At 39.0% G+C, this 60948-nt stretch overlaps 3 protein-coding genes across 3 annotated transcripts; 2 read left to right on the forward strand and 1 right to left on the reverse strand.

Annotated features, from left to right (window-relative positions):
• Nucleotides 1-795: 795 nt before the first annotated feature.
• LOC125240287 lies at nucleotides 796-37377 on the reverse strand. Its single transcript, XM_048148155.1, has 6 exons — nucleotides 36204-37377; nucleotides 32164-32269; nucleotides 25334-25512; nucleotides 19862-19974; nucleotides 18687-18842; nucleotides 796-2027 (listed from the first exon to the last, which is right to left on the reverse strand). Exons 1-6 carry the CDS (start codon nucleotides 37190-37192, stop codon nucleotides 964-966), a joined length of 2607 nt encoding a protein of 868 aa, XP_048004112.1. The 5' UTR covers nucleotides 37193-37377; the 3' UTR covers nucleotides 796-963.
• Nucleotides 37378-43837: 6460 nt separating this feature from the next.
• On the forward strand, nucleotides 43838-49144 carry LOC125240186 (HORMA domain-containing protein 2-like). The gene is made up of 6 exons (XM_048148009.1): nucleotides 43838-44006; nucleotides 44232-44498; nucleotides 44938-45069; nucleotides 48184-48325; nucleotides 48935-49098; nucleotides 49139-49144. Exons 1-6 carry the CDS (start codon nucleotides 43971-43973, stop codon nucleotides 49142-49144), a joined length of 747 nt encoding a protein of 248 aa, XP_048003966.1. The 5' UTR covers nucleotides 43838-43970.
• Nucleotides 49145-53256: 4112 nt separating this feature from the next.
• LOC125240187 lies at nucleotides 53257-60106 on the forward strand. The gene is made up of 5 exons (XM_048148010.1): nucleotides 53257-53273; nucleotides 53840-53984; nucleotides 55633-55796; nucleotides 56363-56538; nucleotides 59215-60106. The coding sequence occupies exons 1-5, from the start codon at nucleotides 53257-53259 to the stop codon at nucleotides 59433-59435; spliced, it is 723 nt and encodes a 240-aa protein (XP_048003967.1). The 3' UTR covers nucleotides 59436-60106.
• Nucleotides 60107-60948: the final 842 nt, after the last annotated feature.

Consider the following 60948-nt stretch of genomic DNA (forward strand, 5'->3'; position numbering starts at 1 on the left):
ACACTCCCGACTAACTCAGCTTTCAAACAAAAAAACTAAATCTAAATCGGTTCATCCGTTCGGGATCTACGATGCCACAGACAAACAGACAGACACGTCAAACTTATAACACCCCGTCGTTTTTGCGTCGGGGGTTAAAAAGGTTCCTTCGTATTTTTAACCTCCGACGCAAAAACGACGGGGTGTTATAAGTTTGACGTGTCTGTCTGTGTGGCATCATAAATTAAATATAACAAGATCATACCATCCCATACATTAAAATGCGACCGCCTAAGACCGCGCTTACACTCCACCACACATAGATGGCGCCACAAAAAAAATGTCTTGTAGCTTTCGATTATACTTGTAGATGGCGTTAAGTGTCACTTTTGACATAGATTTACGGCTCGGAATTGACACTTAATGCCAATCTACAAATAATCGGTGGCAACAAGGCATTTTTTGTGGCGCCATCTATGTGTGGTGGAGTGTAAGCGCGTTCGTAGGCGGTCGCATTTTAATGTATGGGATGGTATGATCTTGTTATATTTAATTTATGGTGGCATCGTAGCTCCCGAACGGATAAACCGATTTAAGATTTTTTTTTTGTTTCAAAGCTGAAGTAGTCGGGACTGTTCTTAGCCATGTTTCATGAAAATCGGTCTACTAGGTCGGGGATGTTGTCAACATTTTAATTTCGTGTGGTGACGGGTTAATAATTTCACCACCCCCTTTCTTCCCGTGGGTGTCGTAGAAGTCGACTGTGGGATACGGGTTAAATTGTGGCGTAGGCGAGAGGCTGGCAACCTGTCACTGCAATGTCACAATTTGGATTTCTTTCAACCCCTTTTTGCCAAGAGTGGCACTGAAACTTAATAGTTCATGTGTTCTGCCTACCCCTATATGGGATACAGGCGTGATTATATGTATGTATGTATATGTTTTAATTTCGTGTTCAGCTTAATGCACTACATCTGTGCATTATCATTCCAAAACCAACTTCCTTTTCTTATAAACTCTTAAATTTTCCAGATCCATTTTACTTATACTCATTTCTGGAGAAACATCATCCATACTTAGTTCCTTGTTTTCAAAATCTTTGCTCAAATCTTGAGTTATTTTAGGTGATATAACAATGTCCTTAGCTTTAGCTATTTTACTACATCCAGCTATATTGGATATATGAAAATCTGTTTTCACTGGTACATTCTCAACTATAACTACATTTTCCATTTTCCTTTCTTTCGCAGATCCTTCACCGTTATCTAAACTTATACTTTTCTGTCCATCATTTGATTTTGCAGAATTTATTTTGATGAAATTAAATTTCCGATCAGAATTCGGTGCCAAAATGCCCTCTGGTGGTTTCGTTTTAGTTATAGCAATCATGTGTCCTGAACTTAATCTTTTGAAAGTAATATTACCTAAACGTGCATCGTTTTTTAAATTTACTTTATTGATCTCCATCGCTTTTGTAGCATCAAATTTGCTTGGGTCATTATCATTTATACTATCCTTTTTTAGTTTTATAACAATATTACCTAGTTTATTATTTTGCATTGCTATATCTGATGCCTCTGGTTTGATTTTATTCAATTCTGTATTCATTTGTTTATCTGTAACATCAGTTTTAGGTTTCTCTATTTCGATTTCCTTATCTTTATCCGTTACATCATCAATTGTAGGTTTATCTGTATTACTTACATTACCTTTTCTTTTTTTCTCAGGAACATCAACAGTGATTACAGCATGTAGTCCCGTTTCGACAGTCCTAGCTACATTATCAGTGACATTATTTATATTTTCTAGGTAACCATCTTCATTTTTAACAAGTATCATATCTAGTTTATCCCGGCCGAAACGCCCGTGTCTTAAAGCAGTCATTTTGTTAGCTATGGTCATAGATAGAGCGCATATGTTGAATTCAGTTAGTAAGGAGTTGACGCACGAGCCACATTGGTTCTCTATGCTTGGGTCTGCGCCGTGCTCTACTAGAATCTCTATGGTTTTGAGGTATTTCTCTGGTGTTGTAGTCATATTTCCGGTTTCTGAAAAAAAAAAAGAGTTAATTAAGAGAGATTTACACACCTAAGTTTAGAAACGTTCATGTTGTTTTTAACCCCCGACGCAAAAACGACGGGGTGTTATAAGTTTGACGTGTCTGTCTGTCTGTCTGTCTGTTTTTCTGTCTGTGTGTGTGTCTGTCTGTGGCATCGTAGCTCCCGAACGGATGAACCGATTTATATTTAGTTTTTTTTTTGTCTAAAAGCTGACTAAGTCGGGAGTGTTCTTAACCATGTTTCATGAAAAGCGGTCTACTGTGTGGCAGTCGGGATTTTTTTCAAAATTTTAATACTTTGGATATTTTCAAAGTTTAATGAGATATGGCATACTGTTATGGGTCCAAACCAAATTTTGCTGTCACGAAATCGAAGGCTGTATGTAATTAACACGCTTTTATTAGGTCGTCGTGTATGTAACTAACTATGTAATGGAATCTGCGGAGGCTAATTTAACCATCTTCCAAGGATCGTAGCGTAATGAAAATTGGCAGCTGTATGTAGTTCTGATGACAATACAATAATATGGTACTGTTGAGCTGATCTGATGATGGAGTCGGAAGATATGAACTGGAACTACATGATGGAACATCGTATCATAGCTGTTTTTGGGTTTCTTAGAAAAGTCTTGTAATGAACTTTGACTACGATTAGGTTTCAAGGTCTGATGATGGAGCCGGAAGATATGAACTGGAACTACATGATGGAACATCGTATCATAGTTGTTTTTGGGTTTCTTGGAAAAGTCTTGCAATGAACTTTGACTACGATTAGGTTTCAAGGTCTGATGATGGAGCCGGAAGATATCAACTGGAACTACATGAAGGATCATCGTATCATAGCTGTTTTTGGGTTTCTTGGAAAAGTCTTGTAATGAACTTTGACTACGATTAGGTTTCAAGGTCTGATGATGGAGCCGGAAGATATGAACTGGAACTACATGAAGGATCATCGTATCATAGTTGTTTTTGGGTTTCTTGGAAAAGTCTTGCAATGAACTTTGACTACGATTAGGTTTCAAGGTCTGATGATGGAGCCGGAAGATATCAACTGGAACTACATGAAGGATCATCGTATCATAGCTGTTTTTGGGTTTCTTGGAAAAGTCTTGTAATGAACTTTGACTACGATTAGGTTTCAAGGTCTGATGATGGAGCCGGAAGATATCAACTGGAGCTACATGAAGGATCATCGTATCATAGCTGTTTTTGGGTTTCTTGGAAAAGTCTTGCAATGAACTTTGACTACGATTAGGTTTCAAGGTCTGATGATGGAGCCGGAAGATATCAACTGGAACTAAATGAAGGATCATCGTATCAACGTAGTTAGGTAAGGGCCTTTTTTGTGACCCTTAAATAGGCAGCCCACGTCACGGGCTAGCGTCCACACGCTTACAAAACAAAAGTTGATAACAGTAGCAAAAAAGAAAGATCAACGTAGTATTTAAAATACGTTGGGTTAGGGTTTTCTTGTGACCATTAAGAGCAAGAAAAAGGGGGGCTCGGGGGGCGAAGCCCCCCGCATTAAAAAGGATCAACGTAGTATTTAAAATAAGTTGGGTTAGGGTTTTCTTGTGACTCTTAAGAGCAAAGAAAAGGGGGCTCGGGGGCGAAGCCCCCGCATTAAAAAAGGATCAACGTAGTATTTAAAATAAGTTGGGTTAGGGTTTTCTTGTGACTCTTAAGAGCAAAGAAAAGGGGGGCTCGGGGGGCGAAGCCCCCCGCATTAAAAAAGGATCAACGTAGTATTTAAAATAAGTTGGGTTAGGGTTTTCTTGTGACTCTTAAGAGCAAAGAAAAGGGGAGCTCGGGGGGCGAAGCCCCCCGCATTAAAAAAGGATCAACGTAGTATTTAAAATAAGTTGGGTTAGGGTTTTCTTGTGACTCTTAAGAGCAAAGAAAAGGGGGGCTCGGGGGCGAAGCCCCCGCATTAAAAAGGATCAACGTAGTATTTAAAATAAGTTGGGTCAGGGTTTTCTTGCGACCCTTAAGAGCAAAGAAAAGGGGGCTCGGGGGCGAAGCCCCCGCATTAAAAAGGATCAACGTAGTATTTAAAATAAGTTGGGTTAGGGTTTTCTTGTGACTCTTAAGAGCAAAGAAAAGGGGGCTCGGGGGCGAAGCCCCCGCATTAAAAAAGGATCAACGTAGTATTTAAAATAAGTTGGGTTAGGGTTTTCTTGTGACTCTTAAGAGCAAAGAAAAGGGGGCTCGGGGGCGAAGCCCCCGCATTAAAAAGGATCAACGTAGTATTTAAAATAAGTTGGGTTAGGGTTTTCTTGTGACTCTTAAGAGCAAAGAAAAGGGGGGCTCGGGGGGCGAAGCCCCCCGCATTAAAAAAGGATCAACGTAGTATTTAAAATAAGTTGGGTTAGGGTTTTCTTGTGACTCTTAAGAGCAAAGAAAAGGGGAGCTCGGGGGGCGAAGCCCCCCGCATTAAAAAAGGATCAACGTAGTATTTAAAATAAGTTGGGTTAGGGTTTTCTTGTGACTCTTAAGAGCAAAGAAAAGGGGGGCTCGGGTGGCGAAGCCCCCCGCATTAAAAAAGGATCAACGTAGTATTTAAAATAAGTTGGGTCAGGGTTTTCTTGCGACCCTTAAGAGCAAAGAAAAGGGGGGCGAAGCCCCCCGCATTAAAAAAGGATCAACGTAGTATTTAAAATAAGTTGGGTTAGGGTTTTCTTGTGACTCTTTAGAGCAAAGAAAAGGGGGGCTCGGGGGGCGAAGCCCCCCGCATAAAAAAAATCAACGGAGTATTTAAAATAAGTCGAGTCAGGGTTTTCTTCTGACCCTTAAGAGCAAATAAAAGGGGGGGCTCGGGGGGCGAAGCCCACCGCATTAAAAAAGATCAACGTAGTATTTAAAATAAGTTGGGTAATGGTTTTCCTGTGACCTTTACGAGCAAATAAAGGGGGGTTCGGCAAACAAGAAATACTTAATTAAGTATCTACAATAAGTTCTGCTAGGGTTTTCTTGTGTCCCTTAAGAGCGAAAGTAGGCAGCCCACTTCGCGGGCTAGCGTGGATACGCTTACAAAACAAAAATTTATAACAAAACTAAAATGAGGGACGGGGGGGTAAGCACCTACAAAGAAAGACCAACGCAGTACCTATGTCAAATAAGTTAGGTTAGGGATTTTTCAGTTTTGCATTTCTTTAAGCATGTCGCGAAAGGCAGTTATATTGACTTGTAAATAGTGTCAGTAAGTATTTTACGATATCAATTTATCATGAAGCATTTATTTATTATGTTATTTATAATTAAAAACTAGTGCTGTGGCAGAGTCATATCATTTCGATTCAAATGACAGTTCCGTTAGTTGATAGAAATCGAATAGTTTATAATATACAATACTTTTAAACCAAGTAAAAATTACAATAGAATCAAATAAGATGATAAACAGGTTTATAAATAATACTAACGAACAAACCATGAAGGTATATTTACCGTTTTACACAGCATTTAGCTCCTTGTTCATAGGGCCTAATCTATTCATCCAATTCGTAAATAATCGCTAAATTTGGCAACCGATACGTTTTAACCACATCGCTACTTACTTCAATAAAAATGTGTCACTACCAAATAATAAATATAAAATTGTTCACTAAACTAATATGGCTAAAAATACAAAAACGGAGACAGCAACACAAAAAAAACGGAGATTACATAAAAAAAAAGAAAAGCACACACAAAAGAACCTAAAACTCAGTAAAAACGAAAAATCTCTACAAAAGCACCAGTCAAAAACATATATGTTACAATATAGAGCCAGAGAGACACCAGAACAACGAATAAAACGTTTAGAAAATTTAAGGCAATACGAATTCCAAGTTCGGTCATCTCAATCGCAAGAAGAGCGAGAGGCCCGTCTTCAGCACTTGCGTGACTATGACACTCAAAAACGAGCTTCACAGTCAGAAGAAGAACGGGCCGAGAGACTTCAATACATGCAAGATCACATCTCTCAATCAAGAGCCTTAGAAACCGACGAAGAGCGTAGTATACGGTTGCAGCACCTACGTGAACATAATGCTGCTACCAGAGCTGCACAAAACGCTAGAGCGAGTACTTTTGAGAAAGACATTTATGTGTTTAGTGACGTAGTATGTGAAATTTGTACAAAGCGATGCTATCAGCATCAAGTCTCCCGATGGATAATTTTGATAGAAAATGCACCATATTTACCTGACGAACTGAAGCAGAAATCAACGTTACTTTTGTGTCATCGTTGCAAAAAATATGTGGGTACAAAGAAAAACTTACCACCATCAACAGCGTTCTGGAACAATCTCGACCCAGGCCCGATTCCAGACGTAATCGCAGATTTATCGCAAGTTGAGCAAAGATTACTATCAAGAATAATTCCTTTCGTCAAAGTCATTAAATTACGCGGTGCGTTTGGGCAATATTCATTTCGTGGCCAAGCTGTTCTGTTTGCTCAGGACATATTTGAGATAACTGAAAAACTTCCAAATATGCTACCTGATCAACTGGCGATGCTGGAATTATTGTTGTTACGGAGCATCTCGATAATTTGAACGTCACCCGAGAATTCACAATATCTCGAGAAAAAGTCAACAACGCATTACTATGGTTGATTGCCAATAATCCACTATATAAAGATGTTACTATTGACAACAATGCCCAGATAAACGATGAAGATATCATTAGATTGAGCGAAGCTCCTCCGCCAAATGACGAAGTACAACAAACAAATAACGAGCCGCAGTCAAACGGACTTGAAACTGAAGAGCCGCGACAGGAGATTTCTGCATACACGACGATAAATGTGTCATCACGAATTTTACGCGCTTCGTGGAATCAAGCTAACCCTGCGATATTTACGTCTGGCTTTGCAGGTGTGCAATGTTGTGCAATGGTGCTAGCAAATATCATACGCGCAAATATGCTTTCTCCGACAAGTTGGACAACTAATATTTTGAATACGAATATGATAGAGGGCGATAAAGTGTACAGTATGATTAGGTCACTGTCTGCATCAAATTCTGCCGCTTATCCGATTCAAACTAATGGTTACTTGTTGGTTCGTAACTTTGATATAATCAAAAACAAATGTGATATGTTCGGTAAATCGTTTTTCCTGAACTATGATCTGGAATCTGCACTGTTCGGAAGCTTAAACGATAGAGACAACCAATCTAACATTGGACTGACACTTAAGCAAGCTCTTGAGGAGTTGTTTGACAATCATAAGACAGGTGTGTTAATAGCAGAAGGAAAATCGCTAGGAGTCATGCTGTACGACGGAAAATACTATTTTACGGACTCTCATTCATGTGGACCGAAAGGCGCACAAGCAAAGACTGCAGGCAAAGCTTGTGTCATTCAATGTGACAATATAGATGAGTTTGTAAGAATAATTAAGCGAGCGACAGGGTCAAGAAGCACCCAGTTTACAGTGGACTACATCGATGTCTACCCGTCTACTTTGCCTGTTCAAGTTAATACGGCGCAGATAGAGCCCTTTTCTACTCAGATCATGGAAACAGAAGAAACAGAAACCCGACTATTTCCTGAAAACCACACACTTACAGACCTGCCGTTAATAACATCACAAAATATTCCCTTACAGACGTCTGTAATGGCACCGATTGACGTCGTGCAGCCCAATGTTGAGGAGTTTGAGGTATCGAGTAATCTCAACAGCATAGTGCGAAAAACGTCAAATAACATTGTTAATGTTGCACATGAACTCAAAGCCGAAGAATTGGCTTGGTTCTATCTGTTTCCGTATGAAATTAATGGTCTTCAGCAACCGCGACCAGTGTCGATTACACCGCTAGACTATTTCCAAGTAAGAATATTAGGCGATGATAGACGATTTCAGCGTAATGATTATTTATTCTATGCACTGTCGCTGTTCGAGTACTATCGAGTCAAAAGTACTATCTCGGCATGTGGTAAAAAAATACGGAATCAAGAAGGACAGATTGAGGACGTTCATCTGTATATCAAAAACCTCAGGGGATCCGCTGCCTACTGGAGAGCCGCTTTGAATGACCTCTTGGCTCAAATCAGAACGTTGGGTCCACCAACATACTTTTTAACATTTAGTTCGAATGATCTAAATTGGTTAGATCAACGCAAGGCACTGCTGATTGCTGATAATCGGCCTGATGAGGACCCCAGTTCATTGAGTATACATGAAACTCAGTGCTTGATTGAAAAGTACCCAGTGATATTAAGCCGGCATTTCATGGTCAGAGTTAGAGCGTTGTTAAAATATATGAAAAATAACGATGACATTCTGGGTGGCAAATTGAAGGATTACTGGTGGCGTATTGAGTACCAGAATCGAGGCAGTCCTCACCTGCACATGGTTGTGTGGATTGAAAATCATCCAACATTTGATACTGCCGAAGGTATCCAACAGATTGACCGCGTCGCTTCCTGCAAGTTGCCATCCCAAGACGAAGACCCAGAACTTCATGATTTGGTAAAAAAATGCCAGATTCATAAACATACCTCCACATGTACCAAAAACAACACAACAGGAAGGTGCCGATTTAATCTTCCACGTCAGGAATGCAGTGAGACCCGGATAGTTGCTCTTTCCTCGGACGATTTTATTCGAAATGGAGGAAGAATATGTCTGCTCAAACGTCGGACAGAAGATGCGTGGGTCAACAACTACAATCCCGGTTTGTTAAAAGTCTGGACGGGAAATATGGACATCCAACCTTGTGGGTCGAATGAAGCGATAGCTTTCTATATCGCTAAATATTTGTCGAAAGGAGAGCCAACTAATTTAGACTCGGGAATAGCTCAAGCCATTCAACAGATACAACGAGAGGAGCTAGACATTTCTCGGCGGCTTTTCCGAATTTGTATGAAAATTCTCCAAGAAAGGCAAGTGTCAGCCCCAGAATGCGCTTTTCGCCTGTGTCACCTACCGCTTCGTGACAGCTCTCGAAGTTGTGTTTTTTTGAATACACGGAAACCGGAGCAGCGATATCGGGTGTTGCGTTTTGACGATCATGGGCACGCCACAGGATACTGCAACAATCTCTTCGATCGGTACGAAAAGCGACCCGCGGACCACCCGACATATGACTTCTCTAACATGAGCCTGACTGAGTTTGCAATGCTCTTTGACACTTACTACATGAAGAACCAGAGCGAAGAAAACATTGATCAAGACAATGAGGACACATCAATTCGAACACGTCGACAATTGATTACATTAACAGACAACAGCAAAATGATCGTAAGAACTGTGCCTGCTGCTGTTCGAGTGCCATACTTCATAGCATCCACTGACCCAGAGAACTTTTATTACAGTTTGCTGGTTCAATATATGCCTTATCGCTCAGAAGCAGAACTGTTACAAGGGTTTTATAGTGCAAGAGAGGCTTTCTTAGCTCGGGAAGAGCAGTTGAAGGCAATTAGCGATCACATGGAGCAGCACAGAGAGCGCGACCGGCAGTTGGAAGTTGCATTCAATCAGGTGCACGCTTTTCAGATCCTTGAAGAGCCTCCAATATTGGACAATATAGAACACGATGAAGACTATCCCGAACAGGCTATGACCAATGATCAATACGATTCAGCACGACAGGCTATGAATATGGACCAAAGACAACTGTTCAATACTATCACGTTAAACATTCAGTCGCAACAACAGGGCGATCAACAAAGGTTGAAACTTTTCGTAACAGGTGGCGCTGGAACAGGAAAGACGTTCTTGTTTAACTTGTTAAAAAATCAAGTGAACAGATGTTACGGTAAGAAGGTTACAAAGATTGGCGCTCTGACTGGGGTTGCAGCACGACTAGTAGGTGGCTCTACACTGCATAGTATGCTCAAATTACCAATTCAAAGAGATGGCGTCTTAGTGAACATGCCTCAACTCTCCGGCAACTACTTGAGAATTATGCGTCAACAATGGAAAAATGTAGAGTTCTTGTTTGTGGACGAGATATCTATGGTTCCCTATGAGATGTTGTGCATGATAGACGCTCGTTTACGCCAGCTAAAGAATTCCGATGAGCCCTTTGGCGGAATAAACATTATGCTCTTTGGCGACCTTATGCAGCTTCCGCCAGTGCGTGGGAAACAGGTGTTTCAACAGCCGGACCACATGAGACCAGCAACTCATTTATGGCGGCTTTTCACATTAGTCGAACTCAAACAAAACATGCGCCAGCGAGGAGATACGACTTTCACCGAAATCTTGAACGCCTTGAGGGTCGGAGAGCTAAACAGCGAGCATCTCGCAGTATTGCTGACTAAGGTCTCATCAAATGCTACCTGCGAATTTGCGCTTGAAAAAGCACTGCGTATTTATCCAACAAACGACCAAGTAGAGAAGCACAATAATGAAGTTCTTAAATTTTACGAACAAAAAGGTACTCCAATGTACGACATTAAGGCTCAAGACCAACTAATTGACGCGACCCGAAACCTTGGAAATACTTCATTGGAGTCCATTATTCCCAGCGATATAAATAAAACGGGTGGACTACCGAGTAAATTAAAAATTTTCAAAGGGGCTAAAATCATGTTGCGATCCAACATAAACGTGGAGAAGGGGCTAGTAAATGGAAGTATCGGATACATCTCGAACATCGTCTGGCCGCACTTTAGACGCGACCAGATGTATGAAACCGACATACCGTCCATCAAAGTCAATTTCGGACACGATGGTGAGCACTTAATTCAGCCTATAGGCATCCAGTTCCCGGCCAAGTATAGCTACGGTACGGTGGAAAGGCGCATGCTACCAGTGATTTTAAGTTGGGCATCTACCGTGCACAAAATGCAAGGCTGTACGGTAGACCACGCAGTGGTGTACTTAGGGTCACGTACTTTCGCGGCTGGACAGGCGTATGTGGCCCTAAGTAGGGTCAAATCACTAAGTGGTCTCCAGATTGAAGAGCTAGATTGTTTAAAGCTTACAGGTAAAACGCCGTGCAATACAGACGCACTGGCGGAGATGGAGAGAATGCGAGCTCAATAAATGAATGAATGACTTTATTGCTTTAAACTTGGTTGGTGGTGCATTACCTCTTCTCTTCTCTACACCTTATAAGACAAAGTGTGATCTTGATAAACTCAAAAACTATTGAACGGATTTTCATGCGGTTTTCACTTACGAATAGAATTATTTTTGAGGAAGGTTTAGGTATATAATTTGTTCACATTTTGTTTGAATTACTTGAAATATGACGATATTTTCTAATCGTGTCAAACACGATACCGCTAGCTGAGAGCTTCAAAACAATGTATGGCGAAAGTATGTCTCTCTAATAAGTCTTCAAAAAGTCCGCGATGGCACATCTCTATCTTTTACGGATAACTTACTATAAACATTTTTTTATAATAATCCCGTAGCCGGACCCGAGTGCGTAGCCGGGGCGGGCCGCTAGTTATTATTAAGTAGCAATTAACAATAAGTACATGTTTAGCCACAAATGGCATGTAAAATACGCCTACTTTAAATAAATTTATGTATAAATGTTAAAAGTATTTCATTATTAATGACTAAAAAGTATGAAATAAATTAATAGTTTAAAAAACACTATAAAACACGCTTTTATAAATGCACGTAAAAGCCAAAAATAAATTATGGATCGATCAAGTTGTCTCTATTTCTGGGCTGAAGTGTAAAAACTATGTGCTTTTAATTATAATATTTGATTGTAAAAGCGTGGGGCGCTGGAACAGGAAAGACTTTCTTGTACACAAATAGGAACTAATCCGAACTTCCTGGCGGCTGAACTTGCATAAGAACATAACGTTTACATATGCCGCCTAAGGGTTACCAAAGAGAACCAAAGATATCTCGTCCACGAACAAAAACTCTGCATACAATATATTGATTTAAACTAACACGATCTTCACTCATATTATTAAATTAAAACGGGACTCTGCATACATTCCCCTTTTGTACTTTAAGACGGTCCCCCGTTTGAATGCCCTTGCTCGATCGCGCTACTTCCCCTCCCCGCACCCCTGTTATACGATACGTCGATCGAGATTCAAGACCACCATACATAACAAGTCGCCATCTAGGAGGAGTTGCTTGTACTAGATCGCAATACTATAAGCTACTAGCGCCAGGAGTTGCCTGTACGAATGTATGGGTACTAATACACTTTAATGCTATAAATATGCAAAATTTTTTTAACGAGAAAAACTACTAAACATATTATAAACGGAAATAAATGCAGTAAACTAAAGAAAAGTGACCAAGGCCTTCAGTTACCCGCGGCTGGAATGCTGTCGTATTATGGAAGATTTTTTTTGTCAATAATCAATATGAATGTTGTTGTATTGACGTATCATAAAATTTTAAACTCGAACCAGAGGGCCCTGTGGCATCATCAATGGCCGTATCGATAACCGGAACAAAATGTATCTAAATTATCATTAGATAATTCCTGTTTTAGTACTAAAACAAATTGTTTATTTCACAATGTACAATGTGAAAAGTACTAGCGCATTTTGGCCAGTAGTCATAAGCAGAGTTTGGCACTGTGGTTTGTAACGCCGCTTACTGACTGAGTGTAGTACTAGTATGGTCTGGGTTCGATTCTGGCCTGAGGAATATTTTTTTGGTTTTTTTTTTTTCAAAACCGATAAGTTTCTACATTATAAAGGTTTATATCTCCCGTTTACAATATTTATGGCAAGATTCATTGTTTTGTATGTTTTTCCTGATGTAAATTAATTGTAGGTTCACATAAAAAGTATCTTTTTTTTGCAATAAAACAGAACGCGTAGCAATAAATATAGGTACCTATTATAAATATTCACTTAAGCTAATGCATGTGCCTTGTGTTTGGGGTTGCGTTGCGACTTGCGAGTTGCGAGGTAGGTAGTCCGCAGCGCCGAGCCGGCGAAAGACTGCATACAGGCAGACTGCATATTTAGCACGCACAGTACAACTCAAGTACCTATAAGTTACATTTTGAATAACGAGACATTTTAAAATTATATGATAATTATTACGATCAAAGATTCGACCTACCATAGAAACGTTGAATTTTGTTACAAATATCATACAGGGAACCAAACTATACAGGCAGTAATTTTTATAACAAGCAATATTTTCTGCACATGGGCTGCCGGCTGGCTGTGTGAAAAAAGAATAGAACATCAAAATTCATCATCAATTTTGTTTATTACTTATGTACATTTTAAATCTTCGATTCTGTCTTCAAAACACTCTTCTCTCTCTAACGCTCCTCTATCACGAGGCTATTCAAATGAAGCGCCACTGACGGGTCTCTATTGGTTCCCATAATTTTTTAAGTCCGATTTTTACTATCCATAACGTTTTCCGTCATAATTTTTCTTAGTCATATTATCACTAGTCATAAAATTAAACGTCAGAAATTGTAGTTCTGATTTTTGAAAGTCATAAGTATTGTTAGTCATAAAATTTATTAGCCCTAATAATCAAAGTCCATAGATGTACAAATCCATAATGTTGAAGGAAATAAACTTATTCGGAATAATTGATCTAAGGATTTATCACAAGTCATAACGATTAATAACCGGGTTACCCTCATCTGGTAGAATAATTTTAGTCCGAAACACACTTCGCATAACATGTTTCGCAGAAACACTTTCAGTCGAATGGTAATTTTGCAGAAAATTAGTTGGCATTATTACTACCATGCATAAGACACATTTGGCAGAATATTGTTTTACAGAACATTACTTTGGTCGACTTTGATTTAGCATAATTGTATGTACCATAATAATCTTATAGCATAATATTACATTAGCAGAATTATTACACGCTATCATAAGAGAAAAACTGCCCCAGAGTCACCGTTAGGTACGACGACGAGCGAAGCGAGGAGGAGTGTTAGGTATCTTGCATCCCCAACACATCCAACTCGCTATCAAACAGCAAATTGCAACTTTGTGCCACCTAAATATTATGCACAAATATTATCTGCAAAAGCAAATGTTCGACTAGAAGACTATTATGGTCATCAACATTATGACAACAGATGATTCGGTATTACAAAAATCTGCGAAATGATTTATGCCAAAGCATATTCTGCGTAAGGTGTTTCTGCCAAACATGACTTCTGCCAAGAACTATTATACGAATCAAATATATGCGTAAAAAGTTTCTGCCAGATAATAGTGAACCTTAATAACCATGTGTTTCTTCACTAATAGCATTAAATGGTTCTCTATTGTTTCCCATAAAAAATGTTGCAATGTTTTTTTCGTCTGCATTTTCGAAACTTGTAATTTGGCTTACTAACTTCCTCAGTGTTTATTAAATTTTCATGGCACTTATTAAACCATTTGGTCTCGCCAAGGAGCCGACGTTGACAATTTCTATATCCGCTTTTAAGGACAAAATATAACTAGCAAAAGGAAACTAACTACACGAGGTAAAGGGTTACTTTTTGAAACAATTTTGTTCCGCCAATAAACCGACGGAGCCCCGCTACGCGGGCCTCCTATTTCCGCTCTAAGGTAACTAACGAACCTACACGAGGAAAAGGGTTATTTTTAAAACAATTTAGTTCCACCAATGAGTAGACGGAGCCCCGCTACTCGGGGCTCCTATTTCCGCTCTAAGGAATCAAAGGAAACTAACAACCTACCCGAGGAATAGGGTTACTATATTTTTTTCTGTGTAATTATATGTATGTCTGAAATATAATATACTTTAGGAATTTTAGACATTAAATCTATATGCAGAAAAATCAGTAGGGCTTCAAAATATATGCCTAATAATATTTCTGAATAATTATTGTTATACTTTTCAATTTTATACTCATCAACTTTATGACTTTTGAGATTATGATATCCAATATTATGGTTTGTTATTGTTAGAACCATGAAACGTTATTCGTAACAAAAATTATGACTAGTGATGTTTATGACCACAAAATATGTGAATAACAACTTCTGACTAACGAAATTATGAACAATAAGTTTATGGGAAAGAAAGGGATCCCGCCACTGACATGTGTGCTTAGTCCGCCTGCGCGCGCTATGTATCTGCCCATTCCATGAATTTCACATTTTATCTTATTTATATTTTAGCTTTTAGAAGACAAACAAGCGGTGTACACCATTTGAGCGACGACTAACACCAGTACTGGATATTTCACAGAATGACTGATAGGATGCTTGCGAGTATCCATGATAACGCTCGCGCACAAAACATAGAAGGTTTTGAAAGAGATTTCTCAAGGAATTGTATCTAGCATAATGACGAATACATGTATACAGGGTTACGGTGATCGCTTTCCATCAGGCGGACCGTATACCTGTTTGCATATCTTTACGTTTGCTTTTATAAAAAATGATTATACTATTCTACATACGTTTTTTGCGTTGTACTTTCCTCGCTATAAATAGTGGAGGGGAAAAGTTTCGTGTTACAAACGGGTGCAAATGTATTTTACTTTTCGTGTGTTGAAAAACTCGCCAAGTTCAACTTTGCACCCTTGTATAACAAATAACTATTACTTATTAGCTTTTATCTACGCCTTACTTTTATTTGATTCTATTGATGATTTATATTGCTTAAAATTATCAAAATGGGTAATTATTCGCAGTATCCAATGCCTGGAAAAGGGGTGACACCACCTCCGAACCGAATCAATGTACAATATATTTAATCATGGGATAACGGTAAGCAAAAAAATAACATAGTGCAATACATATTAGGTTTCTTTGAGTTTGAAAGTATTATTTTTTTTTAAATCAATAATACATACTAAAACTATATTACATTTACTGTAATTTTGTTCTTTATACTCACTCCCTCGGCAATAGTTCCGGAGATATGACCTTTGAAAAAAAAAACGAACCACTGTCGACCACTTCACCCTACACACACAGCGCGCACAGGCGAGGCGGACGAAGCACAAAGTTCAGTCGCGTACCATCTGAATAGTCTCGTGAGAGAAGAGTGTTTTGGATACAGAATGGAAGGATTAAAGTGTATAAACAAACACGATGTAAAAATTGTTCTTGAATAAATAAACTGAAACTGAAACTATATAAAATTTAACGAAATATAATATTACATTTTCAGGTTCCATTATTTTTTAACATATTACTTGTTATAAAAATTACAGCCTGTACAATTTGGCACAATATTTTTAACTAAAAATGAATAATATTTGTGATAAAATTCTATGCTAGGTACCGTATCTTTGATCGTAATAATTATATAATTTTAAAATATTTCGTTATTCTAACGGAAACTACGAACACCTATCTACAAATTTAGATTTTTGTTAGTTGCGGCATACGGTACGTATTATGGTCACGTTATAATATAAAGAATAGTTCAAATTTATTTATATATCACCTTTCCTTGTTACCTATATCATTTCGTGCTATGTGCGCTAAGCCGCGAACTAAAACCTACCTGCAGGGGTTGCAAGGTCAACGACCCCACCCGAGCGCGCGCGCCGGCTCGCAGTAGGTACTGTGGGTACCTAACCAAATCTAACCATGCCTGCGCGCTCGTTTACAAGGCACATGCATTTTAGCTTGTGTGTATGTTATGTATATAAAATAATTATGTATTCATTTTCATATTTATTTATTGCTTTTTTTTACACAGCCAGCACATGTAAACTATACAGGCTTCCTGTATAATATTTGTGATAAAATTCAACGTTTGTATAAACTTTTACATATATATGAAGCTGCAAATAATTTTCATCAGCGAGAAAATACGAAACAATGAATTTTGCCATAAATATTGTAACCGGGAGATATTAAAACCTTTATAATGTAGAAACTAATCGTTTTTGAAAAAAAAAACACAAAAAGATATCCCACTGCCCGGGCTCGAAACCAGGACCGCATTGATCAGTGAGAGCCGTAAGCGGTGATGAAACCCACACGGCCAAATTCTACTTGCGACTGACGGGCAAAATTCGCCAATACATGTCACATAGTACATTGTGAAATAATTTGTTTTTGTCCTAAAACAGGAATTATGTAATGTACACTCGTAATAATGAAATGATAATTTAATTTCATTTTGTTTCGCTTCTCTATTCTAAGAAAAAAAATGGCTCGGCGCAGCGAGCGGCACAGCCCCTCCGTCCGAGAGCCGTCAGGCAACTGGCGCACGGTGCGTGGCGCGTTCAAAGGTAGCCCCTTAATTACCGGAAAAAGAGGCGTTCTAAGTGTCGGTGACTGTCGACTTATTAGTCATACTGCAACTCCATTTAGCGCATCAATCTGTGTAACCTCCTTCCCGTAACATAGCCTAACTTGATTTATCAGCAAGTTATACAAAAAGTCTTTCCTGTTCCAGCGCCCCACGCTTTTACAATCAAATATTATAATTAAAAGCACATAGTTTTTACACTTCAGCCCAGAAATAGAGACAACTTGATCGATCCATAATTTATTTTTGGCTTTTACGTGCATTTATAAAAGCGTGTTTTATAGTGTTTTTTAAACTATTAATTTATTTTTGATTGATTTTTTTTTAGTTATTCTAGTTCCAATTCCTAATATTATCAACCTACATTTCGCACCACAATCGGATAACTTAACCACAAAATTAAAATTTTGTAAAAACCCCCGACCGCGACATAGTGGACCGATTTTCATGAAACATGGCTAAGAACACTCCCGACTAACTCAGCTTTCAAACAAAAAAAAAACTAAATCGAAATCGGTTCATCCGTTCGGGAGCTACGATGCCACAGACAGACACACACAGACAGACAGACAGACAGACAGACAAACAGACAGACAGACAGACAGACACGTCAAACTTATAACACCCCGTCGTTTTTGCGTCGGGGGTTAAAAATAGAAGTAACAATCAATATCGCTACGTGGTAATCGACATAAGAGTATATTGAATAGTATGGTATAGAGTTATCAGTCAAGATTTTCGAATACAGCGCCATCTATTATTAAGTTACGACAACTTTTCATGTGACTTTCCATACCTAAAGGTTCCTTATAGCACAGTATCGGCCGGATATTGAACAGTATCCGGCCGGATATCGGACAGTATCCGGCCGGATAGTGACCAGCCCGCTGCATCTAGTACAGTTAGAAGGAACTAAAACCGCTCTGTAGTCACCCAGTCGTCATGGTGTATTCTCTTCTATAATAGTTACCTTTAGCGTGCAGGCAAGCTTTAGCGCTTTCGACTACTCATGCTCTCGCGTTTTTATAGACAGAGCCAGACAGTACCAAAACTTTCCAAAATTTCAATGTAGGACACATTTTGCAACTTTCCTCATTTCTTTATGGAGAATAAAATTTTCCATTCCTTTAATTTAAATTTCTATTTTTTCTTGCTTACTTTCATGGAATTTCTAAGAAAATTTCTATTTTTTTGGAAAGTTTCCGCAAATTGCACATTAGTAGTATACATACCACAGACAATAATATCCGACCGGGTACTATCCGATATCCGGCCGGATAGTATCCGCTATCCGGCCGGATACTGTCCGCTATCCGGCCGGATACTTTCCGATATCCGGCCGGATAGTGACCAAATCCGCTGCATCTCTATCGGACAGTATCCGGCCGGATATCGGATAGTATCCGGCCGGATAGTGACCAGATCCGCTGCATGTCTAGTACAGTTTGAAGGACCTAAAACCGCTCTGTAGTCACCCAGTCGTCATGGTGTATTCTCTTCTATAATAGTTACCTTTAGCGTGCAGGCAAGCTTTAGCGACAGCCCGATAGAGGGCGGTGGCGCCACAGTCAGGTGACGGCGCGTCGATGAGCGGGCCGGCGCGAGCGGCTAGTAAAGCCACGTTGGTAGGAATGGCGGCTTCCCCTGCTATCATTAGGGGACTGTAGCCTGGAATTAAAATAAAATATCAGAAATCTCAATAGGGAATAGCCTAGTTTCCTATACTTAAAATTAAAATTTTGAAAAAACCCTTGACCACGACATAGTAGAGCGATTTTCATGAAACATGGCTAAGAACACTCCCGACTAACTCAGCTTTTAAACAAAAAAAACTAAATCTAAATCGGTTCATCCGTTTGGGCGCTACGATGCCACAGACAGAGACACACACACACACACACAGAGCCATACAGACAGACAGACACGTCAAACTTAAAACACCCCGTCGTTTTTACGTCGGGGGTTAAAAACGAATGAAAACAGCAATATAACCTAACCTAACCACAAAATCAATATTTTGAAAAAACCCCCGACCGCGACATAGTGGACCGATTTTCATGAAACATGGCTAAGAACACTCCCGACTGACTCAGCTTTCAGACAAAAAAAAACTAAATCGAAATCGGTTTATCCGTTTGGGCGCTACGATGCCACAGACAGAAAGACTGACAGACAGACGCGTCAGACTTATAACACCCCGTCGTTTTTGCGTCGGAGGTTAAAAACAGGTTGTAGAGAAGCAAAAGTCTCAATTGAGACTTACCTTGTAGTCTATTATAGTGTATCTCTTATAGTCTATTGATAGACTTATAGCATAGATTAAATATAACAAGATCATACCATCCCATACATTAAAATGTGACCGCCTAAGACCGCGCTTACACTCCACCACACATAGATGGCGCCACAAAAAAAATGTCTTGTAGCTTTAGATTATACTTGTAGATGGCGTTAAGTGTCACTTTTGACATACATTTACGGCTCGGAATTGACACTTAATGCCAATCTACAAATAATCGGTGGCAACAAGGCATTTTTTGTGGCGCCATCTATGTGTGGTGGAGTGTAAGCGCGTTCGTAGGCGGTCGCATTTTAATGTATGGGATGGTATGATCTTGTTATATTTAATTTATGCTTATAGATAGAGATATTGTAGTGTATCTCTTATAGTCTATTGATAGACTTACCTTGGTCGTCAAACATTTCACTGATGCAGTTATACATCAGTCGCGTAAGCTCCTTGTCCGATTTTGATTCCAATTCCGGCCGCCAAAAGTCCAGGTTGTTTTTTAGCACATGTCTGTAAAAGGGAAATGTACCATCAAAAAGAAAAACTTTATTGCTAGCAGGCATTCTTTACCAGTTAATAGTAGATGGAATCAGGCGTTACTTTTCAGAAATCCATTTTAATCAAAATCTAGATAAACTGAAAGAGTGTAACAAAAATGGTGGTGATCCGTTTAAGGGCGTACTCAGTATCGTATTCTTATCAGGAAAAAGTAGAAGAAAATTTTTTTTTCGCTAAAAAAATTTTCACTTTTGTATGAGCCGGGCCGCGCGAATCGGTCGAATCTCCATACAAAGATATTGGGTTGGTAAGAAAGTAAAGAGCGAATCATAACCAATATTGTAATTTTTATTTAATTTATTATTTTAATCATTTATCAAAAATATAACGGCCTTCGTTATCTTATATTGTGGTAGGAGACGGGGGGCAGGCCAAATCGGATCCGCTTACAACGTCAATGGGCGTAGCACAGGGATCTTCAGTCTCAAACATCCTGTTCTCCTTGCTGTTGAACGATCTACCGGAGGCGATCACGGATGCGGAGGTATTAATGTATGCAGACGATGTCGCCGGCATTGTAACCGCACCGAGTATCGACAGCCTGGAGATCAGTTTGAACAACGCAGCAAATCAGTTGTCGCAGTGGTTTCGCCGTAATGGTCTAGCACTAAATCTGACCAAAACACACTTCCTCCATTTCTACCTAGGAAGCCGCGAACCCAGACGCCTGACAGTTAAGGCCGGCGGAGTGAGCCTGGACCAAATGGAAGCCACCACCTTTCTGGGTTTTAAGATAGACAGGAAACTGACTTGGGAGCCCCATATTGACCAGCTGTCCGGTAGGCTGGGCGCCGCCTGCTTCGCGCTTAGCCGCCTGGCTCGAGTCGTGCCGCAGCACACCGTGCGGACAAGCTATTTCGCGACCGTTCATTCCCTGCTGCAGTACGGTGCTGAAATCTGGGGACGCGCCGCAGAATGGCAGCGCGCGTTCCGATTACAAAAAAGAGCCATACGGTCTGTGGTCCGAGTAACACAAGAAACCTCCGTAAGACCCTATTTTAAAGAGCTAGGAATATTAACTCTGCCGTCGGTAGTAATCTACCAGATAGCGATTTATACCTACACCAAGTTGGGCGAGTATAAAAAACGCGCAGACTCGGCGCGCTCCTTACGACACCCAGATAGGCTTCTCCCGGTGAAGCGACGACTGGCGAAATCCGAGAACGTCACGCACGTGGCGGGCCCGACCGTCTATAATAGGTTACCTAAAGAAATCACCTCAGCTACATCCCTGAAATTCTTTAAGACTAGACTAAAAACATGGCTTCTTGAGCACACATTTTATAGTTTTAATGAATTTTTAAATGTACAGATATTGTAGTATACTATCTATACATAGTATACTAAATATGTGATAACTATAAGCATAATAATAATTATAAATTATAATACTACTGAATAATGAATGACATGTAATATGAATGATATTATTAATAAATGAATATGAATATGAATATGAATATCTACTACTTGTCTCCATCGTTCTGGTAAAGAATGAATAGCATCGGCGAAGAAGTTCTTAGGTTTAGATTCAAAAAACTCAGCTATGTACTGTCGTAGATGGGCTTGATCATCGAACTTTTTTTCATTCAAGGCATTGCTTAGCGATCTGAACAATGCGTAATCCGTAGGTGCCAAGTCTGGAGAGTACGGTGGATGAGGTATCACTTTCCAACCTAGCTCCAATAGCTTTAGCCGAGTCACTTTTGCAATGTGTGGGCGAGCATTGTCGTGTAAGAAAAAAACTTTAGCATGCTGTGGACGATTTTGACAGATTTTTTGGTTTAAATTTTCAAGCTGATTACAGTATACTGATGCGGTAACAGTCATTCCACTTGGTAGGAGTTCCCAGTGAATAATACCATGAATATCCCACCAAACGGACAGCATAACTTTTTTCGGGTGAGGCTCTGTTTTTGGTGCCTCTATTCCTTTTTCGTTTGGAGCTAGCCACTGACGTTTGCGTGTGTGATTTATATATAAGACCCATTTTTCATCTCCAGTGATAAGATGGTCCAACCAGTTGAATGTGCGGCGAAAAGACAGAAATTGTATGCAGATATCGGCACGGCGGTTTAGTTGATCTCTATCAAGTTCGTGCGGTATCCAAACACTGTATTTGTAGTTTTTTCCCAACTCGTGTAAATGTGTTTCTATGGTGACATGAGAGCAGCTCACTCGGTATCATCAGCAACTCGGTAGCAAGAGTACGACTCGTTAGCCTCGGATCTCCTTCAATTAACGTTTTTAATTTGGCTACATCAATCTTCACCGGTCGACCAGACTTAGGTTGATCTGATAATGAAAAGTCGCCACTACGAAACCGCTGGAACCATCGTTTCGCCGTGGCCTCAGACACAACTTCAGGAGCAACACGCTGACATATATTACGCACTGCTTCGGCGGCTGAAGGGTAAGTAATACGAGATATAAGAACGTATCGTATATTACTTATAAAATATACGCTCACTTTGTATAAGCTTGTTCAGCATAACGTTCACTGGATATAATGCTCAAAATCGATAATAGCAAATCATCTAATTTCGAAGTGGATAATGTTTATTCTCTATAATATCAGTGTATATAAAGATTAATGTATATAACGTTAGGGATACCTAATATTTATAACATATATTAATCAATTATTTTAACATCAAAAGGTGTAATGTTCATAATATCTAAGATCTATGTTTATAAAGTTTGGGATACCTAATATTAATAACATATATTTTTCAATTAATCTAACATCAAAAGGCGTAATGTTCATTCTGTGTGTAAGATTTTAAATGCATAATAACCTAACCTAACCCACTTTCTTAGCAACAGTTTTGTGTGCGGGTCGCAGTTCTAACCCAACCTAAACCTACTTTCTTAGCAACAGTTTTGTGTGGGGGCCGCAGTTCTAACCTAACCTAAACCTACCCTCTTAGCAACAGTTTTGTATGGGGGTCGCAGTTCTAACCTAACCTAAACCTACTTTCTTAGCAACAGTTTTGTGTGGGGGTCGCAGTTCTAACCTAACCTAAACCTACTTTCTTAGCAACAGTTGTGTGTGGGGGTCGCAGTTCTAACCTAACCAAAACCTACTCTCTTAGCAACAGTTTTGTATGGGGGTCGCAGTTCTAACCTAACCTAAACCTACTTTCTTAGCAACAGTTTTGTGTGGAGGTCGCAGTTCTAACCTAACCTAAACCTACTTTCTTAGCAACAGTTTTGTGTGGGGGTCGCAATTCTAACCTAACCTAAACCTACTTTCTTAGCAACAGTTTTGTGTGGGGGTCGCAGTTCTAACCTAACCTAAACCTACTTTCTAAGCAACAGTTTTGTGTGGGGGTCGCAGTTCTAACCTAACCTAAACCTACTTTCTTAGCAACAGTTTTGTGTGGGGGTCGCAGTTCTAACCTTACCTAAACCTACTTTCTTAGCAACAGTTTTGTGTGGGGGTCGCAGTTCTAACCTAACCTAAACCTACTTTCTTAGCAACAGTTTTGTGTGGGGGTCACAGTTCTAACCTAACCTAAACCTACTCTCTTAGCAACAGTTTTGTATGGGGGTCGCAGTTCTAACCTAACCTAAACCTACTTTCTTAGCAACAGTTTTGTGTGGAGGTCGCAGTTCTAACCTAACCTAAACCTACTTTCTTAGCAACAGTTTTGTGTGGGGGTCGCAGTTCTAACCTAACCTAAACCTACTTTCTTAGCAACAGTTTTGTGTGGGGGTCGCAGTTCTAACCTAACCTAAACCTACTTTCTTAGCAACAGTTAAATGTTATATATGGAGAACGGTATGGTATATAAACTGATATTAAGCTAATATAATCGTTATATTATGTTACTTATGGTAGACGGTATACTTAGTGTATGGTATATAAACTGGAATTAGCTAATTTAAACATTATATTAAGAAATGTTATGCATGGTGAACGGTATACGTAGTGTATGGTATATAATCTGAAATTAAGTAACGTAAATGTTATATTAAAAAAAGTTATGTAAAACTAATATTATGACAATTCAGCGTTATTTCTTACAAAAGTATTGATTTTGGTGTTATATCTAACGTTCATTATTGCTGCTGAACGTTAGTAACATGAAATTATATATATTAACGTTATATCTCGTGGGACGCACCCGCGGCTGAATGGCCAGACTGAAATTCATATAGTAAGCAATGCCTTACATGCACTTTTAATTCGTCCATTTTCTTCCTTATATTAGCTCGGCGACAGCTAGTGAATGACTGACGAGAAACTGTGCGACTCGCCCTTTATATACTTTCGACCATAGAAGATTCTAGAACTCTCTCAAAAATTTTATGTGGAATTCAATCGATCGCTCATTACTTTCTTACCAACCCAATAAAAAAATTTTTTGCGAAAAAAATTTTTTATCCTACTTTTTCCTGATGAGAATACGATACTGAATACGCCCTTAAACGGATCACCACCATTTTTGTTACACCCTGTAGATACCATACACTAAAGAAAAAGCGATCAAGCCCACTGGCGGCAAGCCGGGAATTGAACCCGGGTCTCCAGCTAACGCGGCTCAAAAAATATTTAATAAAATAATTTGATTTGTTCCTACATTGAAAATCTAGATAGTTACTTTGCTAACTAATAGATAAGAACATAACATGCTAGTCAATCAGTGCTTTAATTAAGTTTAAAATTAAAATCCTTGAATTTTTAGAAAAGTCAAAGGTAAGCCCGAACATGTCGAATTCATTTATTTATGACCCTTCACTAAAATAAAATTTCGAAAGTGTTTTTTTCACCATGTTAAAAAAAACATTTTTTTTTTCAAATACCTATGGCTCTTACGAATTGAAAAGAAATATTGTAGAACCGATGGCCGTTTTCCTTATAATTCTAAATGTAGTGCAAGGATTCAACTCAAAACTTGTCAAAAATCGATGAAAACGATTCAGGATTTCACGCCACACAGTACAGCGCCATCTATCGTGAAACTTTGGCATGTTTATGGCAATACTTTAGCAATGTTTTCAGCTGCGCCGAATCTATTTCTGCGGCCGAATGCAAGCTGCTTCGCCTCTCGTAGTCGCACAGAAGCGAATAGGAGCCATTTTTAATTGTACCAACCATCTCGAATATTTTTGAATCAGTAGATTCAGTAGTATACGCAGCATAGATTACTAATAAGTTACTAACGTAGCGTACATTTAATTGATTCAATACGTTCACAAGTTACTACGTGTGGACGTCATGATTACAATAAAAATCTTAACAGCGCGATTCAGGATTTGACGCCACATAGCACAGCGCCATCTATCGTGAATTTCACGCACTAACCTGGCATGTTTATCACAGTACTCGAGTAAGGTTTTCAGCTGCGGGGAATCGATTTCTGCGGCCGAATGCAAGCTGCTTCGCCTCTCGTAGTCGCAGAGAAGCGGATCGGCGCCATTTTGAAGAAGTATGTTCGTGCAAGCTATGGAGACGTTTTGACGTACCGCTATCTGTAACGCCGTCTGTAATGAAAATTGAATATACACCGTGTTTTTATTGTTTTCCGTTAAATTCAACACGCAGTTAGGTTCGTCATCAGGAACCACCCTGTATATCGCTTTTTGTTAAATTCGAAAAAAAATTTTTTTTTTCGTTTCAATACATAATAACTGGATTAATTAGTGTGAGAGGACCTTAATTATAACATTAAAGTCATTGTCAAGTGTTTGACGGCATATGTCAAAACAAATAACATTAGGAAGTGGTTAGGGATGTCACACACGTGTTCAGTAATTAAATTATTTTTTTTAATAATTCGATAACCGTAAGATTTAAGAGGCTAGTTTCTTAGAAAAACTGATTGTATTTGAACTAAATAATCTTCCCTGAAAGTTAACGGAATTCAATACAAACAGGTAGTTTATAATTAGATATCAAAATAAAGTTTAGTACATAAGTAGTCTGCTTTTGATTAATGTTCTTAACCCCCGACGCAAAAACGACGTTATAAGTTTGACGTGTCTGTCTGTGGCAACTGGCATTGTAGCTCGCGAACGGATGAACCGATTTAGAATTAGTAGGGAATGTTCTTAGCCATGTTTCATGAAAATCAGTCCACAAGGTGTTACATTATGTAAGCATTATGTATTTTATATTATTGACGAAATTTTACCTGACCAAATTACATGATTATTGCATAAAAGTTGATTCACTATAGCAAAGAGCACTATAGCACTGTAGCAAGTAATCACAGTGCATAGACTACCATCTCTCGACACAAGCTTAAAACTTTTAAACCTCAGTTTTGACAATTTGGCCCATATTCTTAGCTTGATATGTGTTAAATTGTCAAATATTAATATTAGCGCCATCTAGCCGAGCGTTCCCCAAAGGCGTAACGCCATCTTGGCCACCGTACCGTTTTTCATTATGGTTTTGAGGTACGTTTTTTTTACTAAGACTTTATCCGTCTATATGGAGTTACATATGTCTTTGACTATAGTACTATGTAAATAAATGAGTTCTTATACTCTGGCGAAACTGCGAGGGAAGTACCGGAGTTATCAAATAACTGAGAAGTTCGTCATCCTAACAGGAAAATGAGCATAGTCCAAATGTCAACGGAAAAAGGTTAGCAATCGTAATTTGATACTTGACTCATTATAGTCGACAATTGTATTTTTGAGCTTTTTTTTTTATGGGATAGGAGGCAAACGAGCAGACAGGTCGCCTGATGGTAAGCGATCACCGCCGCCCATGGACACCCGAAACACCAGAGGTGTTGGAGGTGCGTTGCCGGCCTTTAAGATGGGTGTACGCTCTTTTCTTGAAGATTTGAAGGTCGTATCGGTCCAGAAATACCGCAGGCGACAATTCATTCCACAGTTTAGCTGTGCGGGGCAGGAAGTGTCGCGTAGGGCGATGGCGGAAAGAAGCGGTAGGGATTAATCCGAACAATTCCTCGGAACTTTTATGAAGTGTGATATTTTTGAAAAAAAATGCTATTTCTACTTAGAATTACTAGCTTTTTCAATCCTAGTAGTTAAAAAAATTGTCCCATACGATTTTTTCTTACTTTGTTACCATTTTCCGTACATGTTGTATGGGGTAACAAAAGAGGAAAGTAACAAAAATGTATGCAAATTCTGGGACACTTTTTGTCTCCCAGTGAGATTGAAAGTACTCGTGATTCTGAGTACAATTGACCTAAAATTCCGTAAAACAATCAAATTTTTTTTTATTGGCAAAAAAAAAAAGAAATGCTCTTTTAGTAGGCACTGGTTCCACCAAAAGCGAGTAAACTATGAGATATCGCCAAGGCCGGATTAAGGGTAGAGCGAGTGGAGCGGCCGCTCTAGGCGCCAAATGGTAAAGGGGCGCCAAAATCGTAAAGAGAGGCGCAATTTTGTATGAGTCAAAGGAGCGTAAGCGTGACGATGAGAGAACTTCAAAGCACTTGGAAACCGAAGGGCATACATGCAGTGACAAAACACCGAAATTACTGCCTAAGGAAAAAAATTCGGGCTCGCTGCGCACTCGATTTTTTTTCCTGTACAGAAAAACTTTTACCAAGAGCGCCGAAACTCAAACTCGCTCTACTCTGATCGAGCGCACGGGCCGGCACTGGATATCGCCTATAAAAACGAACAAAAAATAGTCTCGGCGACGAACTATAACTTGCTCGCTCTTTTTAGGGTTCCGTACCTCAAAAAGGAAAAACGGAATCCTTATAGGATCACTCGTGTGTCTATCTGTCCGTCGGTCACAGCCAATTTTCTTCGAAACTACCGAACCGATTTACTTGAAATTTGGCACACATATGTAAACCTGTGACCAAAAAAGACGGACATGTAATTTAAATTAAGAAAATAAAAACTTTTGGGAGGTAAAAGTGAAAATTTAAAATCAAAGTTTCTAGAACTATATTGTGTTACATATCAAATGAAAGAGCTTTTTATAAGTATTTCAAATATATATCTTTTCAACTCGTAAACTACGGTTTTTTTTAACTTTATTACAAAACAATTGTGTTTATATTTTGACGCATTTTTAGTAGTTCCTTTGAAAGCTACTAAAATAGGAGCTTATTATGCAATGGAATACGTAATAAGATCTTCATTAGTTATTTACTTTGTTTATTCGGTAAATATTCGGCAATGTAACCGAAGTATTCAGCCGAATACGAACATTGAAAATCTTGCCGAATATGCCGAATACCGAATATTCGGCCCATCTCTAATACATGGGAATGTGTGTCTGTTGGTTTGTCCGTCTTTCACGGCAAAACGGAGCGACGGATTGACGTGATTTTCTAAGTGGAGATAGTTGAAGGGATGGAGAGTGACATCGGCTACTTTTTGTCTCTTTCTAACCCCTCCACTTCCCTAAAATGGGAGGGGGGAGTGTTTGTATAGAGCATTCCGCAATTTTCGAATTTAACGCGAGCGAAACCGCGGGCAAAAACTAGTAAAGAATATATATCAAGTTGAAGTAAACATAATACATTGTCAATGGCTATTAGACGTAAAACACATATCCAGTTTTAATACAAAATGGACTTAAAAACGTAACCAAATAAAGTCTATAACAGATTGTTTCTCCCAACAGGGACTGCCCCGAAAAGTAGCTTGATATAAACTCGATAGTCTGTTATCGTAAATGAAAACATGTGTTTACATAAATCGAGGTAAATAAATACCGACATTTATTTGACGACCGGGTTCGAATCCCGGTAAGGGCATTTATTTGTGTGATGAGCACAGATATTTGTTCCTAAGTCATGGATGTTTTCTATGTATATAAGTATTTATATTTTATATATATCGTTGTCTGAGTACCCACAACACAAGCCTTCTTGAGCTTACCGTGGGCCTCAGTCAATCTGTGTAAGAATGTCCTATGATATTTATTTATTTATTTATTATTTATGACGTTTAGGCACTGGTCTCACCAAACGCGAGTGAGCTATGAGTTATCGTCGCTCCCGTGGTCCCGTGTAAATGGTCCATTTTTTTCAAAGTTGTCCACCCCACTATTTTTGCTTTTGGATTTTTTATGTGTTTTCCACTCAGAATCGCGATCTCTTTCAATTCTAATAGAAGAAAAAAAGTGTCCCAAGGTTTTTTTCAAATTCAGTTACCATTTTTTTCATACATTTTCTGTGGCGGTAACGGAATGGAAGGTTCGAAAAAATGTATGGAAATCTTGGGACATTTTTTTTCTCCTATCAGGATCGAAAGACCTCGCGATTCTGAGTAATAATCGCGTAAAAAATAACCATGTTACAAAAAAGTGGGGTGGACAACTTTGACGACCAAAAAATGGTCCAAATATAACCTAACCACAAAATAAAAATTTTGAAAAAACCCCCGACCGCGATCTAGTGAACCGATTTTCATGAAACATGGCTAAGAACACTCCCGACTAACACAGCTTTCAAATAAAAAAAAATCGAAATCGGTTCATCCGTTCGGGAGCTACGATGCCACAGACAGACACACACACACAGACAGACAAACAGACAGACAGACACGTCAAACTTATAACACCCCGTCGTTTTTGCGTCGGGGGTTAAAAAGAGACGCGATGGTAGCGCAACGAGTTTGACGCCGAGCTATGAAATATAAATCGCTTGCTCTTTCTTTTACACGGGAGAGACTATTTTTAACCCCCGACGCAAAAACGACGGGGTGTTATAAGTTTGACGTGTCTGTCTGTCTGTCTGTGGCACCGTAGCTCCCGAACGGATGAACCGATTTGGATTTAGTTTTTTTTCTCTGAAAGCTGAGTTAGTCGGGAGTGTTCTTAGGCATGTTTCATGAAAATCGGTCTATGTCGCGGTCGGGGGTTTTTTCAAAATTTTTACACGGGAGCGACTGTCTTTTGTTCGTTTCTATAGCCGATAGCTCATTTTATTCGCTTTTGTGCCTTAGAAATAAGTTGTTTACTATCTATAAATCGTAATTTAAATATCTAATAAAATAACCATTACGTTATAATTGCAAAATCAAGCGACGCATGGCCATCACTCGGTCCGCAATGGAGAAACTCTCCAAGGTCTGGAGAGACCGTGACATCACAAGGGCAACGAAAACTCGTCTCGTAAGATCTCTCGTTTTCCCAGTGTTTCTCTACGGGGCTGAAACATGGACAGTAAGAGAGAGTGAACGAAAACGCATTGACGCTTTGGAAATGTGGTGCTGGAGAAGAATGCTCCGGATATCGTGGACCCAGCGGCGCACTAATGTGTCTATTCTTCAGGAGCTCAAAGTCAAACAAAGACTGTCAGATGTCGTTCACTCTCGCACCCTTAGCTATTTCGGTCACGTTACACGTAGGGAAGACTCCGCCATAGAGAGACTTGTTGTTCAGGGAAGAGTGGGCGGTACAAGACCCAGACTGCGCCCCTCAATGCGATGGACAGACCAAGTGAGGGCTCTCACCGGGTCACCCTTAAATCTCTGCGCGCGGAACGCTGCAAATAGAGCAATATGGCGGGAAACCATTAAAAAGGCAGCACAACGACCCCAATGACCACGACTACTCTGACAAGAGTATACGACTAAGAAGAAGAAGAATAATTGCAAACATGTATCTAGATGACATTTATTAGTTCATGGTCACAGATCACTTTACTGCTAGTAATTTTGAAACCCGAGTACGTGAGGTTTTTAGAATCTAAATTAATTAATTAATAAATAAATATTATAGGACATTATTACACCGATTGACTGAGCCCCACGGTACGCTCAAGAAGGCTTGTATTGCAGGTACTCAACTACTCAGACAACGACAAATAGAATATACAAATAATTATATCCATAGATATAGCCCTTTATGGATGTGAAACGTGGACAATGACCCTAAGAGATAGGAAGAGAATGGAAGCGTTTGAAATGTGGTGCTGGAGACGAATGGAGGGAATTAGTTGGAGAGACAAGATTACGAATGAGGAGGTGTTACGAAGAGTAAATGAAAGACGAGCCATCCTGAAAACGATTGAAAATAGACGCGGAAAAATGATCGGACATTTGATGCGACACGACCACTTTTTTATTACTATTCTGGAGGGACGGATTGGTCGTAAGAGAGGTCGAGGAAAGCCCAGACGCAGCTACATGGACCAAATAAAAGAAAAAGTAGGGGCCGTGTCGTATCAAAGTGTCAAAGAGCTGGCACAGGATAGAAAAAGCTGGAAAATACTCCACCGACAAGAGATTAACTCTTAAGTTTATGATGATATATCCATAGAAAATCCATGACTCAGGTGCAAATATCTGTGCTAATGACACAAATAAATTATAATAATTACTTAAATATTTTTAAACAGATCCAAGGGCTACATGCGAAATTCATTTTTAGGGTTCCGTAAATCCGTACCATAAAGGTACCCTTATGGTGCGACTCCGTCCGTGTGTAACATACTTAAAGGGTGACAGATAGACACATACAGACAGACAGGCAGACGGACGGTCAGGTGGTCAGCAAAGAGAAAATGATCTTATAGATACTTCCACTGTCTTCTTACAAGTTCCACATCGTTCACCGCTGAAGTACCGATAGACAAACATACAGAAATAAAGTCAGACAGGCAATGAACGTACCAAATCCATGGAATCATGTCGAGCTGACAACAACGCACGCCCAATGTCGTCTTATAAGGTCCACTTTGTTGTGTGGCACTATGTAGAGAAGTAACTGCCAGACAGAAGATAACCTAGCCACAAAATTAAAATTTTGAAAAAACCCCCGACCGCGACATAGTGGACCGATTTTCATGAAACATGGCTAAGAACACTCCCGACTAACTCAGCTTTCAGACAAAAAAAACTAAATCCAAATCGGTTCATCCGTTCGGGAGCTACGATGTCACAGACAGACACACACACAGACAAACAGACAGACAAACAGACAGACAGACAGACAGACAGACAGACAGACACGTCAAACTTATAACACCCCTTCGTTTTTGCGTCGGGGGTTAATAAAATAACCATAACCATTACATCATATGAAATTGCAAACATGCATATCTAGATGACATTTATTATTTCATGTCAAAGATCACTTTGCTGCTAGTCATTTTAAAACCCGAGTACAGTGAGGTTAGGTCTATGTCGTTGTATACAACTGAGTGTAGAAGTAACAGACAAACAGACAGACTAAGAACTTACCAAGCCACCGGCGGGTATATCCACAGACTCATGACGAGCTCGCAACGACGCACACTGTCTCCTCACAAGGTCTACGTCGTTGTGTAGAACTGCTATGTGCAACGGGCTGCAAAAAACGCAAACTTTAGTACCACAGAATTCGTACGGAGAGTAATAGGGCCATATTTTTGGTACATGGGTATAATAACATTGAACCTAGGTCCCCGTGCAGGCAAAGCTTCTGTTAAGTTCATAGAAATGTATACATTTTGTTACAGAATTGCTATGAATTTAAGTACATTAAATGTATACATACATGTGTCGCTTAACTTCAAAACTGGGTAAATCCATTCTGCTATAAGGTTGATTATCTTACAGATCATATTGTATTTTTTATGTTTTCAACCTTAAAGCATAATGGATTTACCCAGGTTTGAAGTTAAGCGACACCCTTAAGGACATCATTAAATATTTTTCCTTTTTTAACTTAGTAACTTTAATTCTAATTTTTATTAAATTAGGACACTTTGTTCGGTTGTCGTTTGTTTCCTTTCTTTTAGTGAATATTTTAAATATATGATTTTGACTCATGGAGACCATATACATCTCTAAGGAGAATTACGAGGGGTGATCCAAAAGTAATGATAACTGAATACTTTTTGCATCGGATTAAAATAAATAGGTATGCCGTTACTGTCCACAAAGACTCCTTAGTAAATAAAAAAAAATAAAAATAAAAAATATGTATCTGTCAGAGAGTTGCATTTGTTTTTTCACGAGCAGTCGGAACAATATCGCAAAAATGGAGAAAACTGAGGTGAGAGCGGTTATTAAATACTTCTGTTTGAAAAAAATGTGTACTAAAGATATATACGCTGAATTAGTGGGAACACTGGGGAGTCCGCTCCGCCGTATTCTACAGTGGCACGCTGGTCAAAGGAGTTTAACTTGGGAAGAACATCCACTCAAGATGAACACCGCGAAGGCCGTCCATCTGTCGCCCTTACTGGAGAAAACGTAAAAAAATTAATGATCTCGTTTTAACAGATAGAAGGATGACTATCAGGCATCTAGTTGAGCTCACAGGCATCTCGTATGGCAGCATTCAAAGAATCTTAACTGATGAATTACATATGAAAAAGTCTCCGCTCGTCGGGTGCCTAGAATGTTAACGGCTGAACAAAAGAAAATACGTTGTGAGATTTCGAAGTCTAATCTTGAAAAATTTCAAACTGATCCCGAAACATTTTTGCGTCGGTTTGTAACCATGGACGAGTCTTGGATCCATCATTTCGATCCTGAGACCAAACAGCAATCCATGACCTGGAAGCGAGCGTCGTCCCCTACACCGAAGAAATTCAAGGTAGCAAGCTCCGCTGGTAAGGTCATGGCTTCAGTGTTTTGGGATGCTGAGGGAGTCATAATGATCGAATACCTGGAAAAGGGAACCACTATTACGGGCTCCTACTACGCTGACCAAATACGCAGATTGAGAGAGGCAATCAAAGAAAAGCGGCGGGGTAAACTTCGAGCTGGCATCCTGTTTCACCAGGACAACGCACCGCCCCACAAGGCCGGTGTTGCGATGGCTGCCATCCGTGATTCAGGGTTCGAATTGCTGGAACACCCCCATATTCGCCAGACCTAGCCCCCAGCGACTTTTATCTCTTTCCACGGCTGAAGGAAGATCTTAGAGGCAACAAATTTTTGAATGATGGCGAGGTAATGGCCGCTGTGGAGGCATTTTTGGAGGGTCAAGAAAAAGATTTTTTTTTTAAAGGAATTCGTAGTCTGGAGAAACGATGGTCCAAGTGTGTAGACTTGGAAGGAGATTACGTAGAAAAATAAATTATTTTATTAAACATTTTATGTGTCTTTCATAGTATATAATAGTATCAATTTTATTGTAATTTCAACTCAATTTTAAATATTTTTTAAATACCTATACTGTACATGTGACGTGTAAAAGTGGCCCTGTGGCCTATTTGCTGAATAAATTATTTTGATTTTTTTGATTTTTTTTTTTCCCCTCACTAGCTCGGAAACACGTGTTTTGTCATTTAATACCAGCGGGTAAAAACGTATTTTATCCACTAGTGGGTAAAGTAATTTGACCTTGAATAAAGTCAAATTAACTGCTTTAAAATTGCTAAAAGTAGGTGAATCTAGTAATAACGATGATTTACCACCTGTGGAACTACTGGAAGCAGTGATAAACGCATTTTTTGCGTTGTAGTTTCCTCGTTATAGTGAGGGGAAAAGTTTTGTGTTACACTCGGGTGCAAATGTATTTTACTTCTCGTGTGTTAAAAAACTCGCAAGTTCAGGATTCTATTCTCGAACCACTCGCTTCGCTCGTGGTTCAACTATAGAATCCTTTCACTTGCTCGTTTTTCAATTCCACACTCGGCGTTAAAATACAACTTTGCCCCCTTGTATAACAAATAACTATATTCAATGGGAATGTGTAGAGGGTTTCCCAATCATATCAGATAAAGTTAATCTTATCACATATCAACAACTCCTACAGGGTGCGTAGCCGAATGGCACAAACGCTCACGAAACGAAACGCTCGTAGATATCTATCTCTATCGCTCTTGCGTATTGGCGTGACAGAGCCAGACTACCTCTCGCGGCGTTTCGTTTTCGTTTCGAGTCGCAGAAATGCCAGCTACGCTACGGCACCAGTTCTGGAAACTGTGCTTACATTTCTTGGAAATAAATAACAACAGTCGTCTGAGAGGTCACCACTTAAAGTTAGAATGTGATAGATCTGACAGTAACCCTTATAAACACTTTTTGAGCAATCGAGTAGTGAGATCTTGGAACAAACCCCCACAAGACGTGGTCTCAGTACAAAATGTGAATCAGTTTAAAAATAGACTAGACAAGCACATCACATCTACAACTCGGCTATGGTTACTGTCACAACGATCACTGGATACAGGCTATAATCAGGATTTGTGGAGATAGTTGAAGGGATGGAGAGTGACATAGGCTACTTCATGTCTCTATCTAACGCAAGCGAAGCTGCGAGCAAAAGCTAGTATTTATTGTATAATTTAGAAAGTATGTAGAATAGGGTGGAGCGAAAAAACACTTTTCTGGTATTAGCAAACGTAATAGTTATCAATCAATGCCCCTTAGGCTATGAAGCATTTGTGCAAATTTTCAGCTTTCTAAACCAACATCTTCTGCCTCCGCATTAGGTTTGAAATTTTGAAAATCTCATACAAACCTGAAAATTCAACTTTTAGATAAAAAATGTTTTTCGGCAGTATTATGTTCAGTATACATTATTGATGCATATTATTACAAGAAACTACCAAAAATTGCGAAAATAGCGTTAAAAATCGCCAATTTTCAGTATTTCAGCGGCTATTTTGGCGAATGTACTGAAACTAGACAAACTTTGGCGATTCTTGACGCTATTTTCGCAACTTTTTGTAGTTTCTCATAATGATATGTATCAATAACATATAAATAAATAAAATAAAAATAAAAAAAATAAAAAAGCCTTTTATTCTAATTGCACTATTACATTTTTTTCTACATTATTTTTTATTTAATTATGCTGGTGCATTAGACCCTTTTTGGGTGAAGGCCTCCTCCATCGATTTCCACATGTCCCTATCTTTGGCAGTTTGGATCCAGTTTGGGCCAACTGATTTTGTAATATCTTCGTCCCATCTTGTGTATGGTCTGCCGCTGCGACGTTTGCCTAGAGGGCCGCACCATCTTGTGACTTCCGCTGTCCATCTGCCATCCGTGAGTCGTGCCACATGACCAGCCCATCTGAATTTCAAGCTTTTTGGGTAGCTCAATAACATATACTAAACATAATACTGACGAATTTTTTTTTTATCTGAAAGTTGAATTTTTAGGTTTCTATGAGATTTTCAAAATTTCAACCCTAATGCGGAGGCAGAAGATGTTGATTTAAAAAGCTGTAAATTTGCACAAAGGCTTCATAGACTAAGGGGCATTGATGATAACTATTAGGTTTGCTAATTCCAGAAAAGTCTTTTTTGCTCCACCTTAATGTAGAAAAAGTTACTTACTAATATCCATCTTCATTTTGCTCCAGGCACAATTTGAAGTCAATGAACGCCTGATGCCATATAAGCTTCATGCGTTCCTCATGAGTCACGTTTTTCAGGACCTCCGGTGTCGCTATATGGAAGACATCCTCTGGCTTCACCGGTATCATGATCACACTTCCGTCTCGTAGTGGGATTCCTGTAGAATTCAAAGTTTTGTCCGTAACTTTGTCGATCTGGTTCAGGAACTGATCTGTGTTTTCAAGGATCCCCGGTACGCTAGGCCAACTGGACAATGAAACGTTACTGATGTCAGAAATATTACTGTCTTCATCAATAACTTCTTTTAAATCCGGAAGTGATTTCTCTTTAAATTGTTGGACTTTCTCTTCCACACTTCTGGTCACGTCTTTCTTCACATCACTAGGGTTCACCACAAATTTCCTGACTTTCTCTGTAACGACATATGGTGTTAACGGTGCTCTTCGTATTCGTCTTCTCTGTTTCTCTTTAACAAACAAATTCAAGCGAGTATCATCAGTTTGACATTCTACGGACACACAATCTTTCGTGACCTCAGGTATTTCCATACTATACTGTGTGTCTGTGGTGTTGAATTTTTTTTGAACACTCAGCAATGCTAAGATGCCTCTCACTTTAGTTTCTTCATTGAACACTGATGATAAAGCTGACAACACAGTCTCATAACTCTTCTGACCTATAACGGCAACTACGTTGTCTGAAGTAGTTTCCACGCAATTCCCCTGACTTGTGCACCTCGCTACGGTCCGACACGTCTTAGTATGCAAGTTCATTCGATTCACTATCAATACCTCCTGGGACTCCCCTTTCAAAAAATCACAATTCGGATTCGAGTATATGATTTCGTCTTTGAATTGTTGAATCAATCTATAAGGCGCTTTAGACCGTGGTGGATGGAAATACATTTTTTGAACCACTATCGGCTTTAGTAAACTCATTTTATTTCTTGGATACGGCGCTCCTGACATCTTGAAGCCTGTGTATTTATTAACAACTCAGCAGAAAAACTTCATTTGTTAGTTTATAAACATGTTAAACGTTCTTTCACTCACTCGAATCAATTTGTTAGTTTTTTGATGTTTTTAACCTCATTGCGCAGTGTTTACTTTAATTAGTACAGTACGTCAAACTACACTACACGATTACATTACAGTTCGGGTATCCCCCAAGCAATTCACGCGAAGAAAAAAGTCCCCATATTGGATATTTGACGTTTGCTCAACGACCTTCGGGGTTCCATTTCACGTTTCAACGCATTTATAGCAGCGAACTTTTTATTTCTGGACAAAAAAATTGGTATACAATCGTTAAAAAATTAAGTTATTTTAATAAAAGTAAAACCATTTTTTGATACATATTTTTAGAGGCGTTTTAATTGTTTTTAAATTGCGATTCTTCCTGTGCATTTTTTTTCTTTTCTCCACTAGCGTGCATTGGAATTAGTTACTGTTCTGACAACTTCTCTTCAGGGTTGCCAAGGCTCTAAAAGCGGGAAATCTCGACAATGTAAAACCCGAAATACACTATTTACACGATCCCGAGCGCCAAGAGTCGAATCAAATTGTAGTATTTTCTATGACCAGAATCACACTATAAACAACCGATGCAACGCCATGCTTGATACAAACTGACACGTGTTAAAATGTGGCGTTGCGTCGCGTTTTAATAGTGGGCCGGCTGCCAGCGCCTTAGAGAGTTTCTATTCAAATTAAAACGATAGGCTTCCCACAGACAGTCTTAAAAATTCATAATCTTAAAAAAAACTTGTATGCAATCTGACAGTTCAAACTGACACTGACAAGACACTGACAGATCTGTCAGTGTCAATTGCATACAATTTTTTTTTAAGATTATGAATTTTTAAGACTGTCTGTGGGAAGCCATAGTCTGACAAACACAACTTATCAGTCACTAATCAGTATCGAATAACCTTCAACATCAAATTCTAATTACGCACACTCCAAAGACAGATGATTCTGTTGATTGACTTCACACAGTTTTATTTTCTTTATTTTACGGAAACTCATCAATTGTGAGTGTGCTTAGTGAAACGTCCCACTTTGTCGGTTACCATTATGACGAGGCGAATAAACTGACAAAGCGGCTTTATAGCAATCGACGAGGTGGGACGTTTTTCCTGTACACTAACAATTATTCATATCTTTGTAACTAAACTTCTATTTCACTCTATTGTACTGATAAATTGTACCCTCTGCAGAGCCTAAGAAATAAATAATAAAGGTGCAACACTAAAATTGCATCTATGGCTGGTAAATACCCGAACAAACAAATGCGTTACTGCGTTTTAGAAAATGTTGCGTAATTTATTTTTCCTCATTGTGTTATCTAGTTATCTAGATATTGATATAGACGGGATATCAAGTAATACATTTGATTTGATATAATATATCCAACGCTTAATTATGTGCTTAGTTACACAATTATCAAATTATGTGTTTCCATGTCCGTCATTCATTGCTCATCTACTAAATAGCAGCCATAGCAGGCGGCTGTTGTACCAAGCGAAGCTAGCGGAATCTTGAAGCGAAAATCTTGACATTAAAAAATAATGCCACCTTCAAAAAATATGCGCGTTAGAAACAAGGAGAAAGTAAAAAGCAAAAAATAATTTTTCATTTAAGTAAATAATATGACGCTCAGATTTCCTACCTTAATCTTTGAAATCATATTTCTTATCCGATAAGCTTATGCAATAATCTAAACAACCAAATTATAAATTAATTAATTATTTTTGTAGTCGGTACCAGCCCTGTATGCGTACTGCGTAACCAAATGCACAAACGCTCAAGACACTATCTCTTTCGTAGCTATCTATCTCCATCGCTCTTGCGTATTGGCGCGACAGAGCCAGACTACATTTTTGCGGCGTTTCGCATTGCAGAAATGCCATTCGGCTACGGGGCTTGTTCCTCGCCTTGCTCTTACCTGTTTACTACAGCCAACCTTACGCAGGCTGTGAGGTATATTTACCGCTCCATAGACAATTCTAATTTTCTCCTTTCTCAAGTGAATGACTTGTTTGACTGGCTCTGGCTATAAGTACCTGAATTCTAAAGCAAACTTTCAATTTAATGTACCACGCTTTTTCAAAATTACGTGAAAGTAACGCTTAGTAATGAGCAGGCAACACCGGTCATAAATAGAACGAGATCGCAGCCTACGATTTCCCACGTGCGACCGTGCGACATCCCAGACCTTGGATAAAAGTATTGCCATTGATAAATTTTTGGCATAGAGCAAGGACTTTACTTTTAAAATTGCAATAAATGACGAGCTAAGGCCGGCAACAGACAATCTCATATTTATTTTCATAATCTTAAAAAATCATAATCTTATGAATTCTTATGACAAAGGCCGGCAACAGACAGTCTTAAAAATTCATAATCTTAGAAAAAAATTGTATACAAACTGACACTGACAGATCTGTCAGTGTCAGTTTGAACTGTCAGTTTGCATACAATTTTTTTTAAGATTATGAATTTTTAAGACTGTCTGTTGCCGGTCTAAGGCTCCCCACAGACAGTCTTAAAAATTCATAATCTTAAAAAAAACTTGTATGCAATCTGACAGTTCAGATCTGTCAGTGTCTTGTCAGTGTCAGTTTGAACTGTCAGATTGCATACAAGTTTTTTTAAGATTATGAATTTTTAAGACTGTCTGTGGGGAGCCTAAGGCCGAAATTCATAATCTTAGAAAAGATTTGTATGCAAACTGACACTGACAGATTGTAACGGAGGTGTATTTGATGGGGGGTAAATTAAATGGAATGGAAAGCTCCGGCTATTTCAAAAATTTCAAAGTAAATACACCCACGTTAGCACAAAATTTATAATAAAACAAAAGCTAAATGGTGTCTCTATACTTGCTGGAGGAAAGCTAGAGGAGAAACAAATTAAACAGTATCACATTTTATAACTTTATTAATTATAAATAAACTCTTGCCTACAGAAAGGTTTCATTTACTGTTTCCAAAATACTATTTTTGACACCATAAAAAATATGAACTACGCTCAGTGGTAATGGTAAAGCTGGGCCGCTTTAAGAGGGTCCAGGAAAAGGTTTTTTTTAGAACCATTTCTTCTACAAAAACTAAACATGAATTTACCTAAAGTTATGCACCAGAATTCTCAAAATAAATGAGTACAGAAATTACTTTGCACAGAAATTAAAACCTGAATTACACAGCACTACCGGCAGGAAACGGGCAGGAGACACACCTTGTCAGGGATGAGCCGGCTGCTCCCCGGACTCCGGTGCTGACGCCCCCTCGCCACGTGGACAGGGCTGACCCTTCCACACAAAAAAACAAGGTCCAAAGGCACCTTGCGCCAGTAAGCCAAAGAAGTTTCCTTGCACATCGAAATTGTAGAAGTTCAACATTTAAAGTTTGTTGTTGTTTTTGTTTTACTTCTTTAATTATTCCCGACTCCTATGAAACAAATAAATTGGTCACACCAGTCGACCACCCTCACACACTGTGACAGACCAAACAAAAAACTGTAAGCGAGCTCACCGGAGACCTGCAGACCGCAGACCGAGGATCTCCACGGAGCACTCCCACCCCTAGCATGCCTCTGCCAGCCGGAAACAAACCAATCCATGGTTAAGAACATCTCCACGTTTCACGCCATGGAAATATCAAAAGCTCACAACGAAATCCACCCACTCAGACTGACAGAACGCACCACACAAAATATGGAACGCCACGGCAGCACGCGGCATGCCGGGCTCCAGGCCCCCACACGGCCGTCCGATCACTATACAAGAGGATCTCGTCACAAAAAGAACGCCGCACTGAATTTAAAGCTAGGAACATACTACGCGGACGTCCGTCGTAAATCGACCGCGACCGCGACCGATCAGTGTGCACGGAACAAAACATCCAGCGAGCCAGATTTCGATCGGACGTCCATGCGCTCAAGGCCACGTCCACGTCCGTCGACCGATAGTTTGCACGGTTATGTGTAATTTCATTGTCCAGATTCCCGTCCGCGGTCGATTTACGACGGACGTCCGCGTAGTATGTTCCTAGCTTAAAGGACCCAAAACAAAAGCCGGGTGGCAAACGAATAAACAATAAAAATCTCTAATTAATTAAATGAAAACGGCCTAAGGCCGGCAACAGACAGTCTTAGGCTTCCCACAGACAGTCTTAAAAATTCATAATCTTAAAAAAAACTTGTATGCAATCTGACAGTTCAAACTGACACTGACAAGACACTGACAGATTTGAACTGTCAGATTGCATACAAGTTTTTTTTAAGATTATGAATTTTTAAGACTGTCTGTGGGAAGCCTTAAATTTCATAATCTTAAAAAATCATAATCTTATGAAATCAGATCGAGTGCACGGATTCCCATACAATTTCGCAACTGTCCACACACAGTCTTAAGCTAGGAACACACTACGCGGACGTCCGTCGTGAATCGACCGCGGACGGGAATCTGGGCAATGAAATTACACATAACCGGGCAAACTATCGGTCGACGGACGTGGACGTGGCCTTGAGCACACGGACGTCCGATCGAAATCTGGCTCTCTGGATGTTTTGTTCCGTGCACACTGATAGGTCGCGGTCGCGGTCGTTTTACGACGGACGTCCGCGTAGTATGTTCCTAGCTTTATTTTTTAAGATTATGATTTTTTTCAGATTGATCTGACAGATTGCGAACAATTTGAATTTTAAGAATGTGTGTGGCAAGGCAGTCAATCTTATTTTATAAGATTATGATTTTTTAAGATTATGAAAATTAAGACTTGTCTGTTGCCGGCCATATACAATTTTTTTTAAGGTTATGATTTTTTAAGACTGTGGCGTTCCTCATGGAAGTGATGGAGCAATATGCAGAGAGAAGCACGTGTGAAAGGGGTAGTGCTGCTCTGACCATCGATTTAAACTTCTCTAGATACACTATCACCTACAAATTCGGCACTCAAAAGTGTCCGATCGCTTAGTTGCAAATGTGTGCGTCCAGTTGACAAACGAAAACTTCGCAATGTAGTAAAAACTACTTTCATTTTTTTACAAAAACAACGTTATTTCTTAGTACTTAAAGTTCAATTTCAAATGCAAGCAATTGGCGGTTATGACATTAATGAATGTGATCATCGCGAAAGCCATAAAATTTTATTACCGCAGATCGCAGGTGTGCATATTTTTAAAAAAATCTACGTCTTATTGCAACCAACTTAAGTTTAATTTCGTTTGCGCTGCAACAATCTAAACGCCATTTTTACATTGGGAAACGAGGATGGACAGAGGCATCATGGGAGTCGCGCTATGAGATGAAAGGCGAGAATGAGGAAATTTGCGGTATTTTTGCGAAAAACTGTTTTAAAAAATCCTATTAGATAGAAAATTTCTTAAGGAACAAAACGTTTGGTATAACATTTTTCGAGATGTTGCGTATTTTAAGCGAAAAAAAATGAGTTTTTACTGTACGATATTTTTATTGATATTATCTCAAACAAAAAAATATATAAGGTACGGCGGGACAATTTGGACTGGGGGACAATTGCAACTGAACTGATTAATATCTCCACGTTTTGCAATGTTTGCATTATTAAATAGAGTCAACTGAGGTATATATATATATATATATATATATATATATATATATATATATATATATATATATATATGTGTGTGTGTGTGTGTGTAGGTATGTATATATATAACATATGTGTGTGTGTGTGTGCGTGTAGTGAGTGTATGTGTAGCGTTATGTGAAGGTAAACAGTTGAGGGATTGTATGTGGTGTGTGTGAGGGTGCACTTGGAGAATATGAATTAAGTAGCTATTAAAACAAAGAAGAATTGAACGATGACATTAATTTATTATTCTACGTATAATTTCTTTCAAAGCTTTGTTTGGGTAAATCTTCTCTCCGCTCCTCAGCTATAATCTTGCGCCATTTTTCCCTTTCAACGTCTTGTTTTGGGAATCTGGAATAAAAAGCTTTTTTATTACTTAAAAACGAATTTGCTATTCCCGGGTTGTTTCTTTTTATAATTAAAGTAATTTATAAGATATGTATTAATATTATTGAATTGAAATCATTTATTTCAGACTTATTGGTCCATAATAATAAATAAATACATACATTATTAATATGAAATAGGCTTCTTTTACAAAAAATATAAATTAGCGACTCCATCATTCCATTTTTAACTATGTTCCACTTCATCCATCTTTTGTCGCCGTCCGCTCATTACTAGTATAGCGCGAGAGAAAGAGACAAACTGCGTAAGACCAAATCAAGGAATTTACTTTAATTATTCTAGAAAATAAATGTTTTTTGTAAGTTAGGAAGCCATTTTGACCACAAATGCATAACATTATAAAATTATTAACAATTACTTACCGGAAATACGATACGTCATCCTTTTTCAACGTATATAAGGTGTTATTTTTGCACTTTTTTACGGAGCACTTAGGCATGTTGCCGACACGGCGGATGAAGCGCTACTGACCGCCCAATTGTGCTTAGAACATTTTCAAGCACAATTTGCTGCGGACACATTCTAAGCCGTGATGGTGCATCTAGGTAGTTTAGATCGATGGCTCTGACGCTACGTCGGCTTGGCGGGAAACAATTGAAAATTAAAAAAACTTTCTTTTCTTTCTCATTGAAAATTGGAATGTGTTAACTATAAACATTGCTTAGGATTAGTAGGATTATTAATTCCATTTTGAGTTTTCAGATTAAAGAAAGCGTTTAACCATGTCCGCAACTGCAATACAAGTTCCTACACGTCAGGTACGTACAATATTTTGTTTTATATTGAGATTCTTGTGTGAGTAAGCAGTAAAACATTGTTTTTGTCTATCAGCAATAACTACGGCTCTTTGAAGTAAAATAACAACGTCATAATTATGTATTAGGCAAAATTGGATTACTTTCTGCACCAACTACCTATGACCGTGAGCATTTTTAGGTTATAATTTCTAACAAAATTTACGAAGTATTTTTTATCAATTTCAGGAAATATTCGAAAAGGAATGGGAAAGCTTGTTCCCAAAACAAGTAACTGATAACTACACAAGTTCGATTACATTTGTGAAACAATTGACAGCGGTGGCCATTAGTACTATAACTTATATGAAAAACGCGTTCCCTGAAGAGAGTTACACGAACGAAAACTTCGCGGGACTGCAGTTGAAGATATTGAAGCAGAAGTGTGCAGATGGCCTGGCTCAATTTGTGAGCGCTTCGTTGAAACAGGCGTTTGAAGCGTTCGACAAGAAATATGTAAGTACCAAAGATTTCTACCATCGTTTACGAAATTATGCAGTCCGACAATGTCGCACGTCGCGCCACTATGTATACATCCTTCGTATTTTTAGGGTTCCGTATAGTAAGGTTTTTCTTAAATCAAGATTTCCACTTGAGAATTTAGCTGCGATGTTCTCTTTTGTTAACCCTAAACCGCTAATTACCTGTGCGAAATAAATACCATAAACAACAAAAGATGTTTTATGAATACCAACAGTATTCCTTTAGTATCAAATAATCATCTTTGTTACTAGATTCACCTACTTTTATCAATTTTAAAGCACTTATTTTGACTTTATTCAAGGTCAAATTACTTTACCCACTAGTGGATAAAATGCGTTTTTACCCGCCGGTATTAAAGGGCAAAACACGTGTTTCCAAGCTAGTGAGGGGAAAATAACTATTCTGTTCGCAGGTCCACCAGTTAGCCCTCTGTTTCTACAACGGCGAGTGTGTCCCAGAGAATCTCATAGAATACCACATCTTTGAGTATTCGTACAACGCAGATGGCGTTTCGTTGAATATCAACTCGAAGAACAGAAACCAGGTAGACAAGCTTTTATTATGTATTTAAAGTCTATCAAATAAGTCTATCGTGGTCAAACGTATACCTCAGCAGTTCTCGAAAAGCTTATACAAAAATTAAGGAAAAAGTTAAATTTGTTTTTATTATTCCTATTTTGTTACCAAGATTTTTTTGATGAATTGAGATTTTAGTAAGTTTTATTTCGTCATTAAGGTTCTCTAGTATCTATATTTTCTTAATTATAACAATTATCCTGTATAAAATAGGATCAATTAAAATTTGCTGACGTGGCTATGTACAAAGTTGATGGGAATTGCTGACCTATTCAAACTAAAACAAAATAACGTAACCACAAAATTTACATTTTGAAAAAAAAAAAGACCCCACATAGTGGACCGATTTTCATGAAACATAGCTAAGAACACTCCCGACTAACTCAGCTTTCAGACAAAAAAAAACTAAATCTAAATTGGTTCATCCGTTCGGGAGCTACGATGCCACAGACAGACACACACATAGACAGACAGACACGTCAAAGTTATAAATCCCCGTCATTTTTGGGGTTAAAAACGGGACGACACTATACGATGTTGTCGCTTTTTTAACCCCCGACGCAAAAACGACGGGGTGTTATAAGTTTGACGTGTCTGTCTGTCTATGTGTGTGTCTGTCTGTGGCATCGTAGCTCCCGAACGGATGAACCGATTTAGATTTAGTTTCTCTGTTTGAAAGCTGAATTAGTCTGGAGTGTTCTTAGCCATGTTTCATAAAAATCGGTCCACTATTTTGGGGTTTTTTTTTTATTTTAATTTTGTGGCTAGGTCATACCAAAGAGGATCGAGTGTTATAGAGAGTTACTGTCAAAGTAAAATGTGTAATCACAGTGCATAAACTGCCATCTCTTGACACAGCCTTAAAACTTGTAAACCTCAGTTTTGACAATTTGGTCCATATTCTTAGCTTGATACCAGGGATGTAACGGAAGTGCTTTTAACGGAAGCGGAAGCGGAAGCAGAAGTTTAGAATTTAGTTTAACGGAAGCAGAAGCGGAACCGGAACCAGAAGCGGAACTTATAGATGTTAAAAATGAAAAGAAAAATACCACATAGGTGTGTATGAACTAAGAATGGGCTTGGAATATTACTAAAGATCGTTATCAGCGTGCTGTATTGGTGGCAGAGTATGGTTGACAAAAAAACAAATACACAAGTATTTAAAACACTACATATACTTAACAAATTATGAAATATATACATATTTATAATTACTTAGCCAAATTACATTGAATAAATAACTAAAATTTGTTCAACATATTTGGCTGACAGTCGTTCACGTCGATTAGAAAAAATCCATTTTAAATAACTAAACGACCTTTCTACGTTGGCAGAAGTTACAAGAAGGTTGTTATAAAATCTAGGTATTGTGTCATATCCATACTGTGAATGAAGATACTGGGATGATTCGTGCACTTACTTACACTCCTCCGTGCTCGTCTTACTTCGTGCACTACTTTTGACTTGAACTACTTGAATAACAATTCTAGATAATTAGTCGTATCTAGAGTGCATTTGATTATTTGGATTTAAATAATATAATTACACTTCGCGTAATGTATTTTTATGGCATACATAATTAATGTCATTTGACGTATATTGTTTTAAAAATATAGGTGTAATCCTAAGAAGGGAAAGTATTTATTTTGTAGTTAAGAACAAAGTGAATATTTAAATGTATTTGTTTTTTTTGCCAACCGTACCACTTGCCACGAAAAGTGCACCCTGATAACGATCTTTAAATATTACTTATACAATCCAAAAATTAAAAACACCTTAGTTGTTGTTTACTCACTAAAAATCACATAAGAATAATCAACCTTTTTTATGCCGTAAAAGGTTTTAGAAACGGAAAGAAAAGTTACCCGTTAGGTATAATACAATCCAAAACTAACCAGTTAAACTTATATGTGTAATTGTTAGCACACAATTAAATTTTTAAATTAAATGAAGTGATTCTAAAATAAATAGGTAGGTAAATTGTATTTAATAAACAAAAGCTTGGCAGCTTTATCTTCCTGCAGTCTGCTTCTAAGGGGATCGTAGATTTATCAGCCCTGCACACTTGATACCACTGAATAGTTGTTCACTTGCTACAGAACTAGGTGGACAGGACAAAATATTGGCGCGAAAATCGAATGAAGCGATTGATATTTAGTATCGCAACACGTGGCAGCGGAGAGATGAGCGAATGACAGGTATAAACCTGTTGGTCTTTGATGTACGCCGCTCATGTCCCAATGTCGCGCTAGGTTTCGACATCCGCTATAACTTCCGTTTGAAAAATAACAGAACCGGAACCGAAGCGGATGTGTAAAACAAAACGGAAGTTCCGCAGAAACGGAAGCAGAAGCAGAGCTCCGTTACATCCCTGCTTGATACGTGTTAGAATGTCAAAATATTAATATTAGCGCCATCTAGCCGAGCGTTCCCCAAAGGTGTAATGCCATCTAGGCCACCGTACCTTTTTTAACCCCCGACGCAAAAACGACGGGGTGTTATAAGTTTGACGTGTCTGTCTGTCCGTCTGTCTGTCTGTGGCATAGTAGCTCCCGAACGGATGAACAAATTTAGATTTACTTTTTTTGTCTGAAAGTTGAGTTAGTCGGGAGTGTTCTTAGCCATGTTTCATGAAAATCAGTCCACTAATGTCCCGGTCCGGGTTTTTCTAAAATTTTAATTTTGTGGTTAGGTTATTTCTTACCTCCTTATTCATAAACGTTCACTAAAGCATGCGCGGATCCAGGGGGGGGTCATGGGGGTCATGACCCCCCTGGAGCCTAGGTTGGCCATACAAATAGACCACGTGACCCCCCCTCTGGGGCCTGGGCCTTTACCACGTGACCCCCCCCTGGGCACGAAGCTGGATCCGCGCTTGCACTAAAGTTATCAAGCCGGTAAAGTTCGTTTGTCCCTTTTCGATTTATTGGTCTGATAGAAAGGGACAAACGAACTTTATCGGCTTGATAACTTTAGTGGACGTTTATGAATAAGGGGTTAGACTTTATCTGTCGACTGTATATATATGTCTTTGGTTATACATAGAATAAATAACTATTAATGATCATTAATTTCCTAACAGAACTCGAAACGTTTCTCTATGCAAGCCATACACAACAGGACTGTAATGATGATCCGATCATTATCACTATTCATCACCACAAATTGTCACGAACAACTGCCCTTAAACTTCGATATAAGCATGAGGATCTATTATACTGAAGGTAAGCTTGATTCATCATTCTCTCGCCCTTATCCCAGTCACTTGGGGTCGGCGCAGCATGTCTTTCTCTTCCATACATCTCTCTCACTCGTCATCTCATCATTAACTTGTTTTAGTTCCATATCATGTCTCACACAGTCTAAATTTAGTTTGTTTTTGTTTGAACGCTGAATTAGTCGAGAGCGTTCTTGAGCATTTCTTTTTTTTGCCACTTTTATGAAATGTGACAGATTTGAAAAAAATATGCTATTTCTACTCAGAATCACTAGCTTTTTCAATCCCAGTAGTAAAAAAATTGTCCCATACGATTTTTCCTATTTTGTTACCATTTTCTATACATGTTGTGTGCGGTAACAAAAGAGGAAAGTAACAAAAATGTATGGAAATTCTGGGACACTTTTTGTCTCCCAGTGAGATCGAAAGTACTTACTGGTAATTCAATTACCTAAAACAATTGACCTAAAATTCCATAAGAAAATCAAAATAAAAAAATGGCAAAAAAAAGAAATGCTCTTTTATGAAAATCGTTCCACTATGCTATTTACGTTGGGGGTTTTTCCAAATTTTTAACTTTGTGGTAAGATTATTAAACTTAGTACCCATCCCCTAGATACCCCAGAAGACTATCAAGCCCCTGGCTTCGCCGAATGCACCGGCCCTGACCCAGTCTTGGACACGCTACATACAGCCGTCTGCCTGGGGCGAGTAGAGACGCCCTACAACAAGATTGTAGCCCGGACCTTCGTACAAGGGGTTACGGACACTGATCCTGAGGTAAGGCATTCATTCTACCACGAGTTCTACGGTTTTATAGGGGTGACGCCTACATTAAAAAACCGGCCAAGAGCGTGTCGGGCCACGCTCAGTGTAGGGTTCCGTAGTTTTTCGTATTTTTCTCAAAAACTACTGAACCTATCAAGTTCAAAACAATTTTCCTAGAAAGTCTTAGTAAAGTTCTACTTTTGTGATTTTTTTCATATTTTTTAAACATATGGTTCAAAAGTTAGAGGGGGGGGGACGCACTTTTTTTTCCTTTAGGAGCGATTATTTCCGAAAATATTAATATCATCAAAAAACGATCTTAGTAAACCCTTATTAATTTTTAAATACCTATCCAACAATATATCACACGTTGGGGTTGGAATGAAAAAAAAAATCAGCCCCCACTTTACTTGTATGGGGGGTACCCTAACAAAACATTTTTTTCCATTTTTTATTTTTGCACTTTGTTGGCGTGATTGATATACATATTGGTACCAAATTTCAGCTTTCTAGTGCTTACGGTTACTGAGATTATCCGCGGACGGACGGACGGACGGACGGACAGACAGACATGGCGAAACTATAAGGGTTCCTAGTTGACTACGGAACCCTAAAAACCGGCCAAGAGCGTGTCGGGCCACGCTCAGTGTAGGGTTCCGTAGTTTTCCGTATTTTTCTCAAAAACTACTGAACCTATCAAGTTCAAAACAATTTTCCTAGAAAGTCTTTATAAAGTTCTACTTTTGTGATTTTTTTCATATTCTTTAAACATATGGTTCAAAAGTTAGAGGGGGGGGGACGCACTTTTTTTTCCTTTAGGAGCGATTATTTACGAAAATATTAATATTATCAAAAAACGATCTTAGTAAACCCTTATTCATTTTTAAATACCTATCCAACAATATATCACACGCTGGGGTTGGAATGAAAAAAATATCAGCCCCCACTTTACATGTAGGGGGGGTACCCTAATAAAACATTTTTTTCCATTTTTTATTTTTGCACTTTGATATACGTATTGGTACCAAATGGCGTGATTGATATACGTATTGGTACCAAATTTCAGCTTTCTAGTGCTTACGGTTACTGAGATTATCCGCGGACGGACGGACGGACGGACGGACGGACGGACAGACAGACATGGCGAAACTATAAGGGTTCCTAGTTGACTACGGAACCCTAAAAATGGCATTCTGTTTAGTCAGTTAGATCGTCCAAAAATATAGAACACATATTTTTCGCTTTTTAAAACGTATCTCAAAACCATACACAAAAAGGTACGCTACACTAGATGGCGATACACTTTTGGGGGACGCTCGGCTAGATGGCGCTAATATTAATATTTGACATTTTAACACATATCAAGTTAAGAATAAGGTCCAAATTGTCAAAACTGAGGTTCAAAAGTTTTAAGCCTGTGTCGAGAGATGGCAGTCTATGCACTGTGATTACACATTTTACTTTGACAGTAACTCTCTATAATACTCGCTCCTCTTTGCTTTTACAATTAGCTACACATATCTTACTTTTCTTTCGATACCAATCTGAGAATCTGAATGAATTAATAATATATTTTGTTTTAGCCATCGGAGGATAAACCAGAACTTACCCAAGACGACGATTTTACAAGTAAGCATAGTATTTACTTACATATTTGTGTACTACTGTCCTAAGAAAGAAATAAAAAAAAAACAGTAATACAAAAGTCCAGATAGCATGGTCGCGCGATAAACGATAAACATCAGGCTGTCCCTATCGCACTTACATATAGTGTGAAAGGAACGTTCTGATGTTATATCATTTATCGCACGACCATGATTGCCTGCCTCTGAACCCACTTAATACACCATTTACAGTTTGCATATGTAAAAAAAAAAAACATTCAGTCGAATTGAGAACCTCCTCCTTTTTTGAAGTCGGGTAAAAATAAAATGTTATCGAGGTGTGAAAGTCAGTTTTGACCCAACTCACCCCAAATAACAATAATTCGCAACTTATAAACTTTCGTGAGATATATTCAAATAATTAATGACACACAACATGATATATATGATGGATTGGTGATAACATGTCGCAGCAATAGCGATATAATAACGTGAGTACAACCGTAGATTAATTAATTAATTCGCAACTTGTGTTCTGTTTCAATTGTCGATGCGAATTTATTTTTCGCACTTGTATTGTATGCAAAATCTAACAACTAAATCGTGATATGTTACAGATGGTTCTATGGCCTGCGAGGTGAACTCAGACTCCTCAATGCCGCCGTCGATTCGATGCCCGTGCGGAAAGCAGGATGTTCAAGACACACAGGAGTTGATAACGTGCAAGTAAGTGCTTTTTAACCTTCGACGCAAAAAGGAAAACTGTGTCTGTCTGTGGCATCGTAGCTCCCAAACGGAAGAACCGATTTAGATTTTTTTTGTGTTAGCCCATCGCCGACATAATAATTGAATCAAATCTCAGAGTAGTTTTCTATAGGTATCCTTTTCTTTAGCATCCTAAAGAAAAGGATGCATATAGTTTTCTTTGTTCTTATTTACTGACAGACTTGTTTGACAGAGATTACCTACAATTTTTTTTCATAATTAAAATTTTGGAATAAACTCCGACATAGTGGACCGATTTTCATGAAATTCAGCTTTCATACAAAAAATAATAGTAGTTTTGCACCTTAATAGGCACTGTATACTTAGGGCCAGTTGCATCAACTACATTTGACAGACGCAGCAGACGTCTATGGAACTTCCCATAAAATATAACCTAACCACAAAATTAAAATTTTGAAAAAACCCCCAATCGCGACATAGTAGACTGATTTTCATGAAACATGGCTAAGAACACTCCCGATTAACTCAGCTTTCAGACACAAAAACTAAATCGGTTCATCCGTTCGGGAGCAACGATGCCACAGACAGACACACACACACAGACAGACAGACAAACAGACAGACGGATAGACAGACAGACAGACACACACACAGACAAACACGTCAAACTTATAACGCCCCGTCGTTTTTGCATCGGGGGTTAAAAACACACAGCTTTCAAACAAAAAAATAATTAGTTTTGCATTTTAATAGGCACGTATATTCAGGGCCAGTTGCATCAACCACATTTGACAGACGCAGCAGACGTGGAACTTCCCATAAAACAAAATTTAACGAACGCTTTAACGGTGACAGGCGGTTCCTCCTCCCTCCTAAATTAAGGGGGGCTCTCGATGCCTCCTGGTCTTTATCTACTCAGGGCCACCCAAGGAACAACTGTGCCAAGTCTCAGTGCTTAATCATAAAATGCAGGGTGTTGTGCAATAGCCTCCCAGCTATTACGGATCAGCCACGACATCGGTCTAAGCGCGACAGCGGTGAGCGGCGGCCATACATTGGAGTGAGACACAGCGATGGGACTTTTCATTCGCACGTATGGCTGCCGCTTACCGTTGTCGCGTTTAGACCAATGTCGTGGCCGGGCCGTTAGTATCACACATTTTGAAAGAAAGAAAGAAAGAAACGTTTATTTGGTGTATAAAAAAAAATGAAAACTTAACCTATTACATCTTAGTCTAATAACACTTTATACACCAAAATGGTTGCCACTCAGCATATGCCGATGACTAACTAAGTTAGCCATGGCGCTGGTTTTCAGGGCAACCAAATAAATAAGTTTTCTGAATGGAAACATGCAAAAATATTTTCCCCTGACTAGCTCGGAAACACGTGTTTTGTCCTTTAATACCAGCGGGTAAAAACGCATTTTATCCACTAGCGGGTAAAGTAATTTGACCTTGAATAAAGTCAAATTAACTGCTTTAAAATTGATAAAAGTAGTTGAATCTAGTAATAAAGATGATTTACCACCTGTGGAACTACTGGAAGCAGTGATAAACGCATTTTTTGCGTTGTAGTTTCCTCGCTGTAGTGAGAGGAAAAGGCTTGTGTTACACTCGGGTGCAAATGTATTTTACTTATCGTGTGTTAAAAAACTCGCAAGTTCAACTATATAATCCTTTCACTTGCTCGTTTTTCAATTCCACACTCGGCGTTAAAATACAACTTTGCCCCCTTGTATAACAAATAACTATTATAACATGAGGGAGAGGAGGTGGAGGAGGAGGTTAAAGTGACCTATAATTTACAGAATAACAGTATAGGTAAATGGTACTTAGAAATGTATCGAAAAGAAAGGCAAGTGTTAACATAAACTGAAATTAGACATAATAATCTAAAGATTAATAAAACTAGCATAGTACGACTGCTTATGTGTTAGAAATTTGAGTATCAAGTAAATACTTTTTTCCCCTCACTAGCTCGGAAACACGCGTTTTGTCCTTTAATACCAGCGGGTAAAAACGCATTTTATCCACTAGTGGGTAAAGTAATTTGACCTTGAATTAACTGCTATAAAATTGATAAAAGTAGGTGAATCTAGTAATAAAGATGATTTACCACCTGTGGAATTACTGGAAGCAGTGATAAACGCATTTTTTGCGTTGTAGTTTCCTCGCTATAGTGAGGGGAAAAGTTTTGTGTTACACTCGGGTGCAAATGTATTTTACTTCTCGTGTGTTAAAAAACTCGCAAGCTCAGGATTCTATTCTCGAACCACCCGCTTCGCTCGTGGTTCAACTATAGAATCCTTTCACTTGCTCGTTTTTCAATTCAACACTCGGCGTTAAAATACAACTTTGCCCCCTTGTATAACAAATAACTATTAATTTTAGTCTTAAAAGTTGGTGTCGATTTTGCTACAGGTACTGTCAGAGCCAGCAACACGCCGTGTGTTTCGGGCTCTTGGTGCCGGCGGCGGAGCACTGCTGCTCCGCGTGCGCCGAGCGGGACCCCAGCAGGAGCCCCACCTGCGGCTACTTGAAAGGCGTGGGCCCTCGCAAGCAGGAGGTACTATACACGGTCAAATCTCGGCAAGTCGGCACTGTGGTGTTCTGTCACGGTCGCCATGTATGAAATACTAAGCAGGTGGTAATAGGTACCTATGTTTTCATCACATTCGCACATTAAATTTATTATTGTATTTATTTATTTAAACTTTATTGCACAAAATATACAAAAATGTACAAATGGCGGACTTAATGCCAAAAGGCATTCTCTACCAGTCAACCATAGGGCCAAACAGAGATTCAATACAAATGGTGCAGAGAGAAAACAAAAAGGTGATTTACTAAGAAGAATAGCAAACTATATATATACATATACAGCATATACTACACATACTTTTACATAAATAGATATTTATCGGGCGGACCCCAGCAGGAGCCTCACCTGCGGCTATTTGAAGGGCGTGGGGCCTCGCAAGCAGGAGGTGCGTATACACGGTCAAATCTCGGCACTGTGGTGTTCTGTCACGGTCGCCATGTATGAAGCGGATTAAATGAAATATTAAGCAGGCGGTACAGGTACCTAACTAGGTTTTCATCATTCTAAATTACGGATATCCGGTCACTTTCCGGTATCCGAATCCGACATCTTTACTATCCGGCCAGATACCGGATACTGTTTTAGCCAAATCTAAGGAGAAAAATCTTGGCACTGTGGTGTCCTGTCACGGTCGCCATGTAGTGTGGAGCGGATTATATGAAATAAACAGCTAAAACTGGTGCCCGGTAATTAATGGACAACCTTTTAAGTACCAAGAGGGTACCTTATACTGGTCCAGAAAATCGACATTAATCTTTAGTAAAAGCCACCTGGTTTTCGAGATTTTCACACTTTTAAATTTTAATACTACCTAAAATTTTTAAAACTGAAAATCTCGAAAACCAGGTGGCTTTTACTAAAGATTAAGTCGATTTTCTGGACCAGTATAAGGTGCCCTCTTGGTGGTTAAAGGGTTGTCCATTAATTACCGGGCACCCTGTATAGGAACCTAACTATGTTTTCATCACACTCTTACACTAAATGTGCTATTGTGCGCGGGCGGAGCGGGAGTTATAGAAAAATCATTCTCCCTAGGGAGTTATGAAGTTTTTAGCACCGTGTTTAACTTTTCTTTTCTTTCTACACTTTTTTTATAGATGGCCGTTGTTCTTACAACTCTATCTGTAGTTGCAAGGAGTTTCCACTCAAAACTTGTCAAAAATCGATGAAAACCATGTGGAGCCCCTTAGGCACTGGTCCCACCGCGAGCTATTAAGCTATGAGCTATCGGCTATAAAAACGAGCAAAAGATAAGCACTCCCGTGCAAATAAAAGAGACACGGCGATTTTAATAGCTCACCGCTGGGCGAGTAATTATAAACATCGCCGTGTCTCTTTTATTTACACGGGAGTGATTATCTTTTGTTCGTTTTATAGCCGATAGCTCGTCATGCGCGGATCCAGGGGGGGGGGGGGCATGGGGGTCATGACCCCCCTGGAGCCTAAGTTGGCCATACAAATAGACCACGTGACCCCCTTCCCCCTGAGGCCCCGGGTCTTTACCACGTGACCCCCCCCCCCCTGGGCACGAAGCTGGATCCGCGCTTGTAGCTCATAGCTTACTAGCTCGCGGTGGGACCAGTGCCTTAATCTAAATATTTTTTATTTACAGTGTCTCTGCATCTTCCGTCGCTCGCTAGTGATATGTTCCCGCCAGACAACGGTCACCGGCGAGCAACTGATGGGCAAGTTCAATCTGACCGCCGCCAGCACCAGCAAGATGCTCCGGCTGATGCAGTCGCACCATATTGTCCCACCCGACGTCGACCCCGCATTGTGAGTACTGTGACAATAGTGTCTATAAACGGCTATCAGGATCGCTGCATACTTAGCTTGGTCCGACTTTAGAGGCTATAAAAATCGCTGCAAACTTACCTTGGTCCGACTTTTAAGAGGCTATCAAAATCGCTGCAAACTTAGCTTGGTCTGATTTTTTATCAAAATCGCTGCATACTTAGCTTGGTCTGATTTTTTTATCAAAATCGCTGCAAACTTAGCTTGGTCTGATTTTTTTATCAAAATCGCTGCATACTTAGCTTGGTCTGATTTTTTATCAAAATCGCTGCAAACTTATCGTCGGGTCAACTGTATGAATAAATGGCAAACCCTGACGCCGCGTCGCCGCGGCGTCTTATTCTATACAGTTGGCCCGACGCTACGCTCGCGAGACGCTAGATGTGGGGGAAAAGGGGGCAAGAAAAGAGTGTATACCCATCTTAAACGACTGCAACGCACCTCCAACACTGGTGTTTCGTGTGTCCACGGGCGGCAGTGATCGCTTACTTAGGCGACCTGCCTGCTCGTTTGCCTCCTATCCCATAAAAAAAAAACTTTCTTTCTAGATTGTCCATCGCCCGACCCATTGACCCGATGGGTCTAAAGCTGGCATATAAGAGATTCTTCCGCCTGGAGCAAGACACAATCCCCGACCGTGTGATCGCTGAGACTGAGGCTTCAGACCCCGTGGAGGAAGCACTCAGTCCTATAGAGAAGATGTCGCTCAAGGATACTAATCTAGGTGGGTATGTGCCATATATGGCACACTAGTTAATCGTGTAAAACATGGAAAATATTAGGATTAGTGCATCCGAGCCATGTCGTTTAATCCAAATATTACACTATTAACTGGTGCCATATATGTCCAGCGGTCACATATGGCACAAATATAAACACGGAGAAACTAAAATGCAAAAAATAATAAACCTTTGAATTCAGATTTCTTATCGTATTGCAATAATCTAAACATCCAAATTATAAACAAATCAATTATTTTTGTAGTCGGTACCAGACCTGTTCGTCGCCTTGCTATTGCCTGTTTGCCCCACCCAACCGTAGGTGTATACGTAGGCTGGTACCGACTCCAAAAATAATTGATTTGTTTATAATTTGGATGTTTAGATTATTGCAATACGATAAGAAATCTGAATTCAAAGGTTTATTATTTTTTGCTTTTTAGTTTCTCCGTGTTTTGTAACGCGCTTATTTTTGAAGGCGGTTTTATTTTTTGTTAAAAAGTTTATTTATTTGTTGATTTTTAGTGGTTCCTATTGATATTATATGTATCAGTCCGAATATATGCACACTAGTGAAAGAATTATCCTTTAACTCCTAACCATTGAGGAGTTGACCTTCCATCATCAGCTCAGCCACATAAAATTATTACCATCAGGCGTAAATACTGGTGTACCTTTGAAAAATACACTAAAAACATTACATGTGCCTATAACATTTGAAGAGTTCTCTCGATTTGTCCAGGATCCCATCATCAGACCCCGACTTGGTGCCAATGGGACCATCTCGGGGTTATACCCGTACGATCAAAAAAAAAATTTTGAAAATCGGTCCACAATTCTCGGAGATATCGAGTAACATACATACAAAAAAAAAATGGTCCCATTGGCACCAAGTCGGGGTCTGATGATGGGATCCTGGACAAATCGAGGGAACTCTTCAAATGTTATAGGCACATGTAATGTTTTTAGTGTATTTTTCAAAGGTACACCAGTATTTACGCCTGATGGTAATAATTTTATGTGGCTGAGCTGATGATGGAAGGTCAACTCCTCAATGGTTAGGAGTTAAAGGATAATTCTTTCACTACTGTACATGTATTCGGACTGATACATATAATATCACTAGGAACCACTAAAAACCGGCCAAGTGCGAGTCGGACTCGCGCACCGAGGGTTCCGTACAAACCTGCAAGGTTTACAAAGTTCGTTCATTACGACAATCGAGTCATAATATATATTTTGTAATGTAACTAAAAATTTAAGGTTTTCGGAATTTTTCCTTTATGTGTGCTATAAAACGTTGCTTCATGCCAAATTTCAAGATTCTAGGTCGACTGGAAGTACCCTTTAGGTTTTGATTCCCTTGCGAGTACTTGCGAGTTTCAAAATATGCAGCTTAAATTACTGTTTCTTTTGATTGCGTTGACATAGAAGTTTGATTTTGTTACAGCTTAAAGGTATTATAGACCTGAGTATTTGGTATGAATTTCAATTTAATACCTCTACGCGTTTATGAGGAAATGGGTAGTAAGGTTAAAATTATTAAAAAAAATATATTATGTGATGTAACTAAAAATTTATGGTTTTCGTAATTTTTCCTTTATCTATGCTATAAGACGTTGCTTCGTACCAAATTTCAAGATTCTGAGTTCACGGGAAGCACCCTGTAGGTTTTGATTCCCTTGCAAGTGTCGAAAATTTGCGGCATAAACGGCTCTATCTTTTGATTGCGTTGGCTTAGAAGTTTGATTTTTTCACAGCTTCAAGGGACAGTAGACCTGAGTAATTGATATAAATTTCAGCTTCATACCTCCACGCGTTCCTGAGAAAAAGGGTCTTGACAGACGGACGGACGGACAGACGGACAACAAAGTGATCCTATAAGGGTTCCGTTTTTTCCTTTTGAGGTACGGAACCCTAAAAATCAACAAATAAATAAACTTTTTAACAAAAAATAAAACCGCCTTCAAAAATAAGCGCGTTACAAAACACGGAGAAACTAAAAAGCCAAAAATAATAAACCTTTCAATTCAGATTTCTTATCGTATTGCAATAAGCTAAACATCCAAATTATAAACAAATCAATTATTTTTGGAGTCGGTACCAGCCTGTGTATGGTTGGGTGGGGCAAACAGGCAATAGCAAGGCGACGAACAGGTCTGGTACCGACTACAAAAATAATTGATTTGTTTATAATTTGGATGTTTTCCGTACATGTGTGGGGTAGCAAAAGAGGAAAGTAACAAAAATGTATGGAAATTCTAGGACACTTTTTGTCTCCCAGTGAGATTGAAAGTACTCGTGATTCTGAGTACAATTGACCTAAAATTCCCTAAAAAAATAAAAAAGGCAAAAAAAAAGAAATGCTCAACTAATGCTCGTGCCATAAATGTACAGTGGTCACATATGGAACAAATAAATGTGCAATGGCCACATATGGAACAAATGATAAGGTTCCCACATATGGCACACTTGTTCAGTGATCACGTATGGCACACTTGTTCAGTGGTCACTTGTAGCAGACTTGTTCATGTCCAGCGCCCCATCCTAACTATTATTTGGGTAATGTAATGTGTGCACTTATTCCATGGCCCCGCGCCCGCATTATAATGTTGCTGCGCTACTAGGGGCGCGCCCCACACCTAAAATCCCTTGCTCTAAACACTTATTTTCCATCCCAGGCTCAGTCATACAAAAGCCCGTTTCCCAACCAACTCCTCTGAAGGAGTTCAGCGAAGTGGAACTACCCAGCAAAGACACATCGGAGGACCTTCCTCTTAGCGGCTCACACAACCCAATCAAGATCCCGCGGGCTGAGAGAAAGAGAAAGCAAGATGATGAGGACTGGACGCCTAATAAGCTGCCGAGGCTACGCTCTGGGGCTAGTAAGAAGAAGAAGTAGACGTTTCGAATTCGTTGTATTTTTAACTAATCCAAATATTTTCCATTTTTAACTACAGTGCCATATATGGGACATGTGTTCCATATATGGGACAAAAGTGGCACTATTGAACCTTTTTTCATACATGACATTTAGATAATTTGTTTGAATATGGCCTCAAATAACTGTCAGTATTTTTTTATAACTGCCATATATGGAACAATATATATTAGTTGTAGTTCTAGCCAGTCAAGATTGACCCCAGTCATTGTTTTTTTTTGTTTAATTAGTTGTAAGTGATTAGCCGGGTCCACACTGACCGCACGCCTCGCGAAACGTCCGTGCTCATAACATGAATGTGCGCACGTTTGCCTTGCAGTGAATTTGCTTGGCAAGATGGCGGCTACAAGAAACAAGGTCATCTATTTGTATAGGGGCCGAGTGTGTCAGATTTTGTACTGAGGTTGTTACTTGCCTGTGATTGGAAATATGCCTAAGGTCCTAGAGTGTTCAATTGTTAATAATTTTTGTGTTGTTGCCACTTGTTGCAATTAAATATTATGTAACGACTTAATGAGGCATTTTCTATATTTTTGTTGACTTCAATTTACAAAAAATCACGCCCGAAAGCTGCAAGGTGTGAATAAAGACGGACAACTCAGTGGATTTGACTGAGTCCGTTTGACACGCTAACTAGCATGCGCGGATCCAGGGGGGGGGGGGTCATGGGAGCCATACCCCCCCCCCGGGCCCGGGCCTTTACCACATGACCCCCCCCTGGGCACGAAGCTGGATCCGCGCTTGCTAACTAGATACGTTTGCTTGATCTATGGTAGGTATATGCCATGTATATGAAATCTGTTTCTCATATATATGAAATCTGTGGTCAACTATTCCAAATAGTTCTTGAATCGTGAAATTCGTGAATGATTCTTTTTAATCCATCAAAAGAAAATGTAACAAAATCATAATTTACGTGCCACGGGAATAAATAATGCAGAACTATTTTGAACAGCTAACCGAAGGCCGCCATCTTGTCGAGCAAATTTGCTCGGGCGAGGCAAACGTGCGCGCACGAGCACAGACGTTTTCGCGAGGCGTGCGGTCAGTGTGGACTAGGGTTGCAAAAAAACGTTTTTTTTTCTGGCTTGAAAAAAAAACATGAAAAAAAAAACCGTGAAAAAACAGTTTTTTTTCTCGAGTATTTTTTTTTTTCTAAAGTACGAAATCTCAAAATTTGCAAAGCAGTTAATACTTTTATACAGTTTTTTAGACTTAATGTTAACTATTAAACGAATTTAATCAAATAACTTTAAGCTAGCTAGCTTATAAAAGCTTAGTTAGCTTATAAAAGTAACATTTACGAAATCTGTAGCTGGTATAGTTACTATTTACTGTTGGCAACACCACCGCCTCTCCACGCTACACGCAGCATCGGGGATTCCCCAATAAACGTTTGTATACTGAATGTTAATCGAATTAAAATGTACGTTATTGTTATTGAAACACGTTACAAGTCACGAAAAACCGTTAT

The sequence above is a fragment of the Leguminivora glycinivorella genome, chromosome 27 (assembly GCF_023078275.1).
Source record: "Leguminivora glycinivorella isolate SPB_JAAS2020 chromosome 27, LegGlyc_1.1, whole genome shotgun sequence".
NCBI classification, from domain to species: Eukaryota; Metazoa; Arthropoda; class Insecta; order Lepidoptera; family Tortricidae; genus Leguminivora; species Leguminivora glycinivorella.

Bases quoted from the DNA above. Each gene is read 5' to 3' on its own strand.
- LOC125240287 (XM_048148155.1), bottom strand. From the start codon at position 37,192: ATGTCAGGAGCGCCGTATCCAAGAAATAAAATGAGTTTACTAAAGCCG. The intron at 19,975-25,333 runs GTTAGTGCGTGA...TCCCTTTTACAG, and splicing joins TACTGTGATAAACATGCCAG to ACATGTGCTAAAAAACAACC. The intron at 2,028-18,686 runs GTAACTATTATA...TTTTTTTTTCAG, and splicing joins AGCTTGCCTGCACGCTAAAG to AAACCGGAAATATGACTACA.
- LOC125240186 (XM_048148009.1), top strand. From the start codon at position 43,971: ATGTCCGCAACTGCAATACAAGTTCCTACACGTCAG. The intron at 44,007-44,231 runs GTACGTACAATA...TATCAATTTCAG, and splicing joins TACAAGTTCCTACACGTCAG to GAAATATTCGAAAAGGAATG. The intron at 48,326-48,934 runs GTAAGCTTGATT...CCCATCCCCTAG, and splicing joins GAGGATCTATTATACTGAAG to ATACCCCAGAAGACTATCAA.
- LOC125240187 (XM_048148010.1), top strand. The intron at 53,985-55,632 runs GTACTATACACG...TTTTATTTACAG, and splicing joins TGGGCCCTCGCAAGCAGGAG to TGTCTCTGCATCTTCCGTCG. The intron at 56,539-59,214 runs GTGGGTATGTGC...TTTCCATCCCAG, and splicing joins GCTCAAGGATACTAATCTAG to GCTCAGTCATACAAAAGCCC.